We start from the raw sequence: 72,089 nt of genomic DNA on the forward strand, positions 1-72,089 counted from the left end.
TTGTTCATACTTCTTATGCTTTAGCTTTCTTCACAGTCTATAACTTAAGAAACTATGGCTAAAAAAACAAAAAAATAACCAAAAACAAACTTAAAATATTACATTTCTGTCCATTTTCTTTGAACTTCATCTCCTAGCTTGATGCTAATCGACAAGCTAACCGATTGAAACGTTGACCTGGGCCGCTTTTTTTTATCACAGTTAAGATATATTTTACTTTAGCTGAGAGATAAATGAAGAGGCTTAAATACATGTATGTTGTAATATATAAATATTTAAGGGGATTGTTAGCTTTAGCCTCTTTAACACTAGCTAATCGGCTAAAGCTAAACAACTGGAACTGACCTAAAACCTTTTTTAAATCACAGTTAAGTTATATTTGACTATAGCTAGGATGTTCAAAAGAAACAAAAATATATTCATATTAACATATCTATAAATATTTAAGTTTTTTTTCTGATCTGATTAACGTTAGCTTCTTTAACCTGAGCTAATCGGCTAAAGCTAAACAAGTTAAAACAACACAATGAAGTATTTTCTTCAGTTCAGCTTTTCTATTTTGACTTTGTACAAAGCTCAATTTCATATCAATCTGACCTAAATGAGCCACTTAAACAACAACAAACCATGTCATTTTTATTTTGACAACATTCTTATACCCATCAAAATGTAGCCTATGTTTATTTTTTCTCTAACACTAGTCAAGCTTTTTAAATTGGACCTTAACTGATGATTTTTTGGCAGCCTGATTACGTGTCTGTTACCCAGCTAATGCTATGTTTAAATGTTGTCTCTATTTTTATTTTCAGTCTGAAACCTTTAACAAGCATTTAACACTTTTATTTGACGTTAAATTCACTCTATTTCAATGGAAAAAGTTCCACATTTGACAGAAAAGCAACTGTGCAGAATAGGTAAGGCTATCGTCTTTAAAATAATTAAATGTACAATTTCTGAACACGAATATTTGTTTCTAAGTTGCGCTCAAAACTCAGACTTATAACATTAACATTTTATCATTTTCAATAGGTATTTGTATTGGTCCAGTTAAGCTCTTTCTTTGCCAAATGGAATTCCTTATTTTTTAAAAAGGTTTGATTTTCTGAACTTTTATGAAATTCTTCCCCGGTTTATTTTGTGGTTTCTCGGGTTCTGCTTTCGTCTCGTTTACGTGAACTTCTCTGTCGGCTGCTGTCTTTCGGATACAATGGTTTTATAAACTGGTGTTGTTGTATACATAGGTGGACGTTTTTTAAATGAAATGATTGCTCTTCCTAAATTGTGATGTACATTTTTTTTTAAGTAAAATCAAATGTCAAACACTGACAGTCTTCTGTTTTTGTTGTTGTTTTGCGCAGTACCACGTTCAGCCTGTTGGTGTCAGTAGAGAGTCAGAGGAGACTATGAAAAACATATAAACAGTAAATTCATAAACACTCTAATTTCTCTGTAGTTATTATTTGAGATGACTTTAAACATGTGTTAAAATTGGACGTCAGGAATTAAAAATCACTTATTTTGATGTTACATTTTATTTATTATTTGAACAATCTTTTTTATTATATATTTATAAAATATATATTCTTTGAAGACATTTATATATATAGTTTATATTTTTTATAAAATACAGATAAGACTAGAAAATTAAATAAAGGTTACTTATTATAAATATTATAATTGGTATTATGTTTGTATTCTTATTTTCCTTTTAAGTGTGAGAGTATAATTGATTATTATTGTTATTGTTATCACTGTACAATGTTTTCTTCATTTTGTTTTGAGCCAAACACCAACAGTCTTTATTTAAAGTTGTATTTATTGTTTCTGCCCCAAATTCTGCCTCATGCTGACAAATGTTTCTAAAACCTTTTGTGGGTCATAACGACAGAAGTTCAGTTTGTTCTGTTTTAATGTTTTACAGCCTTCAGTATCAGCAGGGAGGGTTTTATTATCACTGACGGTAACAACCAACATAACCAGTAAATAATCAACTCACCTGGAGGGAAAGGCTCACGTATTAAACGCACAGACTTTCATTCTTTAAAAAAAACAACCACAACTTTTCCCAGGTTTTAACTACAGAGCTGTTTCCCTTCTTCTATTCTATCCTGCTGTTTGCCTTTGCTCTCTCAGATGGAGTGAAACTATGCTTTAAAGAAATCAAATTATCATTAATATATTAACTTCTTACACTGTGTTACCTTGGATTATCCAAAACATGGAGAAGATTATTGATTAAATAATAATAATAGAAATCGTTATTTTGTGGGTGAATTATTCCCTTAAAGGTGGGGTAGTTAAGTTTGAGAAACCGGCTCGAGATACACTTTTTGTTATATTCCATGGAATGCTCTTAACATCCCGATAGCAATGAATATCTTAAGTGCTTTGACAAAAAATCCATAAAAAAATGTAATCTGTGGAAGCCGTAGTATACTGTAAAAAGCACGACCAATCATTTTAGTCGGCCCGGCTAAAATAACTGGATGGCTTACCTGCCTGTCAGCCTTCCATCTGTGCACAAACTTATCTCGTGCCCTCATTGGTCATGTGCGCGTTCGTGTGTGTTGGAGGAGGGGCTCTATAAGGAAGTGGCAGATTTTTTCCGGTTGTGTATTTTCAAATTCTAGCGATCTCGAGCCGGTTTCTCAAACTTACATACCCTACCTTTAATAAACAAGTCAGTTAATTCAAAATGTTTTGCCTCTTTAAACTAATTCAGTTATATTTATATTTATATAAATAAAATATATATTCTAGCTGATATCTTTAGGTTAAAAAAAATACCCTATTCACCTGTAGTGTCTCGCCTTAAATTCAATCCTTGCATCCCTCATTTGCGTTTTAAGAGCAATGGGACGTCACGTGAAGCGACGTCCATTTGTGATGACGCCGCACAGCTGATCGTCTGACAGCAGCCAGCTCTGTCCCCATTTTTTTCACAAACACCCCCGCCTCTGTTAGTGCACATTTACTGACACAAACATTTGTATCATCTGTTGTAGACCCAGATAAATAAAATAAAATAAGAACTCGTTCTCAAAAAAGATAAACGCCATTCTTAAAATGTATAAACAAACAATAGTTTGATTAATATTGATTTGAGTGCACAAAAGAATGACAATTATTGAGAGAAGAAAAAGAGATATGTTATCTATCAAAACCCAGTTAGATTAACATTCATTGGATTGTCCAATCAGTGAGCGATACACAGTAAGGGGGCGGGGCGAGTGGCTGAGAATTTCACCGGAGGATGGTCTGGTGGTTCCTCCGTTACCGCTCCTTGATCCTCGGTCCTCCGGCACAAATAAGGGCAATAGGGCGCTACTCAAGATGGCACAGACAAATCAACTTCCGGTGATACAGAGGACCGAGGAAATGAAAAATAAGAGAAGTGAGAAGCTGCCAAGGAGATCGCTCTTCTAATGATAATTATATTGCAAGTTAGAAACGTAAGATGCATTTTGACAGAAAAGACGTACACTTGGGGCGAAATATCCTGCATTAGAATGTCCGATAGTCCACCATTAACACCTTAGTCCCGTCTCGTCAACGAAAACAAAATATACATTTCGTCATAGTTTTTATTATCAAGAATACATTTTTAGCTCATCATCGTCTCGTCTGACTCATGTAAAAAAGGTCGTTGACGAACATTTTTCGTCATAGTTTTCGTTGACGAAATTAACACTGCACTACTTGCACTCAGTCAGTCAGACAGTTAAATGTCAGTGAGTTTTTTTTGTGCTCAAGTCAGTAAGGCATCTATCAACAGACTTTAAGATCCCTCACAAGTGCAAATACTCAGTTGTTAAGTCAATTATGGCGCAGTTCCACTACAGCGCGGAGCTCGCTTTAAGCGTGCCGTGTCGTGCCGTGCCCGTTTTTGGTTGCGCTTCCACTAGGCCTAGTCCCGGCCCGGCCCGGCCCGGGGCCACTTTTTCACGTCTTTTCTGGCCCGAGAAAATTGTGGTTCTATCGAGGCCAACAAACAGGGCTGAGTCGGGCTGAGTATGCTAAACTAGAGAGAGGTGCGCTGGCAACGGGGCTACAACTACAACAAGATGGACATATTTGACCGTGATTTAATTGTAATACACGTTTCAAAATGATGCCGAAGTAACAACATACTGATACCGGTTAGTAAAAACCATGAATTAATGCTTTGTCAAGTCTGCAGACAGACGGCAGGCGAAAAACCTTTTAAAATACGTGTTTTTCTAGATGGAGATTGGCTAAGCTAACGCAGTATATGCTCCGACCGTCCACACTCACAACAACGGCCTATACAGACATAAATAAAGCAGCGACTGTATTCACCATGACACAGGCAGTCTGTGGTGTGTACTTGTTTAACTTTTGTCGAGTTTCTGAACATATATAAGGAGCTGTGAGCTCTGAGTGCTAACAGCTAACGGCTGTGTTGTGTTTCTGGAGTTCTCATTGAAGATGACGTCACGGCTCCGCCTACACTGCGTTACTATAGTAACTACCCCAGTTCCTAAACTGTAATGGAAGCGCAGCATGAAGTGAGTCGGCCCTGTTAAGGCCAAGCCGTACCGAGCCGTACCGAGCGTGGCCGAGGCCGACCGTGTAGTGGAAATGTGCCATTAGTTTGTCATTCAGCACAGAAACAACCTGATGCACTACTTCCAGTATAATTCAATGAACACACATTGAAATATAACCTTTGACCTCATTCACACAGTACAACTAAAGTATTCATAGACAGATTGTGTGTGTTGGGACGTACTATGAGATTGCACATTTGTTCACTGTCTCATAGCATATTTTAGTTTACTCGGTGCAGACAGGTTGTATTGAATCTTGCAGACACTGCCCTTATTTTAACCTCTTATTCCTTGAGCCAACTCCCTATTAGAGAACGTGCTATTCAAGCATTGTGTCGCTAACAGGTGAACATATGTCACCATTAGTTGATAGTTTTGAAAGGTTGGGCTATTTTGATTCCTTACTATGTTATCATTAAATAATGCCAGATTAAATTAGAATCAAACACAAAAAGTGGTCATATGAATTAGTTACTATTTTTTTTAACTTAATTACCTGTGTACTGCAAAATGTAAATTCACAATACAAGGCCTTTTTTTAAATGTTATCAAAATGAGTTTCACTCCCATCTGTACATCATCTGTGGTTTGTTCATATATCATCAATAGCCAGATTTATAGACTGATTATTGATGATTGCGTTAAGGATTATAACATCTGTTTCCCTAAAAAACATGTGGAGAATAGATTTTTCTTAAAGGTTGCTGACAGTTCTTCTGGATTTATGTCGTGGTACAAACCCATATCAAAACTCCCCTCTGTGAAAACCTTTTGTTAGGATTATGTTTTAAACAGGACCCAGGCGCAGGCAATGACTGAAGATGTTTAAATGGTTTATTGTTCGGAGACTCAGGCAGGTTTGGAGACTATGGAGGTCCGGAGTGGAGGTAGGCAGTTCAGGCTGGACTGAGAACAGGGCAGGCAGGTATGGTGAAGGAAGAAGCAGGCAGGTTGGCTGGAAGCTCTGGTGGCCGATGGCTGAGGGATCGCACTGGAAGCACAAGGAGAAACTAAGGGCTGGAAAACACTGGTTTCAACTGGGACACATGAAAGGTAGGGTGAATTCTCATGGAGGGAGGCAGCTTGAGTCTAACAGCAGATGGATTGATTATGCGCTCGATCACATAGGGACCAATGAAGCGTGGTTTCAACTTCTTTGACTCAGCTTGTAAAGAAATATTTGAAAGCCAAACTTTCTGACCTGGTTGGAACTGGGGAGCTGCGGTCCGGTAGCGGTTTGCAATATGCCGATTGCGTTCAGCGGAGCGGAGAAGGGCAGAGCGGGCATCCTTCCAGATCCTCCGACAACGACGGAGATGGGCTTGGACAGAGGGAACTGCGATCTCGTCCTCTTGGGCTGGGAACAAAGGGGGTTGATATCCAAGAGAACATTCAAATGGGGACATACCAGTGGCAGCACTAGACAGTGAGTTATGAGCGTATTCAATCCAGGGCAGATGTAAGCTCCAGGAGGTGGGATTCCGGGAGGTGACACAGCGAAGTGCAGCTCCAAGGTCCTGATTGGCTCTTTCGGCCTGCCCGTTAGTCTGCAGATGATAGCCTGAGGAGAGACTGACAGATGCTCCAAGTGCTCGACAGAATGCTTTCCATACCTGAGATATGAACTGTGGCCCTCGGTCGGAAACAATGTCTGTTGGAATGCCATGAAGCCGGACCACATGATTGACTAGGAGGTCAGCAGTTCCAGAGGCTGTGGGGAGTTTAGGAAGAGGCACAAAATGAACCGCTTTGGAAAAGCGATCGACAATAGTGAGAATGGTTGAGTTACCCTGTGAAACCGGGAGGCCGGTAACAAAGTCTAGGCCGATGTGACTCCAGGGACGACTAGGGACTGGGAGAGGCTGGAGTAGACCGATAGGAGCCTGGTGTGAAGACTTGCTACGGGCGCAGACAGTGCAGGCCAGCACAAAGGCTCGAGAGTCCGCTTCCATGGAGGGCCACCAGAAGTGTCGTCTCAGGAGGGACAGGGTCCGATTCACACCCGGGTGGCAGGCAAAGCGGGAAGCATGGGCCAATAGGAGAACCTGTGAGCGGACAGAGTCAGGTACAAACAAACGGTTATCTGGACCATTTCCTGGATCTGGCTGGTCTCTCTGTGCATTCCTCACTGAGTTCTCAATCTCCCATGTCACAGCGCCCACCACTCTGGTAGCGGGGATTATGGTGTCAGGAACTATGGGGTCCTGATCCACTGCAAACTGCCGGGACAATGCGTCAGGTTTAAGGTTTCTAGAACCAGGTCGGTAGGTAAGGGTGAAGTTGAACCTGCCAAAAAACAATGCCCAGCGTGCCTGACGGGAGTTTAGTCGTTTAGCAGTTTGTATGTAGACCAGGTTCCTGTGGTCTGTCCACACAATGAATGGATGTTCAGAGCCTTCCAGCCAGTGCCTCCATTCTTCCAGCGCAAGCTTTACAGCAAGCAGCTCCCTGTTGCCAACATCATAGTTGCGCTCAGAGGTTGTCAGTCGTCGGGGAAAAAAAGCACAAGGGTGAAGCTTTTGATCGGAGACTGAGCGTTGTGATAGAACAGCCCCCACACCGGTGTTGGATGCATCAACCTCAACAATAAACTGAAGAGATGGGTCAGGATTCATAAGAATAGGAGCCGAGGTGAAACGTCTCTTCAGCTCAGAGAAGGCAGCCTCAGCCTGAGTAGTCCATGAGAAGGGGATTGCTGGGGAGGTGAGTTGGTTGAGAGGACCGGCAACACGACTGTAGTCTCTGATGAACCGGCGATAGAAATTTGCAAAGCCCAAAGAACGTTGGAGCTGCTTCCTGGTGGAAGGTTTGGGCCATTGTGCCACTGCTTGTACCTTCTCTGGGTCTGTTCTCACCTGACCTTGCTCAATGATGTAGCCCAGGAAGTCCACTGAATCCATGTGAAATTTGCATTTCTCTACTTTGACAAACAGCTTGTTCTCGAGGAGCCTTTGTAGAACCTGCTGCACATGTTGGGTGTGTTCCTCCATGGTCTGTGAGAATATCAGAATATCATCCAGATACACAAATACTGAACGGTTCAGGAAGTCACGGAGGACATCGTTCACAAGAGCCTGGAAGACAGCTGGGGCATTGGTGAGTCCAAAGGGCATCACTAGATACTCGAAATGGCCTAGTGGGGTGTTGAACGCGGTCTTCCACTCGTCTCCTTGACCTATGCGGACCAGGTGGTAAGCATTCCTGAGGTCGAGTTTCGAGAAAATGGTGGCCTTCTGTAGGGGTTCGAAGGCTGAATTGATGAGGGGCAGTGGATACTTGTTCTTGATGGTGATGTTGTTAATCAAATCAAATCAAATCAGGTTTTATTTATATAGCACATTTAAAAGCGATTTTTGGTCGAGCCAAAGTGCTGTACATGTAATAAAAACACATTACTACAAATCACAATAAACGACAATAAATTACAACAGATATATCTTAAAAACTAAATAAAAATAAAACACACGGAAAAATCAGGAGTCGTGCTCCGCTCTAACTAGAAAGCCAGAGAGAAGAAGTGTGTTTTTAGTTTAGATTTAAAAACCCCTAGGGTCTGGGCCGACCTCACATGGAGGGGCAGAGTGTTCCAGAGCCTAGGGCCAGCTGCTGCGAAGGCTCGGTGCCCTCGGGTTTTTAGCCTGTTAAGGCCCCGGTAGTCAATGCAGGGGCGCAGGGAGCGGTCTTTCTTGGATACAAAGAAGAAGCCTGCTCCGACGGGGGAAGAAGAGGGTCTTATGATGCCAGCAGCGAGTGAGTCTTTGATGTATGTCTCCATGGCCTCACGCTCAGTTCGGGACAAGTTAAACAGGCGACTGGATGGGAGAGATGCCCCAGGAAGAAGATCTATTGTGCAGTCGTAAGGGCGATGAGGGGGCAGAAAAAAGGCTCGCTGCTTGCTGAAAACCTCTCCCAGGCTATGATAAACCAGAGGGACAGCGGACAAGTTGAGTGGCTCCTGCTGAACTGGGGGAATACCGACCTCTGCTGGGGGAATTGCAGACCGCAGGCATGAAGAGTGACAAAAGGTACTCCAACTCCTTACTTGATTCTCCGACCAGTCTATGTGGAGGTTATGCAGTTTTAACCATGGCTGGCCCAGAACTAGGGGTGTGTGAGGGGAGGACATGACGTGGAACTGAATCATTTCATGGTGATTACCGGACAGGACGAGATGTAGGGGTTCGGTGACATGGGTCATCAATCCTTCTCTTATTCGACGTTCTTGGGGAGTGAGTCGGGCTCTGCCTAGCTGCATCGGTTCCTCTGAAGACAGGAGAGGAGAAAAGACTTCAGATGGGGCACTGGGACTTGGGAAAGTTTCCGACCTGAATCTTGCGAGAGGAGACGAGACAGCGCGAGAGGGGAGTGACCCAGGAGATCGGCTGGCTCTTTCCCTACGGCGCTCCCCAAGGCGGTTATCCAGTCTTATGGCTAGAGAGACCAACTCATCCAAGTTAGCTGATTCGTCCCTCACTGCTAACTCATCCTTAACAGAATCAGTTAGCCCTGTTTGAAAAACCCCTTGAAGCGCTGTGTCATTCCAACCCGCCTCTGCAGCTAAGGTCCTAAATTCCACTGAGTATTCGGCTACACTACGGGAGCCCTGTCGCAGTGAGAGGAGGCGTTTAGTATTGTCCCTACCGCTGACGGGGTGGTGGAATACTTTCTTCATTTCCTCTGCAAACTCTGGATAAGAATTACAAAGGTTGGACTGACTCTCCCATACAGCTGATGCCCAGGCTAGGGCGCTACCTGCAAGTAAACCTATCATATAACAAATCTTAGCTCTGTCGTTAGCATAAGTAGACGGCTGCTGCTCAAACACAAGAGAACACTGCATTATGAAAGACTTACATGTCCCTAAGGCACCTGCGTACCGCTCTGGAGTGGGAATATTAGGCTCACGTGAAGGGAGAGCGGGCTGGGCTGGAACCGGTGCTAACTCTTGTGGGGGAGCTGGATCCTCAGGAGCAGGCGGAGCAAGATGAGTTGAAACTCCTGACTTTTCCGTGTGTTTTATTTTTATGGCTGGAAGCTCTGGTGGCCGATGGCTGAGGGATCGCACTGGAAGCACAAGGAGAAACTAATTACAAAAAAGTACAGAATAACACGCAGACAGGATAACTGAATTGAGCAGCCAGGAGGATGCAATACCACTGGTGTAGAAAATAATCTGGCGGTGAGTTGCTGGGAGACTGGAGTAGATATGCTGTGTCTTGATTGGATTGATGAGGGACAGCTGAGCCGGTCGGCCAGGTGAGTGCAATCAGGCTGATGCCTGCAAGGGAAACTGAAGTTACCGACTGTAACTCCAGCTTCTATGAGTATTGGCGTAGCCCTCTAAGGCTATCGCTATTGGGTAATCCCCCTGCGCACCCGCGCAGCACTGAAACACTTGTAGTCCACGCCCGCCCGCAAGGTGGGCCCCACCCTCGGGCTCCCTTCCGGTATAAATAGGAAGGAGGCCCGACAATCTGCTCCCACACAAAAAAACTTTTCTTCAGCTATTCGTAGAGCCAGTGGGGCCCAGAACTTAGAGGGCTACGCCAATACTCATAGAAGCTGGAGTTACAGTAGGTAACTTCAGTTCTATTTCGTATATGGCTTCGCCCTCTAAGGCTATCGCTATTGGGTTAAGGGGGAAGCAAGATGTAGTCTGCGCCCCACTGGGTCGCCCCGGTACAAGAAGCACAAACACACCTGCTCAGATAATAACCCATGCCTATTGCGCCATGCGAATGGCGCATCACAGTCCCTGGAATATATCATAACATGAATATTTACCATGAGAGGACGAAGGCTGGGAATAATACATACCCGTCCGCTGTGAGAAAGTAGAGACGAAAGTCACACTTTGCCCAGTGACAGAAAGGAGGGGGAATAGCAGCTCTCTGCGTGCAGACAGGCAGAAGAGCGCACAGCTGGGTCCCCAAGATCACTCACTCTGACAAGACATTCCGTACGAAATGTGTCAGGGGAAAAAAGGGGGACGTCCCTCTCATAAGAGGGAAAACAGGCCATTCTCCGTGTGCCGAGGCAGGAGAGAGGCGCACAGCTGGATCCCTGACGTCACTCACTCTGACAGGACACTCAGCACAGGGTGTGTCAGAGAGGAATGGGAGACATCCCTCAAATAAAATTGAATAAATGAACAGGGAGAAGACCAAGAAGCAGCAGTGCAAATGTCTTCCACTGACATTCCTCCGTGCAAAGCCGTGGAGGAGGAAATTCCTCTGGTGGAGTGCACATTAATGTTCTCCGGGGGATCCACCCCAGAGGAGACATATGCCTGTGACACAGCCTCACACAGCCAGTGTGACAGCCGCTGTGCAGACAGAGGCTGCCCGATCGAGCGCTCTCTGTAGTGCACAAACAGGCGCTGAGAACGGCGCAAGGCAGCCGTGCGTGCCACATAGCAGGACAGCGCGCGCACAGGACAGAGGAGATGAGACGTGGCTTCTTCCTCCGACCTGTGAGGAGGGGGAAAGAAGCCATCCAGGGTGATCACTCTTGACCTAAAAGAGCTTGTGATGACCTTTGGCATAAAAGCTGGGTTAGGGCATAAAACAGCTGAACTGCCATCTCCTTGGATCCGGAGGCATGACGGAGCCACTTATACCCCTTTCACACCAACGCAACTCCGGTTCAAGCTCCGTGCTAGAGCTTTTCAGGTTCGGAACCGGTACTTCGGTTTAGCTCCGGCTCTTTTCACACCGCTCAGAGACCGACTGGTGCTGCCGCTGCTGCGTCATGACGTCACAGTTTACGTCGCTGATTTTCTCCCCAACGGAGCTCACCTCACAACAACAACGGGCCGGGGACTGCGTTGCTTTTAATCATACGAAGCCAGATTAAATTAAATAACGACTTCTCCAACCTTATACTTTTCTCCAGAGTGCCGTGGTTCATTGTTTATTAATCTGTTTCAGCGGCATTTACCGACCGCTGCAGTGCTGGCCAACACACTCTCACTCCCAACGCGTCCAGGAGCGACGCTTGGTCAGAATTCCGCGGCGTCCAGTTGTGACGCGCCGAGTTTCCATCAGCGTCATAAACGGATGCAAAGAGCTTTCAACTGATTGCAATGTATTCCCATCTGCGTCGGTATTTGACGCTTAGGGAAGCACGGCATTCGTTTGTGTCGGCAGCTGTTAAAGGCAATGTGAGCGTCCATTCCCATTGGATAACGGAGAATTGTACACCCGGAAGTAAGTATTCTCCTTACTGTCGATTGATTTGACAGTGATATCTCCATTACTCATCCACTCAAAAACACCAGATTACCTTTGTTAATTAAACGACATTGATAGGTTTAAATTGTGTACAATGCTTTTGTGTTTTTCCCCTACAATTCTGAGACAACTTGTTTTCTCTGAAATGTGGAGCGCCAAAGAGACTACACTACCCACAATCCCCAGCTATTGTTGTGATTGTCTGTCCGCTTTGCGACAAAACCTTGTGATAAGTCAACAAGCTCTGTGATTGGATGAAACATAAATAGGTGATATCTGCACTACTCATTAACTAAAAACCACCAGATTATCCTTGTTAATGAAACGACATTGATAGGTTTTAGTGTAAAATGCTTTTGTCACGTTTTCCCCTTCAATTCTGAGAAACAAGTAGTTTTGAGTTTTGGATGGCCGAAGACACTACACTACCCACAATCCTCAGCTATCTTCGCGAGGCCAGGTCTCGAGGTCACGTAGTTCACGTGATACATTGCTCGGAACCTTGAGACACCAAGGTTCAAGGTTCAAGGTTCTTTATTGTCAATCTGACATAGCTACAGAGTAATTATGCAGTTGAAAATCTTATGTCACAGGCTTCTCCAACAATGCAACATAATAACATAACATAATAACAATAAGAGCATGAGCAATACAAAAATAATAATAGTTATAAAAATGAAATAAAGTTATGATGTGGAATAGTGCAGTACGAGTCTATATACAAGTTATTGGAATGATATATATATATTAGGTATTAGATACATACTACTGAGTAGCAGTTGAATGTTTGATGTTGTTTCAACAGTTCAATTTTTTAACAGTCTCACTGCCCGCGGGAAGAAACTGTCTCCGAATCTTCTTGTCCTTGCCAGGATGCTGCGGTAACGTCTGCCAGACGGCAACAGAAAGAACAGTTTGTGGCTGGGGTGATGGGGGTCTTTGATAATCCTGAGGGATTTCTTCCTGAGCCGCTGGGAGTAAAGGTCCTCCATGGATGGCAGCTCCGTCCTGGTGATGTGCTGTGCAGTCTTCACCACCCTCTGTAAAGCCTTACGATCGAGGTCGGTGCAGCTGCCGTACCAGGCCGTCATGCTGCCAGTGAGGATACTCTCTATCGTGCACCTGTAGAAGTTGCAGAGTATCCTGGAATCCATTTTGAACCTCCTCAACCTGCGGAGGAAGAAGAGCCGCTGTCGAGCTTTCTTGGTGATGGTGGTGGTGTGAAGAGACCATGTCAGGTCCTCAGTGATGTGGACCCCAAGGAACCTGAAGCTTTTGACTCTCTCCACCGTAGTCCCATTGATGGCGATGGGGGCGTGTCCCTCTCCCTGCTGCTTCCTGTAGTCCACAATCAGCTCCTTTGTTTTGCTGATGTTGAGATGGAGGTTGTTATCCTGGCACCAAGATGTCAGGTTTTCGACCTCCTCTCTGTACGCCGTCTCGTCATCGTCTGTGATCTGGCCGATGACGGTCGTGTCATCAGCAAACTTCACGATGGTGTTGGAGCTGTGTGTGGCCACGCAGTCGTGGGTGAACAGGGAGTAGAGGAGAGGGCTGAGCACGCAGCCTTGAGGGGCACCGGTGTTTAGAATCAGGGTGGAGGATGTGATATTTCCCACCCGCACTGCCTGGGGTCTGCCCGTCAGGAAGTTCAGGATCCAGTCACAGAGGGCGCTGTTGAGCCCGAGGTCTCTGAGCTTGATGGCCAGCTTGGAGGGCACAATGGTATTGAATGCTGAACTGTAGTCAATGAACAGCATTCTCACATATGTGTTCCTGTTCTTCGGGTCCAGGTGTGAGAGGGCAGTGTGGAGGGTGAGGGCTATGGCGTCGTCTGTGGACCTGTTTGCTCTGTAGGCAAACTGCAGGGGGTCCAGAGATTCAGGGAGGGAGGAGGTGATGAATAATTTGACTAACCGCTCAAAGCACTTCATTATGATGGAGGTGAGTGCTACTGGGCGGTAGTCGTTGGGGCAGGTGATGATTGTCTTTTTAGGGACAGGAATGATGGTGGAGTGTTTAAAACATGTGGGGACTACAGACTGCAGCAGGGACCTGTTGAAGATGTCTGTGAACACCTCTGCCAGCTGAACTGCACACACCCTGAGAACACGGCCAGGGATGCCATCAGGTCCAGGAGCCTTGTGTGGGTTAACCCTTTTAAAGGATTTACACACATCTGCCCTATTTAAAACAAAAGGGCAGTGTAGCTCCTGGTCCCACTGTACTTCCACAGCCTGGCTGCTCTCAAAGCGTGCAAAAAAACTGTTTAGCTCATCTGGGAGAGATGCGCACGCAGACACTCCCGCAGCACCCCCCGCTGCTCCTTTGTAGTCAGTCATTGTCCTTAGTCCCGCCCACATATTCCTAGTGTTACAGCCTTTGAAGTCAGATTCCACCTTGTCTTTGTACTTTCTCTTTGCATTTTTAATTGCTCTCCGGAGATCATACCTAGACTTCCTGTACTCCTCCAAATCTCCCGCTGTGTGCGCGAGAGTGCGCGCTTTCAGTTTGCCGCGCACCTCACCGTTTACCCAGGGCTTTTGATTTGGGAATGTCCGTACAGAAACCTTCGGTACCACGTCATCGATGCATTTCCCAATGTAGCAGATGACAGTGTCCGTGTGTGTATTGATGTTATTGTCCTCAAACACACTCCAATCCGTGGAAGCAAAGCAATCCTGCAGTGCCTCATCTGACTCCACGCTCCATCGTTGTACTGTCCTTGTTACCGGTCTGTCCCTTTTAAGTTTCTGCTTGTACGCAGGCAACAACAGTAGTGAGATATGGTCTGATTTGCCGAATGGAGGGCGAGGGAGAGCCTTATATCCATTCCGGAAAGGGGAATAAACATGGTCCAGTATGTTTCCCCCGCGCGTCGGGAAGTTGATGTGTTGGTAATATTTTGGCAAAACCTTCTTCATGTTGGCGGTGTTGAAATCTCCGGCCACAACGAACGCCGCATCTGGCCGTGAAGTCTCGGTTTTGTCAATAATCCCAAACAGCTGATCGAGTGCCGTGTTGTTGTCGGCGAGTGGCTGCGGCGGGATATACACTGCTGTTATCACAACAGATGTGAATTCCCTCGGCAGATGGAAGGCCCGACATGAGATCATGAGGTGCTCTAGCTGTGCGGAACAGTTCGATGAAATAATCTTCACATCTGAGCACCAGTTGTTGTTAGTCATTACACACACACCGCCTCCCTTACTTTTCCCCGAGTTAGCAGTCCGGTCCTGACGAAAAATAGAGAATCCATCAGGCACAATAGCGGAGTCCGGGATATCGGGGTTGAGCCAAGTCTCAGTGAGAATTAACACGTTACAGTTCTTAATGTCCCGTTGAAAAGCAATCCGGCTTCTGAGTTCATCTAGCTTATTTTCAATGGATTGAACATTAGCCAGAAGAATACTCGGAAGAGGGGGCCGATTCTCACGTTTCCTCAATCTGACCAGCAACCCGGCCCGGCATCCCCGCTTTGTCCTCTTCTTGCGTCTCTCAGGTAGAACAGCAACAGGTAGCCATGGTGAATGTCCATTGTTTGTCGGAGGGTTATTATTGTCCACGAAGTTTCGCAATTGGAGAAGTTCCTCTCTGCTATATTGTATGGCAGAGTAGGTGCGGTCGGCTAGCATGTTGCGAACCATGTTAAAAGTAAAACGGCAAAAGTAAAAGAAATATGTACAAAATACGAAAATGGGCAAAGTTGGAGAGGAGCACAAAGACGATGCGGCCATCTTCATCGGCGCATCTACTACCACCAGCAAGGTAAGCTGTAATAAACTCGACTGCTCACTTAATTTCGACAATATTCAAATATAACTCAAATAAAATATTTGGGTTATGTATTCAAGTCCCACCCAGGCAGCAGGATTCGTAAGACAGTACGAGAAACTTAAAGAAAATGTAGTCTGTAACAGTTATTTTCTTTTTTGTAATAACGGATCATTTAGAAGCTAGCATTAGCCACCGTGTGGCTAGCTAGCTGTGTTAGTACAATGTCGTAGTCATCAAAGGAGCTAGCACTGTTAGTTGTATCGCTCATCAAAACAAAGAGGACTCTCTGGAGCGAAAGTATTTGTAATTATTATTATTTATTTATTATGTATTACTTAGCGGGAGTGTTTTACATGTTCGGTGTAATGACGTAAAATGTTTAGGACGCGTCACTGCGGTTGCTGGTCATTTGTTTTTTTTACCATAAGCTGTCATCAAGAAGGAATGCCATCATTTAATGTCATGATGTTTATATGTGAACAAATTACACAGTACATTAGAAGTCAGTACACATTAGCCTAATTATTAACAGAATGTTGTTCAATTTTGTTCAAAATGGAGTCACTTAGCATTGGCGTTTAAATGTTACATTCTATTATACAAAAACCCCACTTGTCATTTGTGTTTGAATATATTGAATATTCACAACATATGAATATATTAATTTGATTCAAACCATTGGAAGTTTGCGCACTATCTCAAGTATTCACAGCATATTAGACTGTATCTTCTATCTCTCCAATTGCATTTAATATAGAGCATGAACTTAATAACATATTTGTGTATTTGAGAACAAATTGATCAACTGACAGCAAACATTTTTGAGATAATCCCTCTATGTTTAACTTTCATTTGCAGAATGACAAAGCCCAAAAAACAACTGTGCCCCTCCTGCCAGGCCCCAAATTCCCTTGGGCGTAAAACATGTGTGGTGTGTGTCTGCCCCCTTCAAATAAATAAAACATTTTAAAAAAAAGAAGCGGAATTAAAGGACTCTAGCTGGGGGGCTTCTGTGAAGAGCAACAGGAACGCCAGCAGGACCGTTAAGTCGGCCGAGCTATCTGTGAGTTTAAATGACTTATTATTTAAGATGTTTGGCCTCTCAGACGATTACATATCTTATTTGTCAAACAGCCTTGCCCTCAGTGAATGTGAAACCATTTTTCTGGCTTTAAAAAGATTTGTATCATTGATCAATGTGCCTGTATGCAATCTTTTTCGCTCCAATTCTTGCAGGTTCTTAAACTACACACCCTTGGCTCCAGCCCGGTCCTTTTCCTTTCCAATAAGGGCCGCAGTGGGGAGATCCGTGGGGATCTGGTCCACCATTTTGGAAATGCTGATGGGGTCGTTAGGGAGATCCTACTCAAAATGAGGAAACTCTATGAGTACCTCCTGAAAAGTAAGATCATCCTTGTACTTTATTATCTCATTGTGTAGTCGTCCATGGGCTTTGTGTCTATCTATATCATCTATCCCGTTATATCATTAAAATGTCATCCCCCCCTGAGCCTTTTTTATATAATACAACCTATGCTGTATTATAGAACAAAGGCTGTCAACATGGGCTTGTCAGGGCCAGCATGTTATCACTGTGAACACTAAGATACTAATATGAGGGTACCACACTGATGGTATTGCAGTTACCTACTTTTTAGTTTTTATTTATAATTAATTATTTGTATTAGGGCTGTGTGGCAAAAATCATAATCACGATTATTTTGGTCAATAATTGATATCACGATTATTAAATACGATTATTCATTGACTTTGAAAAAATCAATTTATTGAACTTTAAAACAAATACAAATAATAATTTGAACAGTATCTTTTTAACTGTTGATTACCCTGAACGTATAATTCAACTGAAAAACCAATACAAAAATAAATGATACATTTAAATAAATAATATCAAAATAATAAATACCAATAAAAAAGATCAACAAATATTTTGGAGCGCACTTCAACAAGCTACTAAACATATATAAATATGATAAATACAAATACATTGGATCAAATATGTTGCAGTGCACGGTCACAAATAATCGTTTTTTTCGATTATGTTGTTTTCGTAATTGTGGCAGGCCAAAATCGTAATTGCGATTAAAATACGATTAATTGCACAGCCCTAACTTGTATGCATATTTTTTATTTTGTATTGTGTTTTAAGCCTGTACAGCACTTTGGACAACATTGAAATGTGCTATACACAAATATTTAAAGGGTTGAATTGAATGCAAATGTCGACATTACTCACCTGTAGTTAGCAAGCATGCACGTTATGCATGTGTCTGTAATACAACACATCTCTGCAGGCATCATAAAGATATGAGGCTGCTCTGTTTTCCCAGTTTGTAACTCTTGCCTCCTCTCTTCATGTCTTAATCCCTCTCACATGAGATGGGCGAAGAGGAGGAGACACCTCGAGAGACGAGTTGAGGCAAAAGACATTCAATGAAATTAGACATCATGACACTCCTACCTCGCACCCTAATGTCCAGGACACACATGGTGCCGTACGCTGCACGTGTGCTTATCATTACGGCTTATGCTTTTTATCTGGGCATCCGTAGAAACATGTCAGAGCAGCCACAGTTTCGAAATGACACAGAAGAAAAGTCATGCCTATTTTCTTCTGTGAGACGCACGTGGTTCTTTGCAAAAACATACCCGGCAACAACCTGTCAAAAGTCTTATCACCATGTTTCATTACAGATTTAATGTATTTATCTGCAAGTTTTAAATGATTTTCTAGTTTAATGAGAGAAGCTGCTCCAGACTGCAACTACATTTTCATTATGATCATGGTCTTAACTAAATACGATAAGTTGTTGTGTTAAACACTGATATGAGAAACATAGCAATATGTCTACAGTCAGCTGTGGTAGCTTAAAAACATTATTTTCACACTACCTGCATTTCATTCACTTAAGAACTACCTGGTTCATTTATAATAAGAGGGACATTCAATGCATTTAATTAATTTCTTGCAAGTAAGGCCAAAAATAAGTCTTCCTTAAAATGTGTTCTGTTAATTTTCCCTTGTATTATTTTCAACATTTGCAGTGTGTGCTGCACAACAAGCTGCATCTACATCTGATGGTCCACCAGCCCCCCCTGGACCAGAGCAAGAGCCAGAGCGAGAGACGGAGCGAGGGACAGAGACGGAGCCAGAGCCAGAGACGGAGCGAGGGACAGAGACGGAGCCAGAGCAGAGCCAGAGCCAGAGCCAGAGCCAGAGCCAGAGCCAGAGCCAGAGCCAGAGCCAGAGCCAGAGCCAGAGCCAGAGCCAGAGCCAGAGCTTCCGGAGACATTTACTCTCCATCTTTTTTCTCTTCCTCCACCTCCTCCATGCTCCCAGCCTTCTCTCCCCCCCTTGTCTTCTCCTCCACCGCCTCCATAGCTCCCCGCCTTCTCTCCCCCCCTTGTCTTCTCCTCCACCGCCTCCATGCTCCCAGCCTTCTCTCCCCCCCTTGTCTTCTCCTCCACCTCCTCCATGCTCCCAGCCTTCTCTCTCCTCCTTGTCTTCTCCTCCACCGCCTCCACCATCAAAGAAAAGTCGAAAAGGTTCGATTTGCACTATACTATACTATATACTATACAATACATTTCTTTAAATGATTGTTTGGAAGACTTATTACCTAATTATTAAAATGGTGTTATTTATTTTTAGAATGCAGGAAACACAGGACCCAGAAGGTGTTCCTCTATGAGAGCATTGTGGAAAAAAGAGTTTTTAATGTAAGTGTGTTATAATTTCTTCCTTTTTGTTTTTCTTGTTAAATAACATAAAAACGTACAGAACATTATTGGTACCGTCTACAGACCATCAGTGAGATATCTGCACAGAGCCCAAACGATACTAACATATAACGCCTCTGAATCCAGAGATACACAAGTATCCACTATCGTACAAGTATGGAGCAGTGAGGTTCCTCAATCCATCCTCGACACTGCACCTTTTGTTGTCATTGTAAGCATTACAGGACTACGTTTTGCATCACCTTATAACCTTGTGTTGTAGGAAACTCCCAGTCTTAAAGAAGCTGCTCCATACTGGTACGATAGTGGATTCTTCTGTATCTCTGGTTTCAGATGCTGTTGTCTGTTAGTATTGTTTATGTGTAGAAATCTAACCTTATTGATGGTCTATAAATGGTACAAATAATGTTCTGTAAAGTTGTATCACCTAACTTTGTAAAGTATCTCTCATTAATATTTCTGTCCATTTCATGTCATGCCTTTCAGCAAAGAGAAGAAGTGAAAATTCGCTGGACACCATGCTCCGAGTGGTAAGTTTTTCCTTAATGACCATACATGTATGTGTTGTACTGGAAGCAAAGGGTTTATACACTGATACAGTAGGCTCATCTCAATTGAATACTTTTGTATTGTATGTTGTTATGTAATTTGTCCTACAGAAGAGAGACACAAATCACTAACATATGTATTAGTTATGCTACCCGTATTTGTATATATCCTAAATGTTTGACGTGCTGTGGGTCTACCACACATGCATCACAAACCACAAGTAAGAACTGTACGTTATTATTTTATAATCAAAAAATTATTATAGAATTTGTAAGTATATTTCACACACTTTAATGTTTTTATAGAGTTCGATCTCCTGATTCGTTTAAGAGATTTAATATATTTTACTCTTAATGAAGCACTTTAAACATTTAATGACTCTCCTTTAACGGTAAGATCAGCTGCAGTGAGCAGAGGTTGTGCAGCTGGGGGCGGAGGTCTGATGCGCGAGTAGTGTGCTCTCGTGTATCCTACCTTTCGTCTCCTCTGGAAGCCTCCTCCCTCACCCCTCCTCGACTCCTCCGTTTGCGTTGAAGCGATTGTGACGTTCTTCAACATGGCGTGTCTTGATTGATTTCCGGGTCAAGTCCCGGAGGAGGGGGAGAGAGGAGTCGAAGAGGGACATTGAGCTGAAGCTAATGTTTCAAATCCTATTTTAAATGTACTTACTTGCCTGATTAAGCATCAGAAATATATATAGCATGACATATTAATAATTATTCAACTGTTCTTTATGTGTGTTTTGCAGTGGCAAGGACTGGGAGGACACATGGGAGCCTGCCCAAAACTATAGCAGCTCAACATAATAACACACACACACAGACACACACATACACATACACACACACACACACATACACACAGACACACACACATACACATACACACAGACACACAGACACAAACACACACACACACACACACACACACACAGACACACAGACACATACACACACAGACACAAACACACACACACACATACACACACACAGACAGACACACACCATACACACACACACACAGACACATACACACACACAGACACATACACACACACACACACACACACACACACGCACACACACACACACACACAATACGTTTTTTCAATAAATTGTTTCAATAAATTGTTGTTTCTGTTGTGTATTTTTTGTACAATTATTTCTCAATAGGGTAAAGCCATTTAAAATGTTTTAGTTTTTGGTATGTTAATGCAAATGTGACAATCATTATTTTTGGGCTGCCTCAGTCTTAAAACACAAGATAGATATCAATTTTTGTTATGGTCTTCTGTATATGTCATGAATAATACTGGTACAATTTGAATTTGCCCCAAAACGTGGAAATGCAGACCAGATCTTCTAAATGCCAGGGACCGGAACATCAGGAGCATCTCTAAAAGACGATATGTGACAGTCCTGCAGCAACGGACCATATGAGAAACATTATGTTAAAACCTAGAAACTTATTCTAAACCTACTATCAAAGTCTTCACCTGAAATGTAGCACAATTTGGCTCCTGTTAAAAGCACTATTTGAAAATGTAGATTTGTCAGGTCAACATGTGACTTATCTGGTTTGCTATAACAGTTTTACTCCCCAGTTGAACTGTATTTGACAATCATTAAATTCACAAACATAATTTGGGAAATAAATCAAAGACAATAGTGTAAATAAGAAAGGTTTAGTTTTTTGAAACTTGTAATGGAGACGTTGATACATTAACTGTCAGCAGTATTTATTGTTACTTTGTAATTCTACTCCACCACAATTCAGAGGGTAACCTTAACCTATTTGGCACATCCCTTTCAAGATGTTCTAAGGTTTATTGACATATCATATACACAACTACGGTGTAGTTATGCAATGAATGACAAACTTCGCAGGTTCGTCAACAGTGCATTACAAGAGATCTATCAATATGTTTATACCTCCACCATTAAACAGTCATATTCTGCACATTTCTTATACTATCTACATACATCTTATAAGAGTATAATTAATATGTAATGTCAGTTAAAATAAGTGCTTAAACGCAGTTAACATTGCAGGAAAGTTGATTGTCAAGTCCCAAAACAAATTATGCAATATATCAGGGTTGCCAACTCTCACGCATCTGGCGTGTGACACACGCTTTCACTCTCAATCTCACGCTCTCACGCTGCCCAACCTATTCTCACGCCAAAAACAAGATGAACCGGCGATCATTTTTGGTTGGTTATTTACAATGTTGAGTTGACAGCTGCTCAAGCTGTCAATCCGCTCCCTCCCCGCCCCCACCACTCTTAACAACGTTAACAGACAGCAGAGCAGTGGGAGCCGGTTGGTCAATCCCCGACCCGTATTGCGCATGCGCAGATCTGAGATCCAGTAGAAATGATAAAAAGTAAAAGTCTGCTGCTTATTGTTCTACTAGGCCAAAATAGAGTCAAAGAGTATATGAGAGTGAGAGTACGTTAATTAATATATTTGGCAGTTTGGAGTAAGTCTAGATTTGTTTGTGTGTGTGTGTTTCATGTATAGGCCTCTCACGATAATTAATTTTGTTGGATACATTTTCCCGGAAATTATTGCGATAAACGATAATATTGTCGGCACCGTTGTATGACCATTTTAGACCACTGACATAATGATAATATATAATAATAATTCAAGTACATCCTTTCAAACTGCTTGTCACATCCTCATGTAAATGGCAATTTATCGAGTTCATTTTTATTTATCGTACGATAAGTCAATTAATTGCTTATCGCGACAGGCACAATAAAATAGTGGAAACAAACATGTGTTTGACTTTCATTAGTGAATGAAACTTTGTGCCCTTTATAGTCTGTGTCCAATATTGTGTATTTGCATATATTGTATATATATCCAATATATATGCTAAGGTCCCGCTACTGACATGATAGCAGTCATTTAGTGCGCATATGTGTAATTAAACCCATGATATCAAAATCTCACTCCAGCCAGGTACCCAAAGTTGGCAACCCTGAATATTAGACTTTAAGTACTTTATCAGGCTTAATATTTATCTGTAGATTTACCAAAGCTTTTTGCTTACATGTATTTAAAAGAAGACCTTAACTTAAAGTATTATTTAATGTTTTAATAAAGCCTAATTAGTTTGCCTGATTTGCACATCCTCCTATTAATATCTGTGTACATCCGGCACTAAACTTTTATTGTAGAGATCACTTACAGTAGCCTATCTTGTTGATATTTTCTATTCTATATTTCTATCATTGACCTTCTACTTTCCCCCTATTTGTATGTACTCTTAATATTTAAATGTTTTCATCAAATGTAACCCATTCAACAAAACATGCAGCAGAGATTAGCAACACAACCTTACCGGCATTGCAATGACTGTAAACGTGTAATAACGTGCTTTAACCACTATGTGAATAATACAGACGTATAAAGTACACATGGTTTACAATGCTATCAAAACACATTATGTTAATTTACATATCTAACTACCATTATCAAGCTAAATATGGACTATATGAGGCTAAGGCATTGTACCAGGTGTAGGCTAATTATGTAAGCTAAGTCAAAAACAGGCAACTGATGAGGTGTTTGAAAGGTAATTTATGAGGAACACAGAATACAATGCCATTTTATCTGTTTCATTATTAGTGTAGGACAGATATGTATATATAACACCTGAAGATGTTTTATTCATGTTAGTCATTACTTTTAATACTAGTTGAACATTACATTTTTACATTTGTATGTTTAAAAAAAATATATGTTTCTAGTTATTGTGCTTTTTATCATGTTTTTAATTATTGTACTCCTATTGTGTTATTTAATATTGTAGTTATTGCTTGTACAGCACTTTGGTCAACTGAAGGTTGTTTTAAATGTGATATATACAGGATATAGCTATATTATTGCACATATTTTAAAACATCAGACAAAAAGGTTTATCCGCCCCTCATGGTGCTAATCAGTATGTGTGTTTGCTAAACAGAGATACAAACAGAACATGAGTGAACAGTCAAAACAATTTTTATCAACTTTATTGTTATGGGACCTTGTTTACATAGTGTTTCAGAGTAGACATGTAATAACATCTGAATAAAATGAAATGATAGAAAATGTCTTCAACAGCATATCAACAACCGGAAGAATAACTTACTGGACATACATATTAAGACATTAAGAAATGTGTCATTTTTTTTTGTCGGAGGACCGCAGCTGACGAGAGGGGGTGTAGGGCTGAAAGAGGTCAGAGACGTATGCAGGGGCTAGGGAGTGGAGAGATGTGTAGGTTAGCAGGAGGAGTTTGTACTGGATGCGTGACTTGACCGGGAGCCAGTGAAGGTGGAGGAGGATGGGGGTGATGTGTTGCCAGGGCTTAGTGCGGGTGAGGAGCCTGGCTGCAGAGTTCTGGATGTACTGGAGCCTGTCCAGGGCTTTGCAGGTGACCCCGAACAGAACTCCATTGCAGTAGTCCAGGCATGAGGAGATGAAGGTATGTATTAATGTTTCTGCAACAGGGTCGGGGAGAGAGGGCCGGAGTCTGGAGATGTTTCGAAGGTGAAAAAAAGCAGTTTTGACAGTAGACCTGATGTGGGAGTTGAAGGTGAGGCTAGAGTCCAGAGTGACGCCCAGGCTGGATGGAGCAGCCATCGACGGTGAGGAGCAGATCTCCAACCTCCCGGAGCAGTGTTTTTGGGGCCACAACCATGAGCTCTGTTTTGTTTTTGTTGAGTTTCAGTAGGTTTGTTGACATCCAGGTTTGGATGTTGCGGAGGCAGTTGACTAGTGACAGCTGGGATGATGGATTGGTGCTGATGTAGAGTTGGGTGTCGTCGGCATAGGAGTGGAAGTTGAGACCATGTTGGCGGAGTATTTCACAGGGGGGAGCATGTAGATGTTAAATAGAAGGTAGTCTGGAGGGGGCTTCACCGTGTGTCATCAGAGCTGTCAGAGTCGCAGTCAGAAGACTCATCTGAAAGACTTTGCAAGAAGCTGATGGTCTCTGCTCCAGTCAAAAGCTGCAGATAGCATCGTCTAGCATGAGTCTTCATTTCTCCGATGTCGTGCTGCTTTTTCCTAAACATGCTCTGGAGACCTTTCATCCCGTCTTCGCTCAGGCCCAATGGTGAATCTTAAATGTATAAGATAAAGACAATATGAGTTACTTCATCACCTATCACTGATGTGTAAAGTCATGCAAAGTAAAAATGTAATATATACTGTACTTTGCAGGCAGGACATCTCTTTCAGGGAATCACTGCGGGTTGAAAGGACCTTCCAGTGTTGGTTCATTTCTGTGACGAGAATCTTCTTCTCCTCCTGTAGTCTCTTCACTGCCATGACAAGGTCGAATGCTCTTCTCTTTGTCCTGAGGTCGAAAGAGTCTGCAAAGCATTTATGAGAAAACATGAATGAATGTGTATGAAAGATCAACATTCAAAGAATCTATGAAGTCTTAAATAGATTTATATATCAGACATGAAGGTTTTCCACATTTGCTGTGAGCATTCAGCAGACTGGTGTACTTACCACTGTTTGGTAGCTGCCATGGCCAAGCTTTCTCCACAGACAGAATGGCTTCGAGGCACAGCGCTTCTGTGCTTGGAACCATTGAGTTGTATTTCTCAGCTGTGGCTGTCAGGACCCCTTTCTCATCCCTGATCTTGCGGCGGATCCGGGAACGACCTTTGTTGCTGTCTGTGTCTTTGTAGAGACGCTGCGAACGTCTCTTGACACTTACTGTCAGCATTTCAATCTTGCTGGCCAAGGCAGCAGCATCCCTTGGGTTGTTTGTTGTTGCTTTTTAGAGGAAATAGGTGTATTAAGCACAGTAATTCACAATAACAGTGACATTTGATCAAATGTTTTAATATTATTTTATTACATATGCTTCATGAAAAATAAGTAATGCAAATGTCAATAGAGGGTTATCACTAATTCTGAAAATTTAAAATAAATTGATAAATCATGACTACAAAAAAGTTGAAAAACGTCATTAAGATTGTCCTCACTTTCTGCCCACTCATTCACATCTCTGACCCAGTCTTCCAGCTGCTTTTCAGTCACTGCCAACTCAGCCTTCATGGACTCCAGGTTCTGCAATTGCTTTTCCAGAGCTTTTGTGGTCTACAAACGTCAAACAATTAAAGACAAGTAAATACAGAAATCTACATTTAGGCTGCAGCCACAAATAATTCTTCTAAAACGATGTTATTACCTTCAGATATCTGCGGGACAGTGAGGTGGCCAAGTTGCTGACTTTTTGCTGATTCCAGCGCATGGCCATCAGCGTCAGCATGTCTGTACGTCCTGCAAAAGAGAATATCACATTATTACTATTCCTCTTACTTCTTATACTGTAACTGGGGTTTATACTATATTGCCATCCTAAATGGTGTTCTATGGTCATAACCGTCAATGAGCTTTTATGAGTTTCTGTTGTTGGTGTAATTTGTTAGTGGAATCTGTGCCTTTCTGAACATTTTTTGAAAACTGACAGTAAAGGTTCGTAACTCACCTGCTTTTGACATGTGTTTTGTGGTCACTGCTATCCGAGAGAGGAAGGCATTGACCTGTTCCACCTCCTCCCCTAGGGTTAGTCCAGCCCCCTCTTGATATGCCCCACTCCATTTCACCTGTTTAAAATATATTCAAAAGTACGACTCGTTACAACTTGTCACTATTCACAAGGAGGTTTTTACATAAAGTGATTGTGTCACATGGTAACAATTCCTTACTTCACATTTGAAGTCATGCGCTTTGGCATGAAACACTGAGAGAAAGGGCTTCATGTCGAGAAGATGCTGGAGCTCTGGACAGCTTTTTGTGATTCTCTGGAGGTAGGGCCAATATTTGCAGGTCACATCCATGCAAAAGAACATACTACTGGCCAGCTTTTTCTGTAGGTACAGGGGATAAGCAAAGATTTCTCCCCTGTACATATTGAGAGCACAGAGGAGCACTCCATGTCGACAGACGGCAAGCTCTAGTCCCTCCTCATCCAGCTTGCCGGCTGATTTTTGGGAGGTCTCTCTGGCTGCCGACCACTGTCCTCCACAAACACCTCTTCCGGAGACCTAATATATAAAAATGTATTGATGAAAATGGTGCAAAGACTAACCTAACCAAACCCTTCATTAGGATATTATATTATACATAATTAGAGTCTGCAATATTACATGTTTGGTTGTGGTGTGTATATAGTCCACAAATCTTGAGACGTCTTCATCCCTGGCTATAAAGACACCGTCAAAGATGGCCTGTTCCTCAGATCTAAATAAATCAAAGGAGCAATGTATGACATCTCAGATTATTGATTGGTTCACATCAAGATACTTTTGTTTCGTTATTTGTTCAAATACTGTGACATTATATATTTTCTATAGTACCTAGCTGCATTCTTGAAACGGTAATGCTTGCGGTTTCCATCCACGGAAACTGCAAGCATATCAGGGCTACACGCAGGACAGGTGAAGGGCTCCTCCTTGCACATGATGTCGACCTCATAACGCACAGCCTCCCACTCAAAGAAACTTTTGATGAAGCTGTCAGTTGAGATCTTCCCAGTCTATAACAAAATAAGGACATCAACAGATAATTATGTCAAAAATAGATTATAAATTATAAGGACACAGCTTACAATTTGTACAATACAAATAGATCAAAAAGGACAAGTAACTTCAATACTCACACGGCCGAAGCGCAACGTTCGCTGATCGAGCATCCTTAAATATGCCTGAAAGGATAGTCCAGGTGCAGCCATTTTCATTTCTTCAAATGAGAAGAAAACATCTGTGGCATAAATGGTGGCGAAGTGAAGGGTAGCTGGCCAGTAGTCACTCCGAAGAAGGTCGTCAACCCCAGTCGTCCATGTCGCAGCGCATGCTTCACAAGCCAACTCTGGCATGCTTAGCTCATGTCGTCCTTGAAAAACAGACAAGGTGTTTTTAATACATTTGGTATTCTTTACTCAATACCCATGTTAAGGTTTAATAGACAAGCTATCCCACATGTCTTTGAGAAGGGTTGGATATTATCAAGAAGAAACTTCAATAACATCTATCTTAAGAAACAAGACAAACATTCTTCCCATTCTTACCATTCATTGTGATCACAGTCACAGTCTTTCCTGGCTTGAGGCTGAATGACTCTGATGCACAACCACAGATTTTGTCCGGGATCTCCACAGGTACAAACCGCACTGGAAAAAAATTCAAATGGGAATTAAAAATAATTTGTCTCTTTTTAAAAATACTACATTGTTATGTGACATATTTAGGATTTAACTTTACATCAGAACATTAAAAAGAGACTTAAGCACACTGCTGGGAATTAACACAGAGATGTTGAGGAAGCTCACATTTTCAAAATGAAATTCTCAACAAGTCCAGCAAGAAAATGTACATTCACAAACCAGAACTTACCACAGGAGCAAAGGGCCATATTTAGTACATGTGTTGTTGGGGCCAATGGCTGGAAGTAACCTGCAGTAGTAGCATCTCTGTTGTGGAGGGGGTGTCTGGTGTGCATGCTGACATCACAGTCAGCACAGAAGAAGGGATGTGGTCGGCAATCCCGGCACCGGACAACAGACGTTTTGCTCCAACACTGTTGGCAAATGTGTGTTCCCACATTTGCTTGGGCCACTACGGTGTTAACCAGATGTGGTCTCGCTGCCCTCCAGCTCTCTGAAAAAAAACTTTTTCGAGTGCTCCAGTTGGTCGATGCCAGCAGAGAAGCACTTGGGGTCTGTGCTACCACCTCATCTCCTGTAGTATCGCTCAGAGACTGCTGGAGATCTCGTAGAAACCCCTCTGTTAAAACGGTACAATAAAGTCCAAAGCACAATGATTAGTTTTCTTTAAAACATACTGGATGGAGTGGTTTTGAAAGCTGTAACTACTGTGTTCTTAATTCTAGCAAATTATGAAGTTTAGAAATGAAGTACGTATCACATAAAGATACAAGTATGAATATGTGTTTCGGGCTAACCAGACCAAATGAAGTACATACCAACAGTCTCTGGAGCGATAACTGGAGCAAAGACCAGATCACAGTCAGGGTCAGGAGCATCAACGGGGGGATCAGTGTTACGACTGCAGCCAGCTGTATCAGAAAAAACATTTATTTTATACCATTAAATTGTAATACTTTTCCCTTACCAAGAGTTATGTTTTCATTCATTTCATATACTCAAGTGCCTAGAAATATATATCTTATACTGACCCTGATTTGAGACATTCCGGGTTGAACGTGGTCTTGCAAAGATCAAGTTTCCCTCACTGTCTCTCTTCTTCCAGCACATCATTGACACTGCTGGCACTGCTGCAGCTGCTGCTGCTGCTGCTGCTGCTGCTGCTGCTGCTGCTACTACTGCTACTGCTGCTGTTGTTGCCGCTTCCACTTTACAAAGCAAATCATCAGCACTCCGTAGGTCATCCCTTAACTCTTTCTGCTCAACCAGCTCATCTGCGCTTCTCAGGAGATCCTCAAGATCAGAATCACTCATTATAGTGAAGAGACACAGACAGAGACACAGAAGAAAGACTGACAACAGAGTTAGACAGAGAAATAAATAGAGAGATAGGAAGAGACTATCAAGTACAACACAGCAAGGACAGTTTAACAAGACAGACTTGGCTCTTAAAAGTGCCTTTGGGTTGTTTGGAGTTTGAAAAAACAAAGGGTTGTTTTTTGGAGAACAAATTGCAGGATCTGTTGAGAGAAAACAACATAATTTAGAAACTCAAAAATAAAATGACAATGCCAGTGTAATTGTTGTTGTTTACAATTTTCTACTTGGCTAATAACCAATTAATGCTTACTACTGTTGTCATTAAAGGTATTTTCACACCATCGCACAGCAAAATCACTGCCACCAGTCATTTAAATAAGTCATTTGTACAACAATTATAAAAGTATTATTACTATTAATACTAAAAACACATGTATACAAAGTATTATTAATAGATTTACGATTCGAAAATTCGAAACATGTGGAGATTATCCGGCTGAACAAAACGTGATCCGTCTCTGAGCTAGCTAGCTAGCTAGCTCAGGCGAGTTCATTTGTTATATTTAGGTAATATCCTAGTAGAGTGGAGATTATCCGGCTGAACAAAACGTGATCCGTCTCTTAAATGTGTGTCAACCACAGACCTTATTTCGAGCTATTTTCCAAAATTCTATGGAGAAATTGCAGTGCGTGTTCTAGCTAGCTAGCTAGCAAGCTAGCTCAGGCGAGTTCATTTGTTATATTTAGGTAATACCCTATATTATTTAGTTACTATACCCCTCAGAAAGGTGCCAGAAGCAACATTGGCGCCGATTAGATTATTATTATTATTATTATTATTATTATTATTATTATTATTATTCGTGGCTAAGTTTATTTCCTATAACTATGTGTTACCCATGCTCTTACCTTGATTCTGAAGAACTGCGACTGATCCAGGTTTGGTCACGTAAAGTGCAAAGGTATGCCGTCTTAACGACGGTACCTGAGGATTGTGGGTAATGTAATCGCAAAGCGGACAGAAGTCGTAACAACAATAGCTGGGGATTGTGGGTAGTGTAGTGTCTTCGGCCATCCAAAACTCAAAAGTCGTCACAACAATAGCTGGGGATTGTGGGTAGTGTAGTCTCTTTGGCGCTCCACATTTCAGAGAAAACAAGTTGTCTCAGAATTGTAGGGGAAAAACACAAAAGCATTGTACACAATTTAAACCTATCAATGTCGTTTAATTAACAAAGGTAATCTGGTGTTTTTGAGTGGATGAGTAATGGAGATATCACTGTCAAATCAATCGACAGTAAGGAGAATACTTACTTCCGGGTGTACAATTCTCCGTTATCCAATGGGAATGGACGCTCACTTTTAACAGCTGCCGACACAAACGAATGCCGTGCTTCCCTAAGCGTCAAATACCGACGCCGATGGGAATACATTGCAATCAGTTGAAAGCTCTTTGCATCCGTTTATGACGCTGATGGAAACTCGGCGCGTCACAACTGGACGCCACGGAATTCTGACCAAGCGTCGCTCCTGGACGCGTTGGGAGTGAGAGTGTGTTGGTCTGTCTGTCACTGTCTCAGGTAACTGAGGAACTGAGGCTACCCTACCCACACATTACGATTGGCTAGATAAACTGTCCTATAACAACGTGTTCCTGTGCGCATGATAGTTGGAGCATTCATTGTGTAGAAGCAACAGAAACCAACGTAGCATTAATGTTTATTTAAAAGCCAGGACATTTGATGTCATGCCTTTTTTTGTGTCTTTTGCTGGCCCATGCTTTATTCAAGCTCTGGGAATTCCCAACCAAACGAACACTCTTGCTTGCTTTAGGTGTGTCTTGTTTTATAATCTAAGTTAATATACTATACATATAAATAATACCAACCAAGGCTGTGACCCATATAGCTCAGTTTATGTAGTATAAAAAACACTATAAAACACATTTTAAGAAAAGCTGAACATAACTGTTGTGTTTTAAATTATAATAAATGAACATAGGTGCATCGATGTCATTTCTAAACTAGATTTCATCTTGCACGGGATCGAACCAGCTGTGACCTTAAACTAAGCCTTTCATTTTATTTCAAAAAGCTCTGTCACTGCATCTTGCACGGTTGCAATGCTATCGCAGCGACAATATCTGTCTGCTTAATTTTACCCACCTGGCAACCAAGTTCTTAAATCCCTTCTGTGGTAGTTCAGAAAGAAGAGTCACAGGTTGACATGTGTCAGGTTGACAGACTCACAATGTAAAACAATACCAGTGTTGATGTTAGCACAGGTAACATCATCTCAATCAATAAAGGTGTGGTGACATGTTGCTATCTCGTGTTTGGAATGTCGCTGCTTGCACAGCCTTTTTATCAACTATTGTATTAGACACTAAATCCAAAGGAAATAATAACTTGTGTGTACCTCCTTTCCTCATACACACTTGCTTTTAACTGCAAGAGCAGGTCTAACTAGAGAATGCAATTCCTGAAGAAATTGCTAGTGGGAATGCTTTATGCTGAAAATCTATGCTGAAATGTAATGTGTAAGAAGAAAGTGAAGAATTTAGATTGAAATGATACATGAACACTGGGGGCTTGAATGTGTGATGAGAGAAGAAAAGAACGTAAAAAGGCTTGGAAAAGCAGCACAATATTTGAACTGCAAACTTTTGAACTAACTTGATGGTGAATGATCTGTCGCCATGCCAACGGCATTTGATGACATCCCATAATACGCTTAGATGTGTGGATAGCTGCATCGTTACCAAACCTGTGAAGTTTTGTGCTGTTTGGAGCATTTTCACTGAAGTTATGAGAAAAGCGTGTTTCATGGCGAGCCTTGTGTTACCATGGCAACAGCATTTGAAGAAACCCCATAATTGACGTAGAGCTGTTGAGGGCTGGACCGGTGATATACAAGCGAAGTTTGGGGGGCGATCGGACCGTGTCCATTGGACTTACAGCGACATCGTGCTTCATGGCGAGTGGTCTGTCGCCATGGCAACGGCATTTGATGACACCCCATAATACGCTTAGATGCGTTGATGGCTGCATCGTTACCAAACCTGTGAAGTTTTGGGCCGTTTGAAGCATTTTCACTGAAGTTATGAGAAAACCGTGTTTCATGGCGAGCATTGTGTTGCCATGGCAACAGCATTTGAAGAAATCTCAAAACTGTCTCGTAGATGTCTTCACGGCTGGACTGTTAGCACACATGTAAATTTTGAGCACTTTTTTAACATTTTCATAGGAGTTAAAGGGACATCGTGTTTTATGGCGAGTACACTGCTCTTTCAGTCAATAATTTGAATTTGAATGGGATGGGGAGACGTGTGTGATTAAAATTGAGTGGCCAAACTAAAACTTAGTTTTTCAAAAGAGAAAATGCAGATATTACACTCAGAAAATAAAGGGTAGACATATCAGTACTCTTAGTGCCAAGTAGCTAAGCTGGGAAAACCTCAGTAAACATGCAAATGCTTGCCTTTTTTACAAGATTGTCAACGGCCTTACCTCACCTCCTCTTAGACAGTTTATTAACATACGCACAACTGCAACTAGGGTAACAAGAGGTGCAGAGAGAGGAGATTGCATTATTCCACTCAGAAAAAGTTCTTTCAGTCAGTCTTCATTTTCTGTTAAAGCTGCTCAGCAATGGAACTCAATCCCATCTCCCATCAGAGACCAGTCCACATTCACTTTATTTAAAGTGGACCTATCATGCTATATTTGAATAATATAGTGTAGGACCATACCTATATAAGGCATATTTATACTTTTTTTTTTTCAAAATACCAAACAGATCATGCATTTTAGCCATGCCTCATTTCGCTCAATTTGACTAGCTTTGTTTTAGCAGGGGCAGATTCAGTGAGAACAGCACCATCTACAGGCCTGGCATATGTACTACAGCGTCTCCAGCGCTTTCGAACGGCAATGGCCGTGGCTGTCTCCTCCTGATTGGTGGAGTTGGCCCAATAGCCGTAGCGCCACCGTCCTGACGTCAGGACAGTGTTCAAATCTGGATCAGTTTTTATCAGATCCGTTGCAGCCCCTTTTTTAGAGATTTGGGTATGGAGGAAAATAGAGAGGGTTGTGTTTTCTGACACTTGGTGAGTTCCCTGGAACACCGGGGACACATATTCATGTATAAAAGACGTACAAAAGTGCAATTTGCATGATAGGTCCCCTTTAAAGTAGAAGGAATATAAATAAAATGTTATGCAAGAGCTCTTATTTTGAAGTGCTTCCTGTTTGCTGTTCAGTTAATAATTAATTAAGTTAATAAAGGTCAATTTTATCTTCACTTCGTGCTCGTCGGTCGTGTCGCACCTTCTCCTTCTCCTTCTTCTCTCTAAAGGTTTGTAACTTTTTGTGACTTCAGAGCTTTTAGAGACAACTCTGATTATCAATCATTGCTCAGAGAATAAGAACAACTCTTTAGTTTAACTTTAGAGACTCAGAGACAGACTTTAACTCTCTTCCTGTTTTTACCTGAGATACACCTGCACACAAAAACTATTATTATTATCAATCATTACTCAGGGAATAACTCAGAGACCCTCTCTCTCTTTATTTCTGTCCTTAATACTGTAAGTGTGTGTGTGTGTGTGTGTGTGTATGTGTGTGTGTGTGTGTGTGTGTGTGTGTGTGTGTGTGTGTGTGTGTGTGCCTGCGTGTGTGTGGGTGTGGTTGTTACCTGTATACAGTCTATTGTTGTCCTCGTCACATGACCAGCGAAGTATTTAAAGGTCCCATGACATGTTTTTCCGGTATTACCCGTCCCCTTGTGTGTTATGAAGGTTTGTCTGCATGTAAACGGTCTGCAGAGTCACAAACCCTCAAAGCCTGTATCGAGTAAAACTCTAAAACAGAAAAGACGTGTCTATGCTGCCCCAGAACGCCTCGTTGGAGATTTCACTTTTTCCATTTTTGCCTTCCGGGGCATACTGATGTAACGAAGTCCAAAATGGACCAATCCGCGGAGCTGCACACACACACACACACACACACACACACACACACACACACACACACACACACACACACACACACACACACACACACACACACACACACACACAGACACACACACACACACACACACACACACACACACACACACACACACACAGACACACACACACACACACACACACACACACACACACACACACACACACACACACACACACACACACACACACACGCACTCGGAGCTCAGGCTTTGAGTGTGTGTGCTCAGGCTGAGCTCCACGGTGTCTCGCAGACCCCACGCAGCAACCAGGAAACCACACCAGTAATCCAGCTCACACTGTCGGCTCCTCGAGCCTCAAAGGGCGGAGCAGCGAGCCCCGCAACGTCCCGCCAACACGGCACCCAGACCCCACGCAGCATTCCCCTCTGTTTGTCATTACTGGTGTCATTTCCTGGTTGCTAACAAACGCCATTGTAACACATAATCACTGATGTTCCGCTGTAACGGTGGTGGACTCATCAGAACAGAGTGGGCGAGCTGACCAATCAGAGCACAGTGGGCTCACAGGGAGGGGGGGGGCAGGAGCTCCAACAAGCCGTGTAGGACAGAGAGTGAATACACATACTATACAGAGATGCTGTATGAGAAACCAATGTGAGTTTGGAACATTGAACAATATAAATCTATTCTAGTAGACCTCAACAATGGAATTATGATCAGTAGAAATGGCCATGACATGGGACCTTTAACGATACTCTTTTCAAAAGTGGTAAAGGTAAAACATTGTAAATATAAAGAGGAATACATTAATAATACAAATGATTTTTTAAATACAAAAATAATAAATGTGGAAATGAAAACATTAGTATTTAAAGAAAAGAACACTAATGTTCCTCCCTCTGCCGCCAGAGGGCGACACATCCCACAGCCTCACTCACAGGTCAACTGATTCATAAAATTAATTTAAATACAAAAATAAAACATTACAAACCAAAGTAAACGAAGATAAGAGTTGAAGAGCAGGAAATTAAAAAAATATATGAATTAAATAAAAACAATTAAAATCCTATGTAAAAAATATATGAAGCGGAATTTAATAAAATAAGAACATTTTAAAATACAATAATAATGTGTGTGTGTGTGTGTGTGTGTGTGTGTGTGTGTGTGTGTGTGTGTGTGTGTGTGTGTGTGTGTGTGCATGTGTGTGTGTGTGTGTGCGTGTGTGTGTGTGTGTGTGTGTGTGTGTGCGTGTGTGTGTGCCTGCGTGTGTGTGGGTGTGGTTGTTACCTTTATACAGTCTATTGTTGTTCCTCGTCACATGACCAGCGAAGTATTTAAAGGTCCCATGACATGTTTTTCTGGTTATTAATCTTTTAGTGTGTGTGTGTATTTATTGAGATATCTCCGCTGTGATTGGTTGTTCCTCGTCACATGACCAGGAAAGTACATTTAAAGAAAACATTTAAAAATGTAAAAATAATAAATACATGTGAAAATTAAGATGAATTAATGTAGAGGATGAACGAAAATAAAAATGCGGAAATATTTAGCAGAATCATTTAAAAATACAAATCATTTTTAAATACAAACATGATGTGGAAATTTAAACATTAGTAATTAACCTCTTAAAGGTGGGGTAGGTAAGTTTGAGAAACCGGCTCGAGATACACTTTTTGTTATATTCCATGGAATGCTCTTAACATCCCGATAGCAATGAATATCTGAAGTGCTTTGACAAAAAATCCATAAAAAAATGTCATCTGTGGAAGCCGTGGTACTGTAAAAAGCACGACCAATCATCTGAGCCGGCTCGGCTAAAATAACTGGATGGCCTACCTGCCTGTCAGCCTTCCATCTGTGCACAAACTTATCTCGTGCCCTCATTGGTCATGTGCGCGTTCGTGTGTGTTGGAGGAGGGGCTCTGTAAGGAAGTGGCAGATTTTCTCCGGCTGTGTATTTTCAAACTCTAGCGATCTCGAGCCGGTTTCTCAAACTTACCTACCCCACCTTTAAGGACGACGGTCCCCCCATTGGACCCCTCCCAACGTTTTTTTTTCGAGACAATGTCTCAGGGCTTCTTAACATTTATGAAACTATTAATGTGTAGCACCAGATTAACGGGAAGAATCTCAGCTAACTGAAGATATGAACCATTTTTACCAAAACAAAACACAAGTCTCATAAGAAGCGTCTAAATGACCCCTGAGCGAAAAAATGCAAACTGACTTTGGCACACAATTCAAGATAAAGATACCCTTATTACTTATCGTAGCTGCACATACAATATATCCGATTAAAGCTGAGACTCCACAGATTATTTAGCTATAGTATCATCACTGAGCGATCCGAACTTGCGACAGGGGAAGCAAACACAGACATCACAACACGTACCTTTTTTGTCACACGTCACTCTCACTCCTTATTTGTTAACGTTTTGGTGTGTATATAACTTTCCCTCGATTCCATTGGCTCTAGCGGTTATAAAGAGATTTCATTCATCAAAATCGAGCAAGGGGGGCTAGAGATATGGAAAATCCACCCAAATGACCCCAGAAGTGTTTTTTTTGTGCTAAATCTCTCTAAAAAGGTCAAATGTCACTTGTTTTGAATCAATCTTGATACAGGGTACTTATTATATGTTGTACTTTGGATTCCTAAAGCTTTTAGTCTACTAACCCATCGTCCAAGGGTAGTTTTCACTATAAGTAACAAATTATTTTTGGACGGACACTATAATTTAAAATCTGAATTTTCTTTAAAATAAAAAACATCTATATTGATTCTGACTTTTCTACATCCAACTCACAGGTTTATCATTACTTTGAGAATAAAGATTATTAATTTAACCCTTTTAGAAGGGAAGATATGATCATTTGTTCTGGGAATGTCATTTTCGAGCCTGAGACCAGAGGCCTGTACTACGAAGCTGGTTCAACCTAACCTGGATATGTTTGAGTTAGCCGCTTGGCCCAATCCAAAACATAGGCGCTGGCGCTAAGCTGTACTACGACGCTGGTTATCAAATCGATCGCTCAAGCCAGCCGTGTCCTATCTAGTTAGGTGCGCGTTCACATGAAAGGGGTGGTATTTGGAGCATTCGACCAATCACAAACACGGAGAAGCGTACTGACAGCACAGCGTCATACTTCCTGAATGAAAAGTGAACTTTAATATTAGTCAAATATGAAGAAGTTAAACTTTAAACATCCATGACTTAAACACTTTATCCAGGATCAAAGCCACATAGCTGCACCTGCAAGGTGAATACAGCTGGTAACAGAAAAAGTGTTTGAATGCGTACATTAACAGGTTTATGATATCACCGCCCCGTCCAAGACACGATCTGACTTTAATTACATTTGACTCGAGTGTTTCCTCAACTTAATGTGTTGCTTAAAATAATACTTCTGCATCCAGTATGTGACACTGTGAGTGTTGCACGGCCAGATACGGCTCAGCTGACTCAGATAAGGAAATATATGATACATTATGATGTGATATGATATGAATGATAATGGGACACATCGCCGTCTGCACTCACAGTGCCGCGGACTGTACGTAATGTTACTCTGATCCGGTTACTTATGTTGTGGCAGATATTTAAGTAAGCTTTCTTAACACTAATGTTATAATAGTCAGATTGCTCTGAAGATGGGAGGAGGGGATATTCTATTAATGTTCACGTTCACACAGTCAGTTGATTTTTGCCGGCCGTCTTTCCTGCAACGGCAGTTTTTCTGTATTTCCTCTATCCTGTAATATGACTTGATCGCTTTAAACTCCGCACACGGAGCTCTGATTGGTCAGCAGGCGGTGCTTTCACTGAGTTGATCTCTTAGCCTGCCACCTAACCTCCTCCCAAGGGGGTTAGCCGCTCAGCATAAGTTACCATGGAGATCTAGCCCGCTAAAAAGAGAACCAGCGGCGTAGGACCGGAAAGCCTGAGTTTTCCCTGAAGTCAGCCGGCTAAGTGAAAATCTGGCTTCGTAGTACAGGCCTCTGAAAAACAGGCTCAGGGGCCTCATTTATAACGCCTTGAGTAGGATTGACGTAGGAAGGTTGCTTACGTAGTACAAAGCACAAAAATAGGTACATACATTTTCCGCCATTTTCCGATTCACAAAACATTGCGTACCGGTGAGGGAAGTGCGTACGGCACTCCCTACGCCTGTTTCCCTTTATAAATCACAATCGACTCGTAACGCCCATATTTGCCTATAAATAGTCAAAGAAACGCCCATTCATTCATTCTGACTGACTGCATGAAGAAGATCGCAGGAAATGAGGACAGAACAGCTAAAAAAGACATCTCACACCGTGTCAGATTTTGGTTATTGTGGGGAGGTGGAGATAAATCATATTGTTTGGTGGATGCAGTTTGAACCAGAGTAGCAGCATGGAGGTCGGATCGTCACCAACATAAATAAATAAGTGGTCCGAAAAAAAGTTAATGACAAAAGAAATACACATAACCTTCCTCAGGCAGTGTGTTTGTCCCAGGGACAGGAGACCCCCCTTGATGAGAAACTGTAAGAAATGATGGGGGAATCCCTCCGGAGTGTAGTCATGACGACTGGATCTGAATTATTTTGTTGTATTTGGTGGTTTGTGTTCCAGCTGTCGATCAGCAACTATATATCCATAATCCACCAGTTAAAGGAAATACAACTAATGTGTTGTGTTATATTAGCTGTTTACCACATATGGTGTTCTTAGTTTCCATACCTCCTGTGTATTACGAGCGACTTATCAAGTCTTGGCAAACGGCATAAAACACGATTAAACGTGATAGTATATAAAACCATGCTCGTATCTACAACCTATAGAAATGCAAAACGGCGTCAGTTTAGACGTAATTCTGTCCTCCTGCTTACCGCATCATTTATGAGAAAACATTTCATAACATTAACACAACATATTCGAGGTGGTTTTAAATAGCATATCCGTATTTATTTATTTCTCCAAGTTATGTTTTTGTGTGCACTGAGGAGTCTCAAACAGGCGTTTGTTTAATCATTTTAAGATTGGCTTTAATCAATGTTTGAAAATGAATTCTTCATATTTGATAAATGAGAGGTAACATTTTATTTATGATATTATTTCCACATATTTCTCTCCATTCTTCCTTCTGCCAACGGTGTCGCAGTTTCTCGTCTCTCCCGTTTGTGTGCTTAGTGCGTACGCATGGGTTAGAGTTTGCGTGGAGGACCGCACATTTTCCCGTCAAGTTAGTATTTTATAAATCGCAAACATTGCGTAGAAACTGGCGCACGCCATCTTTTGAGCGTATATCCCTTTATAAATGAGGCCCCAGGGCTTAACAGGTTAAAGAAAACAACACTAATGTTCCTCCCTCAGCCACCAGAGGGCAACACATCCCACAGCCTCACTCACAGGTGATTCATAAAAAACGTTACAAACCAAAGTAAAGAGATAATTTAAGAGCATGAAATACAAATATATATTAATTAAATAAAAACGAATAAGAACATTTGGAAATACAATAAAAGGTAAAAACATTTACATAATATATGAGGAAGTATAGATGAGTAAATACGTTTACAAAAAATTAAATGATGAACGTGAACATTTAAACATTTAGACAATAATTAAAGAAAACAATATGTGAAAATACAAAGAGGAATAAATAAAAGGGAATGTAATAAATAATAATACAATTAATAAATAGAGTCAACAGGAGTAGTGATAAAAAGAGCTCACAATAAATGAAACAATTATAAAAATTACATAAATTGAAGAATATAAATATTATATAAATAATAATGAGAGAATGAAAATGATGCATAGATGAATAATAAGCAAACACATAACTATACAAATATACAAATGAATAAATGTATTGATAAATAGGAATCAATAAAACATTTGAAGCCATGTTTTACAGATTGCTTTGTTTTCATGCTTAGAAATAAACAGAGAGAAGGGATAGTGGAGATTGAGCCGGAAAACTAAATAGATAAATAAGAAATACATTAAAATCTAAAGCTAACAGGACAAGAAGTTAATGATCATGAGATAAAAACACTAGATCAGTAAACATGGAATAAAATGATCCAACTCAAATCCATGAATGAGAGTGAAGAATAGAATGAAATGATAAGTAAATGTGACGCATTGTTACTCTCAGCCTGAACCTCAGGTGTTCACGTGCACAGATATGAACACTTCCTGCAGCTCTCAGTGACTGATGCTCTGTGTTTGTCTGCAGATGAAGGTCTAAAGCTCTCTGAGGATTCAGCTGCAGCTAACAAGCTAACAAGCTAACAGGATGCATTATTGCACTAGCTCTAACTGTGACTGGAACAAGAGGAATATTTCAGAAAGCTTTCAGAGTCCGATAGAAGTGAAGAGTGATCCCCAAAGAAAGGCAACGAGAAAGCACTTAGCATCAAAATATAGTTAAATATAGTTCTTGAATCAAAGTAGAAGTACTCAGATCTTGTACTTGAGTAAAAGTAGAAGTACTCAGATCTTGAACTTGAGTGAAAGTAGAAGTACTCAGATCTTGTACTTGAGTGAAAGTAGAAGTACTCAGATCTTGTACTTGAGTAAAAGTAGAAGTACTCAGATCTTGTACTTGAGTGAAAGTAGAAGTACTCAGATATTGTTCTTGAGTAAAAGTAGAAGTACTCAGATGTACTTGAGTAAAAGTAGAAGTACTCAGATCTTGTACTTGAGTGAAAGTAGAAGTACTCAGATCTTGTACTTGAGTGAAAGTAGAAGTACTCAGATCTTGTACTTGAGTGAAAGTAGAAGTACTCAGATATTGTTCTTGAGTAAAAGTAGAAGTACTCAGATGTACTTGAGTAAAAGTAGAAGTACTCAGATCTTGTACTTGAGTAAAAGTAGAAGTACTCAGATCTTGTACTTGAGTAAAAGTAGAAGTACTCAGATCTTGTACTTGAGTAAAAGTAGAAGTACTCAGATCTTGTACTTGAGTGAAAGTAGAAGTACTCTGATCTTGTACTTGAGTGAAAGTAGAAGTACTCAGATCTTGTACTTGAGTGAAAGTAGAAGTACTCAGATATTGTTCTTGAGTAAAAGTAGAAGTACTCAGATGTACTTGAATAAAAGTAGAAGTACTCAGATCTTGTACTTGAGTAAAAGTAGAAGTACCAGAGTGTAGGAATACTCTGTTTCAGTAAAAGTCCTGCATTTAAAATGTTCCTCAAGTAAAAGTAGAAAAGTATTAGCATCAAAATATCGTTGAAAAAGTAGCGACAGTAAAAGTATTCATTGTGCAGATTGGTCCATTTCAGAATAATATATATGATATGTTTTATAATGATTGATCATGAAAGTGTTCTCAAAGCTGGTAAAGGTGCAGCTAGTTTGAATGACTTTGTATACTGCAGGGTAGCTTGTGGATTTACTCCAGGTGGAACTAAAGTCTGATTTAACACTTGGTTATATTTCACATCATTCATCCACATCTGTAAAGTAACTAAAGGGATTAAATACATGGAGTGGAGTAGAAGTACACCATTTACCTCTGAACTGTAACGGAGTAGAAGAACACAGTAGCATATAATGGAAATACTCAAGTAAAAACAGTGTTAAGTACCTCAAAATTGTACTTAAGTACAGTACTTGAATAAATGTACTTAGTTTACACAACTAAAGCTCAGCATGCACTGGTAACACTCAAACATCTGTGTGTTGAAGCCCAGAGCAGCAGACCTGAACCTGGACCTGGACCTGGACCTGGACCTGGACCTGGACCTGGACCTGAGTCCTGCTGTGTTTCCTGAGTGACCGCTCAATGGAGCCTCAATCTGCTGATGGGGGGTAAGAATTTAAAACGGACTAAAAGCCATTTGAGTCAGTTGTTGTCTGTGTTAAAGCTTCTGTGTAACCTTCAGGAAATCCTGGTTATTAGCGACGTCGGTGGGCGTTAAGTGAACTGCAGTTAGCATCCTGGGCATGAACTCAGTGACGTTATCCACTAAAGACAGATGTGTTTACGTTAGCTTCACACTGCTGGCTGTAGGGCAGCTGAAAATCTTCCCGAGTCCTTCACATTGAGAGCAGTCCACCGGCTGATAGAGGACTCTCAGAAAGTCTGGAAGGTTCATCTGTTGGGCAACACAGAGCGATTTATACCATTACATTGTAAAGAGTGACTTTAGATTTAACATATTTTCATCAGTTTTTCTCCAGCGGTTCAATGTGTGGGCGGTGGTGGCAAAGTCCGTAGGGACTTGGCTTGGGAACCAGAGAGTCACCAGTTCAAGACTTCAGAAGACCAAGGGCTACCCAGGTGTCACTGAGCAAGGCAGCGTTCCCTACACTGCTCCCCGGGCGCCGTACATAAGTTCTACCAGAGAAACTTTCATAACAGCGTTGTGATGCCAAACAGCGTCAATTCAGACTGACACACATTCACTTAAGGGGAACTGGGGATATGTATCAGCTGCTTGTGTGACAGTCAGACAGTGAATACTTTAGAGCCGTGTGAGCTAACCCGGAGCTAACGGGAGAATAAACTCCCGTGGAAGAGCAGCCAGCACTGCAGCGGTCGCTAAATGCCGCTGAAACACATTAATAAACAATGAACCACGGCACTCTGGAGAAAAGTATAAGGTTGGAGAAGTCGTTATTTAATTTAATCTGGCTTCGTATGATTAAAAGCAACACGATCATCGACCCGACGCAGTCCCCCGTTGTTGTTGTTGTGAGCTCCGTTGGGGAGAAAATCAGCGATGTAAACGGTGACGTCATGACGCAGCAGCGGCAGCTGGGCGGTGTGAACAGAGCGGGAGCTGAAAAGGGAAACCGGAGCTGAACCAGAAAAGCTCTAGCTAGGAGCTAGAAAGGGAAAAGCGCTGGTGTGAAAGCCGCATCTGTGGGACGATTAAGAGCTCCTTCTTCTTCTCTTGATGCATCTGTTTCTGTTTCAGGGTCCAGCAGCAGAGACCAGACTCTCCCAGCTGTCTGTCCCTAAAGAGCGACTCCTCGAAGGACGACTTCTTAGACTTTAAAGGACGACCTCCATCTGCTGATCAGAAGTAAGCTGTAACTCATAGTAAGAGTCCGGTTATGATAGAAGCAGACTTGATTACTGCAACAGTGTTTTACTACAACTCATCCAGAAAGCTGACACCAGAGTCCTCATCAAAACCAGAGGAATTGAGCTCATCACCCCAGCTCTCAAAGCTCTGCACTGGCTTCCAATAACAAAAAGAACACACTTCAAAATCTTACTTTTAACTCACAAAGCACTCAATGGATTGGGACCAGAATACATGTCTGATATGCTGCTCTGTAACGAGCCACCCAGAGCTCTCAGATCATCGGGGCAGGTTTACTCATCGTCCACAGGGTCAGAACCAAATTCACTGAGGCAGCTTTTAGCTTCTATGCGCTGCAGATCTGGAACAACCTTCCTGAGATCTGAGGTCCGCCCCCACCCTGAGTTCTTTAAATCAAGTCTGAAAGCTTTCTCTTTAGTGCTGCCTATCCAGAGATCCTCTCACTCTGTTTTATCATTGCACTTCAACACTTTTAGCTGCATTATGTGTATTTAGGCCACATCAGTATCCTCATCCTCCTAGACATGTCTACAGCCTTTGACACCATCTCCCATACCATCCTGTTCAACCGCCTATCCAACTACCTTGGCCTTACGAGTACAGCTCTATCCTGGTTCCACTCATACCTCTCCAACAGGTAACAGTTTGTCACCATCAGAAACTCCAGCTCCCCTCCAGCCCCAGTCAACCAAGGCGTGCCGCAAGGCTCAGTGCTTGGCCCTCTTCCCTTCACCATCTACATGCTCCCCCTTGGTCAAATCATGTCTAATGTATAATGTATGAGTAAAGATACACAACTGTCCACCAACCATTTTTAATCCTGTTGCACATTTTAACTTCATTACCCACTTTTGGTTTTCTCTTCTCTTCTCTTACTACATATTCTAACATCCCTACAGACCATGACTTTACTATGCATTGCAACTATTAGCAGGGTCTTAGTTGATCATATTTAAACATGTCACACAAGCACATTCATCTGTTTCTGTTTCAGGGTCCAGCAGCAGAGACCAGACTCTCCCAGCTGTCTGTCCCTAAAGAGCGACGCCTCGAGGGACGACTTCATAAACTTTAAAGGACGACCTCCATCTGCTGATCAGAAGTAAGTGTGGGGGAAAACTTCTGTGTAGCAATGCAGTGGGAGTCACCGACTCAGGAAGGAGACACGGGGTAGAGCTGGAGCTCACAACAATTACCATTCGTGCCAGACAAGTTGACCGGTCACAAACTGGTAACAACAACACATATGGCACCAAGGCCTTTCCTTAAAGGAGATAACAGACGTCAGAGTAGATCATAAAACGTCACAGAGCAAAAGGTTAGATATCTAGAAGAATTATTCCTTAACAGTTCCTCTCTTTTTATCATTTTTGATAAACTTAAAACATTAGTCTAATAATAATTCTGGTCAATACTTAAATCAATAGGCGTCTTCAGATTCGAGTGTGGTCTCACCTTACATTCAATTACATCACAAAGTAGAATGAGATTGAAACATTCAATCACAATGATTGATACAGCCAATCATAATAGGAACAATTATCTCTCATCAGTGTTTGGAGCATCTTTTGTCAATAAGCACAATAATGAACACACATAAAACACAGATACATAATAGCAAAATATTTGTTTTAAACTAATATCTTTTATCATTTAAACCATTAGTTAATGTCATTTATCAAACTATAAAATCAAAACCAGCTTGCAGCTTAAATATTTGCTTTAAGGAAATCACTAGTCAAAAGCATTTCAAACTTAGGATCATCAGAGATCCAGCTAAGGCATAACATTCACAGTGGTGATTTGATCAATCTGTAATCGGCAAAGTTGCAGTGTCCTCAATTTTAGGATTACTTTACGTTTACTTAATTACGCTTTAGCCAAGAGTAAGGCACTCAGTCTTAGTAAAATCAATACATTCATTTTAGTCAAGTACATTGTTCAAAATCTGAAAAGGAAAAGTTAGGCAAATATTCAAAGACTTTTGTAAAAACCTGGAAAGGAAAGATTAAACATTCTTAACACTTTAATTCATACATTTGTAAATGCTACAACTGATCTGTACCAAATTAAGTCTATCAATTATTCGTATTAGTCATACTTACCTGAACATCTACTTATGGTACTTAGAAAGGGTTCTTCTGTGTTTATCTAATGTTGAATATAGAATATCAATTTCTTTAAATTATACTTCTCTAATTTGAGGATCAAATATGCTACATAATTGTTATATGAATTATTATAAATATTTGTTTTGGGCCAAAACTGAAATTAATCCAGTACTTGAAACATCATTTTAGGTCTGTCTGTGCATGGGTAATACATTAAAGAGTAGTGTTGTTAAGCCTGATTGCTGGATGATTAAGGATATTAACATTATCTGTGATAATAGTAGAAATACCTTATTATTCAATACCTTATAATCTGAAAATATTTATTTATTAATTTTGTTTAGTGTGAAAGTGTAATCTGATCTGACTAAATATATTTATCACCACTATTTAACACATGTCTGGTCATTGGAAATATAAAAACCAATCATTAATTGTACATCTTTAAACATCTGGTCATTCAATTCAAAGTTCATCTTTGTACGAGAGCTGGAAGAACATGTCCGTCAGTCTTCCTGACTCGTTCTCCTCCTCCCTTTATGACACCGAGTGTCTGGTGTGTAAAGGCATCCTGATACTGTAGATTAGCACTGAGGTGCTGATTGGCTCAAACTCTTCTTCATCAGAGCGCCATATTTCAACCCCCCAATTGCTCTGCTTTTGTGTGGCTGGGTGCAGCTTACAAAAACCATTGTGAGAAACATATATTATGCAGGAAATTGATACATTTGTTGAAAAACAAAGCATATCTGATTTGGGAGGAAAAGTTTCATCCCTTTAACATCTGAGTTATTACTGAAGGCATAGCATGAATGATATTGGGTGTCTGAGGGTGTCATTACTGAGAAATGTCAAACAAAATCAAAACTTTACATTTGAAAACAGGTTTGCATTCCTCCACTGAAGGTGACGTTATCATTGGAAACAATAAAAGCTAATTGTTTTGATGTAGAATCTATATATTGAATCGTTAGAGCAGAACAGAATGGTTGTATTGTAGCCTGAGTTTCGTGCAGCCTTTAGTTTTACCAGGTGGAAACATTGTCTATATAATGTGAATACATGTAGAACTAGACATTAAGAGACCCCTGACATTAGGCCTATTTGAAACAATAGTAGGGGCTTTTACCAGCTCGCCCACTTACAGGCATCCTCTGCATAGCAGTATGAATAGCCTTAAAAACAACCCTCTCTGCGGTAACGAGAGTCATGTATCCGAACCAAATGCCCTAAGTGAAGCCGTTAGTCTCATCTGACTGACCCAAGGGTTGGTGCTGGTGTGACAGGGAGGCTTCCAAGTGTTCATAGCAGATGTCATGCTTTCAGTTCATGGCTCAGTGGGGGGGAGCAGACCCATGTGAGACAGTATCAACGGCTGTAATGTTCAGTTTGAGGAGTGTCATTCTCTCTAGGAGCAGGAAATGGTGTCCATTCAGACCAGACCATTAATGTCATGTAGAGCAGCCATAGCATCTCTGTGACTGCACTCAGCCGGACTGCAGCAGGGCAGAACTGGGTGACTTTTAGTGAAGCCGTCCAAGGCCATAGACAAAATGGAATCACGTACTAACAAAAGGGACACAAGGTCATCAATGTCCCTCTTTACATTTGGCCTAATTGTAAAACAAAGTGTGTGTGTGTGTGTGTGTGTGTGTGTGTGTGTGTGTGTGTGTGTGTGTGTGTGTGTGTGTGTGTGTGTGTGTGTGTGTGTGTGTGTGTGTGTGTGTGTGTGTGTGTGTGTGTGTGTGTGTGTGTGTGTGTGTGTGTGTGTGTGTGTCACAGCTTGTCTGCCCAAGGTTAAAACATTTGGGACAGCAGTGAGAATGTTATGAGAAACAATTTGTTGCTTAGACTGAACTCGAAGGAAGCTAGACTGGAACATTTTAAATAAATCAAAACACTTACATACATTTGACATTTAGCTTGAGCTGGGTTCAATACTTTCTTGATGGTATTTAAATTGGGCTCAAGTAGAACCTTTACATGGATTTGGCTTGCAACACAAAGTGATACCGATCTCTGTCTGTTATGATTTGAAAGTCTCATGATTTAAAGTGTAGGGCTGTGAAGGAGAGGCCCTTGGAAAACAACCTCTATTTTTTTTAACTGTAATTACTTATTTTAAAGAGATTGCAACATTATACTTTTAAATAATCATAGACTTTAAAGGACGACCTCCATCTGCTGATCAGAAGTAAGCTGTAACTCACAGTAAGAGTCCGGTTATGATAGAAGTAGACTTGATTACTGCAGCAGTGTTTTACTACAACTCATCCAGAACGCTGCCACCAGAGTCCTCATCAAAACCAGAGGAACTGAGCTCATCACCTCAGCTCTCAAAGCTCTGCACTGGCTTCCAAAAACACAAAGAACACACTTTAAAATCTTACTTTTAACTCACAAAGCACTCAATGGATTGGGACCAGAATACATGTCTGATATGCTGCTCTGTAATGAGCCACCCAGAGCTCTCAGATCATCGGGGCAGGTTTACTCATCGTCCACAGGGTCAGAACCAAATTCGCTGAGGCAGAGTTTAGCTTCTATGCGCTGTAGATCTGGAACAACCTTCCTGAGATCTGAGGTCCATCCCACCCTGAGTTCTTTAAATCGAGTCTGAAAGCTTTAAGAACTGTCCCTAGGTCTGTCCTTTTCCTGATGAACAGCTGTTAGCCAGCTGCAGAGTCCACTATCTATCCACACAGCCACGTTTCAGGAAGACCAGAATGAAGGATGGACAGAATCCTCTGGTCTTCAACAGTAGCTGGAAATAAATATTCCTGTAGTGCAAAGTTCCCGCTGACGCACAGGACCACCAGCCTGTTCCCCTGTCCTCCTTCACCCTGAGTGTGTCTCTGTGTGGACAGACATAATGTGAGCTAATGCTTCATGGTTCCTCCACAGAGGGGACCAGGAGAGCTCGGAGGTTCCCGGTGGTCCGTCTGCCCAGCAGCATCAGACACAGCTGGACTCCATATTTACGGTGAGTACATGTACTACAGATACTTTACCTCTCTTCTGTTCACAGTCATCTCCATGCTGCACTTTTAGAGAGTCAGTCTGTCCGGATCTGATGTTTGGATCCATGGTTTATAGTTTGTGTCGTTCATGTGATGTTCCAGCTGCTGGAGGACCACATCATCACTTTTGTGAAGAGCGAGCTGAAGAAGATCCAGAAGGCTCTGAGTTCAGATTACCCAGAATACTTAGAGGCTCAGAGTGAGGATGAGGTGTTGGAGGCTGAGGATGAAGAGCAGAGGAGGAGCAGAGAGGCATTTCTGAACATCACACTGCACTTCCTGAGGAGCATGAAGCAGGAGGAGCTGGCTGACCGTCTGCACAGCAGTAAGAGGGTTTCTATAAAGATTTAACACTCTGGATAAATGTCTCATCTGCTGATGTCTCAAGAGACCAACATATATCCATATTTTATTCAGAGAACCAGAGTTACAGTGGGACCACATGATATTTTGTTGTGTGTTCTTTCAGGACTAATTACTGGAGTCTGTCAGCGTAAACTCAAATCCACCCTGAAGGAGAGGTTCCAGTGTGTGTTTGAGGGCATTGCTAAAGCAGGAAACCCAACCCTTCTGAACCAGATCTACACAGAGCTCTACATCACAGAGGGGGGGGCTGCAGAGGTCAATGAGGAACATGAGGTCAGACAGATTGAAACAACATCCAGGAAACCAGACAGACCAGAAACAACCATCAGACGAGAAGACCTCTTTAAAGCCTCACCTGGAAGAGATGCACCAATCAGAGCAGTGATGACAAAGGGCGTGGCTGGCATTGGGAAAACAGTCTTAACACAGAAGTTCACTCTGGACTGGGCTGAAGGCAAAGCCAACCAGGACATCCAGTTCATATTTCCATTCACCTTCAGAGAGCTGAATGTGGTGAGAGAGAACAAGTACAGCTTGGTGGAACTTGTTCATCACTTCTTCTCTGAAACCAGAGACGCAGGAATCTGCAGGTTTGATCAGTTCCCGGTTGTGTTCATCTTTGACGGTCTGGATGAGTGTCGACTTCCTCTGGACTTCCACAACACTGAGATCCTGACTGATGTCACAGAGTCCACCTCAGTGGATGTGCTGCTGACAAACCTCATCAGGGGGAAGCTGCTTCCCTCTGCTCGCCTCTGGATAACCACACGACCTGCAGCAGCCAATCAGATCCCTCCTGAGTGTGTGGACATGGTGACAGAGGTCCGAGGGTTCACTGACCCACAGAAGGAGGAGTACTTCAGGAAGAGATTCAGAGATCAGGAGCAGGCCGGCACCATCATCTCCCACATCAAGACCTCACGAAGCCTCCACATCATGTGCCACATCCCAGTCTTCTGCTGGATCTCTGCTTCAGTTCTGGAGGAGGTGTTGAAAACCAGAGAGGGAGGAGAGCTGCCCAAGACCCTGACTGAGATGTACATCCACTTCCTGGTGGTTCAGTCCAAAGTCAAGAACGTCAAGTATGATGGAGGAGCTGAGACAGATCCACACTGGAGTCCAGAGAGCAGGAAGATGATGGAGTCTCTGGGAAAACTGGCTTTTGAGCAGCTGCAGAAAGGCAACCTGATCTTCTATGAGTCCGACCTGACAGAGTGTGGCATCGATATCAGAGCAGCCTCAGTGTACTCAGGAGTGTTCACACAGGTCTTTAGAGAGGAGAGAGGACTGTACCAGGACAAGGTGTTCTGCTTCGTCCATCTGAGCGTTCAGGAGTTTCTGGCTGCTCTTCATGTCCATCTGACCTTCATCAACTCTGGAGTCAATCTGCTGTCAGAAGAACCAACAACCTCCCAGAAGTCTGAAGTCAAACCTGAACTAACACATCTCTACCAGAGTGCTGTGGACCAGGCCTTACAGAGTCCAAACGGACACCTGGACTTGTTCCTGCGCTTCTTCCTGGGTCTCTCTCTGCAGACCAATCAGAAACTCCTACGAGGCCTGCTGACACAGACAGGAAGTAGCTCAGAGATCAACAAGAAAACAGTCCAGTACATCAAGAAGAAGATAGATGAGGACCTGTCTGCAGAGAGAAGCATCAACCTGTTCCACTGTCTGAATGAACTGGATGATCGTTCTCTTGTGGAGCAGATCCAACAGTCCCTGAGTTCAGGAAGTCTCTCCAGAGATAAACTGTCTCCTGCTCAGTGGTCAGCTCTGGTCTTCATCTTACTGTCATCAGGAAAATATCTGGACGTGTTTGACCTGAAGAAATACTCTGCTTCAGAGGAGGCTCTTCTGAGGCTGCTGCCAGTGGTCAAAGCCTCCAACAAAGCTCTGTAAGTACAGAGATCATTTGATTTAGTGAATCAGTTATTAATACACTGCTCTCTTCTGAATAACTGTTGTCCTCATCGTCTCTTCAGGCTGAGTGGCTGTAACCTGTCAGAGAGAAGCTGTGAAGCTCTGTCCTCAGTCCTCAGCTCCCAGTCCTCTAGTCTGAGAGATCTGGACCTGAGTAACAACGACCTGCAGGATTCAGGAGTGAAGCTGCTGTCTGCTGGACTGGAGAGTCCACACTGTGAACTGAAGACTCTCAGGTCAGAGACCAATACAGTTTGACTTAGCCAGCAATAAAAGTCAATACCAACATCAGCCATGCTGTTGTGGTGTGGGAATACCATCATCAATAACATCATTGAAGTGAAACAAGACACAATACATCTGTCACAATTCACAAAATGGTTATTGGCACAAACTTCTTTAAAGATCAGGGGGGTCCAAACTTTTTCCACTGAGGGCCACATACAGAAAAATATGCAAAGGGGCTGGGGCCCTCACTTGAGGTATATCGCCTCATTAGGTAAGTTATAAGTTAGCAAAATCAATCAAATGTAGGTAAATGATTCTTGATACTTGAATATGCTTTAACAAAAAAACACATCTCAGCTCTCCAGAGGGTTTCCTTTGTTGGCGGCTCATCCTTTAAAACAGAAGCCTCAGATTGCTTATAATAAGGATAAATAGGAAGGGTTTGTTATGCAGAAAAGTGAATGGGCTTTTATTTTATCAACTAAGATTTGTTAGAAAAAGATTTCAACTTGAATTGACTGAATTTATTTGAAAATTGGGCTTATTAACACATGAATACTTCTGTTTGATGTATGCTTACATATATATTACTACTATTATACAATATAACAAAAGCACAAGTGCCTCTCTAGTCTTTGTTCACATCATTCTCTAGTCCTTTGTTTGATGATCTTTTCATATCAATAAGACCCTTACCATGGCTGTCCATCTGAACTGTGAAGCAGTGACTGGAGTTTTAGGTGAAGAGATGACACAGAGGTGATGCAGTAATAAGCCCCGCCCCTTCCAGTCATGGACCCTCAGATGATCTGATGGCTTGTTTGTGTGTCTGCAGGCTGTCAGGCTGTCTGATCACAGAGGAAGGCTGTGATGCTCTGGCCTCAGCTTTAAACCCCTCCCATCTGAGAGAGCTGGACCTGAGCTACAATCATCCAGGAGACTCAGGGGGGAGGCTGCTGTCTGCTGGACTGGACACGCTCAGGTATGGAGAGGCACTCAGTCTGATAGAGGAGGTAGAAACTGGCTCCTATGACCTATGACATTCACACAGATTTGTCTTATATTTAGCACAGGAAGTGACATCATGAATAAATAAACTGATTAATTTCCAGATGTTTTAGTCCTAGCAAACGGCCAATCAGAAGAACCTCCCCTGGAATGAAAATAATGATTTATTAGTTTCATTGTTGCGAGTAACGTGTTACAGTAATCAGATTACATTTGTCTGTAACGCAGTAGTGTAACGCTTTACTGTTGGTTCAGCAGTAATTATATTTAAGTTACTGAGCAGGAAATGATCTTGTTACCTACGTTACGTTAAGCTCTTCGACTTTCTGCATAACGGGAGGACAGAAAACTAAATCAAACGTCTCTTTAAGCTCGGGCTACACTCAAGAGTTCATGGCTGAGGAGATGGGGCACATAGCAAACATCGTGGAAGACATGTTGCCCCTTTCATTAAAGGTCTCCTTTTATCCATAACTATGTGTCCCCGGTGTGTCCCCGTTGGGTCCCTGGTGTGTCCCCGGTGTGTCCCCGGTGTGTCCCCGGTGTGTCAGGAGACTTACAAAGTGTCAGAAAACAAAACCCTCTCTCTTCTCCTCCGTACCCACATCTCTAAAAACAGGGGAACAACGGAGCTGATCCAGATTTGCTGCCGATATGACGTAATATCGGAAATGTGGGCGGGCTTTACACCCACGGGCCAATCAGAAACGTTGCTGTCAGAAACAATGAGACGTGTTCTGGAAGTAATATGGTCTGTGTTTACATTAGCATGCTAACACTCAGAGCTAACCTGTACTGGAGAGAGTGTGTGTGAAGCAGCAGGAAATCAAAAGGAACTCACCTTGTGGTAAACCTGAGAGAGAGAAAGAGTTTGAGCTCCATACTGTTTCAGAGAGAATCCTTGATGTGGTTTGGAACATGATATGGAGTTTAATCACGGAGTATTTTTGTTTTGTTTTAAATGCTATGTTTAGGCATATATTATGGGTCTCAGATATATACAAATATATAAAAAACATGTCTATGAAGTGTTTTGCTCAAAATGTAAACAGATCATTCATTTCAGACATCCCTCATATCCCTCTATTTCACAGCTATATGCCATACATTTTTGCATACATTCACAGTAAATATTTATTCAGTATGATAGCTGTCTAACAGAAGTTAAATCCATTTCTCACTTATTCTGACAATGTATTTAAACCCAAATAAAAGAACCCAATACAAAGAGTTGTTAAATAATAGTGAAGTCACGTTGTAATAACAATAACTCATCTCTCTCGGTTCTTTTTCTGCTTTGCCAAAAGCCACTGTGTCAAGTGTCCTAGTAGAGTTGCCGTATGTAGTTGTCCAATATGGCGGACCATCTCGCACATGCGCAGTACAGATCGGGCAGGGGGACAGATCGGGTAGTGACAATAACAACAAAGTTATTGACTGTATGATCAGTATGACGGATGAGCAGATCGCCACTGGGCTTTCAACTAAGACACAGCCGCATGTGTACGGCTCCTTATGGGTACTGCAATTTGTGAAGTGGTGGAGCGACGTTCTGGTGCTCTCCGTCAGAACTGCACCCCTGTCAGACGAGACATATACCACGTGATGACAGTTAGGCTCGTGTTGTGTTCAAGGACCCTGACCGAACCCAGGAAAAACAGGCACTCACTTGTTTCATTTTTTTGCTGTCTAGATTTCCTTTTTTTTGCGTGTGTTTATAAATTACCTCGAGGGCCGTACCAAATGGTCTCGCGGTCCGTATACGGCCCGGAGGCCGGAGGTTCCCCACCCCTCATTTAAAGACTAACTGACCCCCCCCCCCCCTATGCTTTCAGCCTGGAGCCTGCTGGAGTCCGGTTCTTGAGGCCAGGAGGTCTCAGGAAGTGTAAGTGTGTTTTTAATCATGAACATCTTCACACTGGGACATCACAGGGACTTTAATAACCTTTAATACCTGCTGTGTCTCTCATCAGATTCCTGTGGACTCACACTGGACTCAAACACAGTGAACAGAGACCTCCAACTGTCTGACAACAACAGGAAGGTGACATGGGTGAGAGAGGAGCAGAACTATCCTGATCATCCAGAGAGGTTTGACTCCTATCCTCAGCTGATGTGCAGAGAAGCTCTGACTGGTCGCTGTTACTGGGAGGTCGAGAGGAGAGGAGGGGTTGATATATCAGTGACTTACAGAGGAATCAGCAGGAGAGGAGAGAGTGAGGACTGTGGGTTTGGATTGAATGATCAGTCCTGGAGTCTGCTCTGCTATGATGGTGGTTACTTTGTCAGGCACAATAACAGAAACACAAACTTCTCCTCCTCCCCCCCTCCCCCCTCCTCCTTCTTGTCCTCCTTCTTCCCCTTCTCCTTCTTCCCCTCCTCCCCCTCCTCCTCTTCCTCCTCTGGTAGAGTAGCAGTGTATCTGGATCATGCTGCTGGCTCTCTCTCCTTCTACAGAGTCTCCTCTGACACACTGATCCACCTCCACACCCTCAGAACCACATTTACTGAACCTCTCTATGCTGGGTTTGGGTTCTGGTCACCTGGTTCCTCTTCCGTGTCTCTGTGTTCTCTGCAGGAGTGATCCCCTCCGCCCAAAAAAGAGAGGGGCTGATAATAAAAGTGTAAAACTAAGATATCTGAGATTATCTGAAAAAATGTCTGTATGTTAATTTTCTTTTTAAACAAATCTAAATGTTGAGATTTCATGAAATAAAGTTTCTCAAAAAGAAACCAGGATTGTAAGAATTTAAGAAAAAGCTCAAAATAAAAGTCAGTCTTTGCAAAGATGAAACTCAGAAAGAGGTTGAATAACAACAGGAAGTCCATTCTGATTTATTTCCACACGGAGGCTTTTATTCTGAAACTGCAGGAAAATGTACATTTATCCCAAAGTCTTCCCACCATCTGTAGTTTGTGAACACGTGACATCACTTCAGTTTGAATGGCAGCAGTAAAGGGTTACTGAGGCTCGTTAAGAACAGGTCATAGTGACGAGTTCAATCACTTCTGCAGAATATAATATATGATGTCTACAAACTAACATATAATAACGTCTGAAGTGCAAACGTGAACATAAAGTGCAAACCACAGCGTGCATGCATTTGAGCTCAATGACCGGCTTCCCTGTGAATATTTAAAATATAACGTGGCCCTACACAGCAGAGTCTGAGCGGCACAGTGTGCAGCTTTTATTTTAATGTTGGCTTTTTACTCTCATGCAAACATGGTCATTACTTTTTAAGAAGGGTCAGATTCGATTAGCCTTATTTGCATTTAGGAAACTAATCTTCCCTAAACAGCACGATGATGTTTGAATGAACACGGCTGCTTCTGGGGTGAATGTAAACCTCTGATCTGGGTTAGATGGGTTTATTAACAGACCAATCACATGATGATTGTCTCATCATTAACACTCATGTACTTTCAATGTAAGCAGCTGATCTAATTAATAAAGTCTGTGTTTTGAGTCGGACTCGTGGCCTGTCTTTGTCTCAGTTTGATGACTACTTCCATTCTTGAGAGGATCAGAAATACATGGATACAGAATTTTGAGATTTTGAGAATAAGTCAGAATTATGAGAAAAAATTCTGAATTTTGAGAAAAAAGTCAGAATTTCGAGATTTTTTGAAAAAAATCGAAATGTTGAGAAAAAAGAGAAAAAGTCGGAATTTTGAGATTTGGAGAAAAAGTCAGAATTTGGAGAGAAAGTCTGTCTTGAGTCGGACTCGTGGCCTGTCTTTGTCTCAGTTTGCTGGTTTATTTATATCTTTGTTCCATATTTATAATGATCACAAAGCTTCAGATTTGGTGTAATTCTCTTCCCCCATTAGAGACAGAGACAGAAGCAGCTCACGTTCCTGGGTCAGTTTAGTGTTGTTTTGCTAGACGACACCTATCAGGAGAAGTGACTCTTTGAAAACAGAGACACCAGCGTCTTTTCGCCTCAATATACGATGATGCATGATGGGAAGCAGCAGCACTTTGGGTTAACTCTGCTGGGAGACACAATAGGCGCGTTCACACCAAGTACTTTTCCCACAGTAGTTCATGAGAACTTTAGTTCATGAGAGCTCTTTTAGTTCTGATGAACTAAAGCAGTTCGCGTTCACACCAAAATGAGTTCCTGGGGGTGGATTAGGCAAATGAACCGCTGACGTCACTTCTTCTTCTTCTGCTTTGGGTTTACTGGCAGGCCGCAAACAACTTCACGGAGAGTACAGTAGGTGGCGGTATGCACCTTAAAGTTGCAATCCGCCAAAAAACCGAGAGAAAAAGAAGAAGAAAAACCTCCCGCGCCCACTTGCTGTAAATGAGGCGTCTGTTTACCTTCCGACCTCAGACATGAGCTTCGTCTGAGTTATTTAAGCAAACACAAATACAGATCGTCGACCAGTCAAATGCAATAGCATAGTAGACCATTTGCTTGGCACTTACGGGTATTTCTCCACTGGTTGGGCCATGTTAACAATACCGTGTAACTGTCACGTTTGAAGGGACGAAACCGTGACATATTCACGTCTCCCAGCATGGTAGATCGTCACATGTTCACGTCTTGCCGTGATACCGGGTTGGCTGCATCACCATGAGCAGCTGGTCGTCCGATTCCTGGGCCTTGTGTGAATGCAGCAGCCGTTCGTTGATAAGTTTTCTTACTGGAAGTCATGTGACTTCTAGCCCGGATGTTTATGAGTTTCTGCCTGTTGGCGTCAGCTGATAGAGGTGTTATAGTGCCTGTTGATTATTCTCTCAGAACCAGCTAAATACATGGGTCTGGGGTAGAGATCTTCAGAATTGGTTTGGCATCCGTTGTGTCAACTCGTGGTGCACGACATGTCTTGTGAATTCTCCGGCCGAAGCTCCAAATAAACCATCAGTGTTTGCCATCAAAGTTCCTGCTCTCCCCGTGTCTCTCTGAGTTTCGTCTCCATTGCTTCAGAAGTTTCCACCACAGTAGTATATACACGTTCTCCTGGCGAGAGCTCCAATAAAAACCATAGACTACACATCCACTGGACGTAGATTTTAAAAGTACAATATGCACTTCTCGCTAGAAGAAGTGTATTCTTTCGTATATATTTTTTTCTCAGGCAAGGAAGGTTTTCGATCATGTGACGTCTTGAGAGGGTTATTTGTGAATATACTACGTTTTGCCCTGTGGACCAACGTAGCTATTACACATTTTTTTGTGAGACTGAGTTGTCTTATCAGCAGTCTGCCTGGTGTTGTGTCATTACAAAGGTAGCTTATTGTTGGTTTATTGGTGCGTTATGTTGTAAAATAATTGCTTATAATGGAGCTTACAGGCACAGTTAAGTGACAATCTCAGTATGTTGGTCAAATGTTCATGAAGCCAATTCATCCATTGTTTATTTAGTGACATTAACTAGTAGAGATTAAAGTAAATTCACTTTTTGAATGTCTCTGCTGTCCTACGGAGTCCCTAAGGCAGTCGTATTCAAAGTACAAAGTCTAAGGTATTCCATATAGTTTGTTCAATGTTATCTGACTCTCCAGACATGAATGAAAGGCCTGAGTGGCTTATATTTAGTCATAATGCCATTTGAAAAATAAAGTTAATTGTGACAATGAAAATTGTTATATAAAAGGGTTTTTGTACAGTCCTTATATCTTTGATGCAACTTCTAAATTAGAATATATAAATAACTCACCATGACAGCATCATGGCCTCCAGCCCAACAGTTTAGATCTTGGCCTGTTGCTGTTCTCACCAACTTTCTGATGAAGTTGTATTCGGTGGTCGATTGGATAGAAGCCAGATTCCCTCCGAGGGCAAGGCAATCTCTCTATGGTGGGCAAACAAAGTTAAAGTACGCACAGACAAACAATGTTGTTTCAAAATCTGTTTTAGAGAATATGCCAAACATTAAAAGTTCCAGTTAATGCACTATTGTTGTCATTTCAGTACCTCAGCACTAGCCCAGTTCATTGCCTGATTCTTGAAGATGAAACAGCGAGAGCCAAGCTTGGTCCAACCAGGGGGGCAGCTCCCACTGCAATCTACAATTGTCATATAAAAAGACTTAATAAGAAATACTTAATTCATTGAGAGAGCAACAGAAGCAATGAATTCAGAACACAGATGCTGTCCAATAGGATGCCATCTTAATTTGGCTGCAGTCAGAAAGTGTTGGATGCTGTATTTTATTATCAAAAGAACCACCAACCCTTTTCCTCAGCTTTTGCCTGTGGATGTAAAGAACACATAATTAGGAATGAACAGGTTATGTTTCATAGTTCAGATAACGCTAGAAGCTTTGATTGGAAATAGTGTTACAAATGAATTATTTTCTAATATTCCCTAAAGTAACTGTGACCAAACTTTAATGTATCTGTGATATTGATCTACAGTGGGATCTACACATCAAACTTGAGTCTCCATAACCATTACTTATTATAACATCCCTTTATCTTATCTCATCATCAAAAAAGAGACTACATTTGTGAAACCTCCTGTGATTATATTTGAAAAAGATAATGTTGCATGTGACGGAGCAGGATATTCATTAAAATAGTCTATTATTTTTAATGAATTACTTCCGTATTATCCGTAGCTATGGAAAACAAATAGTACGTACATCTGCCTCCATCCACAGTCCACTGGTCAAACAGAGGAGCACGATGCAGTAGACAACAGATTCCATCTGTGTAAAGATTAGAAATGTAAAATGTAACAATTACTAAAGTACCTGGAGTAAAGTTTGCTTTTATGAGCAGTGTTTCCCTTGCAGTGGACACAACTTCATACATTTTCGTTATATTTTGTTCCTTGACATATTGTACTCAAGGGCTATAGTTTAACTTTCACAGTTTTTATTTTTAAAACAAACTAAAGAACTAAACCCTTACCTTGCTGTGATGATCAGATGAAGTAGTACTTGCAGCTGCAGCAAGAGTCGTGATAGTCATGGAAGGGTTAGGGTTCTTTATATACCTCATCTAGACGGTATACACGTACATATTGACACACCGTAGATTAAATATTAGACTGTTTCATAAGAAATAGAAAACAGAACAATTACTGATGCTTCTGTGGAAACCAGGTTATTTGTTTTGCTGTAGCTACAGTAAATTAAACTGTGCAAGGCAAGGCTAGATTATTTAGATAGCTTATTTCAACACAGACAGAAACATGATGAGCATTAAGTGCAGCAGAAACACATTATAAAATGTCATGAAAAAGCCAAGAGAATAAAATGAATAATAAAACAAACTGAAATAATATATATGTTATATATATATATATATACATTTTATGTAATATAAAATACAGGAATACATATCTAAATGCAGTGTAAGATATGAATAGTGGATTTAATCAAAGAATAAAGTAATGAATTAAAGAACTGAGGGTTACAGCGGACCTGCAGGATTCTGGGAGTTTGTTCCAGATGTTTGAAGCATAATAACTGAACTTCTCCATGTTTAGTTCTGACTCTGGAGACAGAAAGCAGACCAGAAGACCTGAGAGTTCTGGATGGTTCATAATGTAGCAGGGGATCACAAATGTATTTTAGCCTTAAAGCATTCAGTGCTTTAAAAGCAGGCAGTAGTTGACAGTGTAAAGACCTCAGAACTGAAGTGATTGATCCACTTCCCTGGTGTTAGTGAGGACACGGGCAGCGTTCTGAATCAGCTGCAGCTCACTTATACATTGTTTTAGTAAGACCTGCAAGACTTTCCAATTCCTGCTAAGAAAGTTATTTCATCTTAGAAATATTCTTAAGGAGATATAGGCTGACTTTGTAATTGTCCTAATGTGACTGTTGAAACTCAGGTCAGAGTCCATGACTACACCTAGATTTCTGGCCTTCTCTGTTGTTTTGAACCTTGCCCATTAAAGCTAAGTTCTGACTTTTTTCCGTATCTCTTTGGCTCAAAAACTATTTTCTCAGTTATCTTTGTTTAATTGAATAAAGTTCTGTCACGTCCTGTCATTGATTCGTTCAATTGACTTACTCAGTGCTTGAATTAGTACTCAAACGGTTATGAAAATGTGAGTATTGTCTGCATAGCTATGGAAACTGATTCTGTTGTTTTCTATTATCTGAGCCACTGGAAGCATTTAGATGTTAAAGAGAAGAGGCCCCAAGATGGAGATTTGAGGAACTCCGCTTGTCATATCTGTCCACTCGGATGTGAGTTACCTATAGAATCAAAGTGTTTCCTTTCCTTTAAGTAGGATTCAAACCAATTTAGAACTGTAGCAAGAAAGTCCAACCAGGTTTTCCAGTCGGTCTAATATAAGTTAAGATAAGATGGACCATTATTTATACCCATAGGGAAATTCACTTGTCATGGCAGCAACAGAATTTGAAGAAACACAGATATTACACATATAATATACAAGGGAATACAAATAATTCAAACAAATAAAATAAGAACAAACATGTATTAACAGCGTTAATAGAAATAACAAATAACGGGAGTTAAGCAATGATCCAGTGAATGTACATATATACAGATATGTGAGAAGAACAGATGTTAAATATACAATATATACATTTAAGGCGCAGGTAATAGAGAGTATACGTTGTATGTGCACACAGTGCAAATATGATCAATGTTCAGTGCAGGTTATTGATGGGTTACAGGGCTTGGTTGTGCAGCCTGATGGCTACAGGCACAAAGGACAGAGGCGCTTAGTGCTGTGCCGAGGAGGGATGGGTCTGTCGCTGAACGTACTCTTCATCTTCTAGTAATATGTTGTGGTCAACAGAGTCAGCGGTGAGACTAATAATACTAAGACTGAGATTCTGCCACTGTCTTGTTTTTAAGTGGATGTCATTAAAGACCTCAACAAGAGCAGTGTCAGTGCTGTGGTGTTGGTTTAGTTCCCAAAAGTTAATTAGCTGTTTAAAAAAGTTTGATATGGGCCTATAATCATTTATTAATGAGGCGTCTAGATTGTTCTTTATTAAGAGTGGTTTAATGACTGCATTTTTTAAGGGCCTGTGGAAATACACCTGAGTGAAGATACGTGTTTACTATCTGTGGTAGATCAGAATAAAGTAAGGTGGATTTAGGAATTCATATACATATCCACCACAGTGATGCTTGTATATTTATACGCCTTGTTGGTCTATGTCTGTGTCATATGGCAAAATGCGGTCATGTAGACACCTACTGTGCGGTACTACCCCCCACTCCCCAACAACACAACCCCATCCTATCATCCAATTACAAATGAACAAGTGTAATAATCACTAGAACGTTTTCCATCGAGAAATGTTTACTGTAACTCTTGGTGTGTTCATATTGCTAATATTGCCAGCGCTATGTTGGTAATGATAGCAGTGTCTGGCTTCTTGTTTTTTGGGGATTTTATTTTGAAAAACAAACTTCAACTTGAGCTTTATGTGAGGATCGAGTTACATCCTAGGGCTTTTTATTTTAAAGGTCCCATGTCATGCTTTTCTGGTTATTACCCGTCCCCTTGTGTGTTATGTAGCTTTTTCTGCATGTAAACGGTCTGCAGAGTCACAAACCCTCAAAGTACACCCTGTAGCGAGTAAAACTCTAACACAGAAAAGACCTGTCTATGCTGCCCCAGAACGCCCTGCAACGTCCCGCCAACACGGCACCCAGACCCCACGCAGCATTCTCCTCTGTTTGTCATTACTGGTGTCATTTCCTGGTTGCTAACAAACGCCATTGTAACACATAAACACTGATGTTCCGCTGTAACGGTGGTGGACTCATCAGAACAGAGTGGGCGAGCTGACCAATCGGAGCACAGTGGGCTCACAGGGAGGGGGGGGGGCAGGAGCTCCAACAAGCCGTGTAGGACAGAGAGTGAATACACATACTATACAGAGATGCTGTATGAGAAACCAATGTGAGTTTGGAACATTGAACAATGTAAATCTATTCTAGTAGACCTCAACAATGGAATTATGATCAGTAGAAATGGCCATGACATGGGACCTTTAAAATATAAGCCTAATCCTGAACTCCCTGTTAGGATGCAGTGACCTTTTAGTAATGCTGCCCTCGACTAAAGATGTGTCTAGTCGACTCATATTAGTCAATTCAGGCAATAACTCTTTTTTTATTATTTATTTGTTCTCCCAAAAATGTTTCAGTTTCAAAGGCTGATAAAGAACGTTATCATAACAGCATGGTACATTGTGTTTCACATCAAATATAATTAACCTTTGAAATATAAATTAAATGTTACACGTAAAAAGAGCATAAGTGATGACGCAGCGGTCTGTCACGCTACCTAAGCCCTACCTTTTAGGCATTTATTTTGAAAAACATACCTTGTTTTTGCTTCTTTTAAAGATATCAGTGTGTGAAGAAATCATGGCAATGTTAGTTAACCAGTTTATGAACCATTGGTTGACGATAAGAGAGAGAGTCCAGCTCAACTCCATGGAGATGGAAGGTGTACCATGAGCCTCGAGGGTGCATGCCTCTTCTGCAGGCAGTGGAACAGGCATGTGAGGATGTGTATGTGGGGGCTGTTCAGGGCTAGATACGACAGTGAAGAAGGGAAGATGTCATGTCTGATGTCGATGAGGTGCTGTGGCCAAACCGAGTCAGTTTATTGGAGAAAAGAAGATCTGTGCATTTCTTACTCTAGGTTTTATTTTCCATTTACAGTATCTGATAGAGGGCATATATGGTTCACACAACTGTAACTGTATGGGTTGTACACAATACTGGTTAGTTGTGGAGACAAATAAAATGGTTTGTTTTAACTGTATATTCATGTTTCTGCACATATTTCTGTGGAAAATCCCTATTTGCACACAGAACACAGCAAACAAAAGATGAACAGGCTTTTGATTGAGCACAGAAGTGTGTAGTTGGGTAAACACAAATCTGGTGATATGAATGAAGTGTGCGCCAAGTGGAAAAGTTTAATTTTGGTAAAGGCTTGTGTAGTTTTGATTGCAGTGCTTCATTGTGCAGGATATATGAGGTGTTCTGCACTTGTAGTGTGGATTTGTGAATTGTGTTAAGTGTTTGGAGGAAATCACCCGTTTTAAAAAAAAGAGTAATTTTTACATGTGCTAATAACTAGACCTGCTCTTGCAGTTAAAATCAAGTGTGTATGAGGAAAGGAGGTACACACAAGTTATTATTTCCTTTGGATTTAGTGTCTAATACAATAGTTGATAAAAAGGCTGTGCAAGCAGCGACATTCCAAACACGAGATAGCAACATGTCACCACACCTTTATTGATTGAGATGATGTTACCTGTGCTAACATCAACACTGGTATTGTTTTACATTGTGAGTCTGTCAACCTGACACATGTCAACCTGTGACTCTTCTTTCTGAACTACCACAGAAGGGATTTAAGAACTTGGTTGCCAGGTGTGTAAAATTAAGCAGACAGATATTGTCGCTGCGATAGCATTGCAACCGTGCAAGATGCAGTGACAGAGCTTTTTGAAATAAAATGAAAGGCTTAGTTTAAGGTCACAGCTGGTTCGATCCCGTGCAAGATGAAATCTAGTTTAGAAATGACATCGATGCACCTATGTTCATTTATCATAATTTAAAACACAACAGTTATGTTCAGCTTTTCTTAAAATGTGTTTTATAGTGTTTTTTATACTACATAAACTGAGCTATATGGGTCACAGCCTTGGTTGGTATTATTTATATGTATAGTATATTAACTTAGATTATAAAACAAGATACACCCAAAGCAAGCAAGAGTGTTTGTTTGGTTGGGAATTCCCAGAGCTTGAATAAAGCATGGGCCAGCAAAAGACACAAAAAAAGGCATGACATCAAATGTCCTGGCTTTTAAATAAACATTAATGCTACGTTGGTTTCTGTTGCCTCTACACAATGAATGCTCCAACTATCATGCACACAGGAACACGTTGTTATAGGACAGTTTATCTAGCCAATCGTAATGTGTGGGTAGGGTAGCCTCAGTTCCTTCAAGTATAATAGCACACTGCTAGAGGTAAAGTATGGTGTAAGTAGTTTGACAGCAGGTAATTGTTGGGGGGATAGCTGTATGTCTCGGTTATGTTATGTTCCACTGACACCGCAGGGGGAGGCGAGAGGATCCATCGACTGACTATAGAGTCCTCTCCTGCTGATGTCCAGGTGTATATCAGTATGTAGTGTATCTACTTTAAAGAGTTCTCTCCTGCTGATGTTCAGGTGTATATCAGTATGTAGTGTCTCTACTTTAAAGAGTCGTCTCCTGCTGATGTTCAGGTGTATATCAGTATGTAGTGTCTCTACTTTAAAGAGTCGTCTCCTGCTGATGTTCAGGTGTATATCAGTATGTAGTGTCTCTACTTTAAAGAGTCCTCTCCTGCTGATGTTCAGGTGTATATCAGTATGTAGTGTCTCTACTTTAAAGAGTCCTCTCCTGCTGATGTTCAGGTGTATATCAGTATGTAGTGTCTCTACTTTAAAGAGTCCTCTCCTGCTGATGTTCAGGTGTATATCAGTATGTAGTGTCTCTACTTTAAAGAGTCCTCTCCTGCTGATGTTCAGGTGTATATCAGTATGTAGTGTCTCTACTTTAAAGAGTCCTCTCCTGCTGATGTTCAGGTGTATATCAGTATGTAGTGTCTCTACTTTAAAGAGTCCTCTCCTGCTGATGTTCAGGTGTATATCAGTATGTAGTGTCTCTACTTTAAAGAGTCCTCTCCTGCTGATGTTCAGGTGTATATCAGTATGTAGTGTCTCTACTTTAAAGAGTCCTCTCCTGCTGATGTTCAGGTGTATATCAGTATGTAGTGTCTCTACTTTAAAGAGTCCTCTCCTGCTGATGTCCAGGTGTATATCAGTATGTAGTGTCTCTACTTTAAAGAGTTTTCTCCTGCTGATGTTCAGGTGTATATCAGTATGTAGTGTCTCTACTTTAAAGAGTCCTCTCCTGCTGATGTTCAGGTGTATATCAGTATGTAGTGTCTCTACTTTAAAGAGTCGTCTCCTGCTGATGTTCAGGTGTATATCAGTATGTAGTGTCTCTACTTTAAAGAGTCCTCTCCTGCTGATGTTCAGGTGTATATCAGTATGTAGTGTCTCTACTTTAAAGAGTCCTCTCCTGCTGATGTTCAGGTGTATATCAGTATGTAGTGTCTCTACTTTAAAGAGTCCTCTCCTGCTGATGTTCAGGTGTATATCAGTATGTAGTGTCTCTACTTTAAAGAGTCCTCTCCTGCTGATGTTCAGGTGTATATCAGTATGTAGTGTCTCTACTTTAAAGAGTCCTCTCCTGCTGATGTTCAGGTGTATATCAGTATGTAGTGTCTCTACTTTAAAGAGTTCTCTCCTGCTGATATTCAGGTGTATATCAGTGTGTAGTGTCTCTACTTTAAAGAGTTCTCTCCTGCTGATGTTCAGGTGTGTATCAGTATGTAGTGTCTCTACTTTAAAGAGTCCTCTCCTGCTCATGTTCAGGTGTATATCAGTATGTAGTGTCTCTACTTTAAAGAGTCCTCTCCTGATGATGTTCAGGTGTATATCAGTATGTAGTGTCTCTACTTTAAAGAGTCCTCTCCTGCTGATGTCCAGGTGTATATCAGTATGTAGTGTCTCTACTTTAAAGAGTTTTCTCCTGCTGATGTTCAGGTGTATATCAGTATGTAGTGTCTCTACTTTAAAGAGTCCTCTCCTGCTGATGTTCAGGTGTATATCAGTATGTAGTGTCTCTACTTTAAAGAGTCGTCTCCTGCTGATGTTCAGGTGTATATCAGTATGTAGTGTCTCTACTTTAAAGAGTCCTCTCCTGCTGATGTTCAGGTGTATATCAGTATGTAGTGTCTCTACTTTAAAGAGTCCTCTCCTGCTGATGTTCAGGTGTATATCAGTATGTAGTGTCTCTACTTTAAAGAGTCCTCTCCTGCTGATGTTCAGGTGTATATCAGTATGTAGTGTCTCTACTTTAAAGAGTCCTCTCCTGCTGATGTTCAGGTGTATATCAGTATGTAGTGTCTCTACTTTAAAGAGTCCTCTCCTGCTGATGTTCAGGTGTATATCAGTATGTAGTGTCTCTACTTTAAAGAGTTCTCTCCTGCTGATATTCAGGTGTATATCAGTGTGTAGTGTCTCTACTTTAAAGAGTTCTCTCCTGCTGATGTTCAGGTGTGTATCAGTATGTAGTGTCTCTACTTTAAAGAGTCCTCTCCTGCTCATGTTCAGGTGTATATCAGTATGTAGTGTCTCTACTTTAAAGAGTCCTCTCCTGATGATGTTCAGGTGTATATCAGTAAGTAGTGTCTCTACTTTAAAGAGTCCTCTCCTGATGATGTTCAGGTGTATATCAGTATGTAGTGTTTCTACTTTAAAGAGTCCTCTCCTGATGATGTTCAGGTGTATATCAGTATGTAGTGTCTCTACTTTAAAGAGTCCTCTCCTGATGATGTTCAGGTGTATATCAGTATATAGTGTCTCTACTTTAAAGAGTCCTCTCCTGATGATGTTCAGGTGTATATCAGTATATAGTGTCTCTACTCTTAAAGAGTTTTTTCACGGTGCCTTTTTGACAGTTATGTTTTGTTGTGTTTGCGGAGCAGCAGCAGAATAAAAAGCGGAAATGCAACTTGTGATTATTTACCTTATAATGAAACTCAACACAAATAAAAAGTGAAAATACAAAACCAGCAGCAGCGTAACTCAGTACGTGAACCTGAGGAGATGTACACAGACTTTAAGGAAGAATACCACCTACATAAAAAAGGTGACATCAGTAGGATCATCAACTAACATATCTCACTAAAGGAACAAGTATTGTAAAATGACCCGTGTATCTCACCTATAACTTAATAAAAACTATATCATGAGAACGTAAAACTTGCACCTTGAACATTTTTTAAAAGTAATAGTCATGTACAATTATGTAATATATATATATATATTTTAAATGGACCATTGTTCAAATTAAATACTTGTATTACCGTATTATGTATGAATACTTCTACTTTGGTGCGATTTTAAATGCACGACTTTTAGTAACGCTGTAGTATTAATAATAATATTTTAACCCTTGTGTTGTCGTCCTATCAACTGAGCAACTTCTGTTCATAAAGCATAGAGTATAAATAATTACTCAGATCTGTGTAACACCTTTTGAGAAAACTTTATTCAGATTTGAAAGTAACTCTTCTTTTCTAAATGTACGGTCAATAAACCTCATTTACACAAATTCAAACCTCATTTCTGAGTTTAAAAAAACACACATGTTGATTCATTCTACCAAATTGACCCCAGATGCTTTACATTTGAATTAAACCCAAAACCTAATGAAAGTGATCATAATTATTTTCTCGCAAAATGTAGTATACGAGTACATGATATGTTTCTGGCACGAACATAAAATAAACATTTATCTCGACATAAAATCATTTGGAAACGGGTCAAATTTTACCCTATAACACACACACACACACACACACACACACTCACACACACACACACACACACACACACACACACACACACACACCACACACACACACTCACACACACACACACCACACACACACACACACACACACACACACACACACACACACACACACACACACACACACACACACACACACACACACACACACACACACACACACACACACACACACACACACACACACTGAGGTCAGACTGACATCTAGTGGTGATCTGCAGACATCAACACAAGGTAAACATAACTGTTAGCTGTTAAACACCCGAACTTTTGAAACAACATCCATAACATTAATCTGGTTGCAATTTAGAAATGATTTATCTCATATATCATATTCCAATCACTTGAATATAGACTCTTATTTCACTATTTTACTTTTTGTATTTACTTGCACCATGTTATTTTGTTGTTCTGTTTTATTGTGTTGCTCTGTTGGAGGAGCCTGGGACCTCAGATGTTCATCGTCATAGTAACTAAACTGTAGCTCTGCAAGTATGACTAATAAAAGCCTTGAATCTTGAATGTAGAGTCTTGAGATTATGATTAATTCACATGACTTTGGTAACATGATGCTTTTATTAAAGCTCTTTAAAAATGCATATAGTTAAAGCTGGTTTAAGATCACCCCATGTCTGTCCTCCTGAGTCCTACATTTTATTGTTTTTAATGTATTTTAATTTACTTTCTGTTGTATTTTTATTGACTTCTATCTTGTCCTGTTATCATGTATTTTGTATATGTTTGTTAATAATGCAAACCCCACTGAGACAATCGTGTTTTGTGATATTGAATCTTATAAATAAACTTAGATTTGATCAAACTTTTCTCTGATCAGCTGTAGCTATGGCAATGACATATGACTTACTATCTCATTAATATGATTTATAATTTCAATAATATGACTTACTATACTCAGATCTTGTACTTTAGTTAAAGTGGACCTATCATGCTATATTTGAATAATATAGTGTAGGACCATACCTATATAAGGCATATTTATACTTTTTCTTTTTCAAAATACCAAACAGATCATGCATTTTAGCCATGCCTCATTTTGCTCAATTTGACATGTTTTAGCTCTGGGCAGATTCAGTGAGAACAGCACCATCTACAGGCCTGGCATATGTACTACAGCGTCTCCAGCGCTTTCGAGCGGCAATGGCCGTGGTTGTCTCCTCCTGATTGGTGGAGTTGGCCCAATAGCCGTAGCGCCACCGTCCTGACGTCAGGACAGTGTTCAAATCTGGATCAGTTTTTATCAGATCCGTTGCAGCCCCTTTTTTAGAGATTTGGGTATGGAGGAAAATAGAGAGGGTTGTGTTTTCTGACACTTGGTGAGTTCCCTGGAACACCGGGGACACATATTCATGTAGAAAAGACGTACAGAAGTGCATTTTGCATGATAGGTCCCCTTTAAAGTAGAAGGAATATAAATAAAATGTTATGCAAGAGCTCTTATTTTGAAGTGCTTCCTGTTTGCTGTTCAGCTTCACTTCGTGCTCGTCGGTCGTGTCGCACCTTCTCCTTCTCCTTCTTCTCTCTAAAGGTTTGTAACTTTTTGTGACTTCAGAGCTTTTAGAGACAACTCTGATTATCAATCATTGCTCAGAGAATAAGAACAACTCTTTAGTTTAACTTTCAGAGACTCAGAGACAGACTTTAACTCTCTTCCTGTTTTTACCTGAGATACACCAGCACACAAAAACTATTATTATCATCAATCATCACTCAGGGAATAACTCAGAGACCCTCTCTTTATTTCTGTCCTTAATACTGTAAGTGTGTGTGTGTGTGTGTGTGTGTGTGTGTGTGTGTGTGTGTGTGTGTGGTGTGTGTGTGTGTGTGTGTGTGTGTGTGTGTGTGTGTGTGTGTGTGTGTGTGTGCCTGCATGTGTGTGGGTGTGGTTGTTACCTTTATACAGTTTATTGTTGTTCCTCGTCACATGACCAGCGAAGTATTTAAAGGTCCCATGACATGTTTTTCCGGTATTACCCGTCCCCTTGTGTGTTATGAAGGTTTGTCTGCATGTAAACGGTCTGCAGAGTCACAAACCCTCAAAGCCTGTAGCGAGTAAAACTCTAAAACAGAAAAGACGTGTCTATGCTGCCCCAGAACGCCTCGTTGGAGATTTCTCTTTTTCCATTTTTTCCTTCCGGGGCATACTGACGTAACGAAGTCCGCGGAGCCGCACACACACACACACACACACACACACACACACACACACACACACACACACACACACACACACACACACACACACACACACACACACACACACACACACACACACACACACACACACACACACACACACACACACACACACACACCCTCGGAGCTCAGGCTGTGAGTGTGTGTGTGTGCTCAGGCTGAGATACACTTTTTGTTATATTCCATGGAATGCTCTTAACATCCCGATAGCAATGAATATCTGAAGTGCTTTGACAAAAAATCCATAAAGAAATGTCATCTGTGGAAGCTGTGGTACTGTAAAAAGTACGACCAATCATCTGAGCCGGCCGGCTAAAATAACTGGATGGCCTACCTGCCTGTCAGCCTTCCATCTGTGCACAACCTTATCTCGTGCCCTCATTGGTCATGTGCGCGTTCGTGTGTGTTGGAGGAGGGGCTCTGGAAGGAAGTGGCAGATTTTCTCCGGCTGTGTATTTTCAAACTCTAGCGATCTCGAGCCGGTTTCTCAAACTTACCTACCCCACCTTTAAGGACGACGGTCCCCCCATTGGACCCCTCCCAACGTTTTTTTTTCGAGACAATGTCTCAGGGCTTCTTAACATTTATGAAACTATTAATGTGTAGCACCAGATTAACGGGAAGAATCTCAGCTAACTGAAGATATGAACCATTTTTACCAAAACAAAACACAAGTCTCATAAGAAGCGTCTAAATGACCCCTGAGCAAAAAAATGCAAACTGACTTTGGCACACAATTCAAGATAAAGATACCCTTATTACTTATCGTAGCTGCACATACAATATATCCGATTAAAGGTGAGACTCCACAGATTATTTAGCTATAGTATCATCACTGAGCGATCCGAACTTGCGACAGGGGAAGCAAACACAGACATCACAACACGTACCTTTTTTGTCACACGTCACTCTCACTCCTTATTTGTTAACGTTTTGGTGTGTATAGAACTTTCCCTCGATTCCATTGGCTCTAGCGGTTATAAAGAGATTTCATTCATCAAAATCGAGCAAGGGGGGCCAGAGATATGGAAAATCCACCCAAATGACCCCAGAAGTGTTTTTTTTGTGCTAAATCTCTCTAAAAAGGTCAAATGTCACTTGTTTTGCATCAATCTTGATACAGGGTACTTATTATATGTTGTACTTTGGATTCCTAAAGCTTTTAGTCTACTAACCCATCGTCCAAGGGTAGTTTTCACTATAAGTAAAAAAGAATTTTTGGACGGACACTATAATTTACAGTTTTTTTCTATGTAAAATCTGAATTTTCTTTAAAATAAAAAACATCTATATTGATTCTGACTTTTCTACATCCAACTCACAGGTTTATCATTACTTTGAGAATAAAGATGATTAATTTAACCCTTTTAGAAGGGAAGATATGGTCATTTGTTCTGGGAATGTCATTTTCGAGCCTGAGACCAGAGGCCTGTACTACGAAGCTGGTTCAACCTAACCTGGATATGTTTGAGTTAGCCGGTTGGCCCAATCCAAAACATACGCTCTCTCGCTAAACTGTACTACGACGCTGGTTATCAAGTGGATCGCTCAAGCCAGCCGTGTCCTATCTAGTTAGGTGCGCGTTCACATGAAAGGGGTGGTATTTGGAGCATTCGACCAATCACAAACATGGGCAAGCGTACTGACAGCGCAGCGTCATACTTCCTGAATGAAAAGTGAACTTTAATATTAGTCAAATATGAAGAAGTTAAACTTTAAACATCCATGACTTAAACACTTTATCCAGGATCAAAGCCACATAGCTGCACCTGCAAGGTGAATACAGCTGGTAAAAGAAAAAGCGTTTGAATGCGTACATTAACAGGTTTATGATATCACTGCCCCGTCCAAGACACGATCTGACTTTAATTACATTTGACTCGAGTGTTTCGTCAACTTAATGTGTTGCTTAAAATAATACTTCTGCATACAGTATGTGACACTGTGAGTGTTGCACGGCCAGATACGGCTCAGCTGACTCAGATAAGGAGATATATGATACATTATGATGTGATATGATATGAATGATAATGGGACACATCGACGTCTGCACTCACAGTGCCGCGGACTGTACTTAATGTTACTTTGATCCGGTTACTTATGTTGTGGCAGATATTTAAGTAAGCTTTCTTAACACTAATGTTATAATAGTCAGATTGCTCTGAAGATGGGAGGAGGGGATATTCTATTGATGTTCACGTTCACACAGTCAGTTGATTTTTGCCGGCCGTCTTTCCTGCAACGGCAGTTTTTCTGTATTTCCTCTATCCTGTAATATGACTTGATCGCTTTAAACTCCGCACACACGGAGCTCTGATTGGTCAGCAGGCGGTGCTTTCACTGAGTTGATCTCTTATCCTGCAACCTAACCTCCTCCCAAGG

At 41.4% G+C, this 72,089-nt stretch overlaps 3 protein-coding genes and 3 long non-coding RNA genes across 12 annotated transcripts in view; 4 read left to right on the top strand and 2 right to left on the bottom strand.

The window, feature by feature from the left end:
• Window positions 1-16,263: 16,263 nt before the first annotated feature.
• LOC117470489 lies at window positions 16,264-18,671 on the top strand. The gene is made up of 3 exons (XR_004554696.1): window positions 16,264-16,643; window positions 16,817-16,982; window positions 18,647-18,671. It is a non-coding gene; the product is annotated as an uncharacterized LOC117470489 (long non-coding RNA).
• Window positions 18,672-19,071: 400 nt separating this feature from the next.
• LOC117470495 lies at window positions 19,072-20,726 on the top strand. Its single transcript, XR_004554697.1, has 4 exons — window positions 19,072-19,147; window positions 19,254-19,321; window positions 19,829-19,872; window positions 20,640-20,726. It is a non-coding gene; the product is annotated as an uncharacterized LOC117470495 (long non-coding RNA).
• A 3,174-nt stretch (window positions 20,727-23,900) lies between these two features.
• Window positions 23,901-28,621, bottom strand: LOC117470829. Its single transcript, XM_034115716.1, has 12 exons — window positions 28,303-28,621; window positions 27,978-28,079; window positions 27,570-27,802; window positions 27,268-27,446; window positions 27,058-27,151; window positions 26,617-26,955; window positions 26,397-26,514; window positions 26,097-26,188; window positions 25,891-26,005; window positions 25,409-25,678; window positions 25,105-25,263; window positions 23,901-25,010 (listed from the first exon to the last, which is right to left on the bottom strand). Exons 1-12 carry the CDS (start codon window positions 28,406-28,408, stop codon window positions 24,805-24,807), a joined length of 2,013 nt encoding a protein of 670 aa, XP_033971607.1. The 5' UTR covers window positions 28,409-28,621; the 3' UTR covers window positions 23,901-24,804.
• Window positions 28,622-28,906: 285 nt separating this feature from the next.
• Window positions 28,907-30,508, bottom strand: LOC117470817. Its single transcript, XR_004554733.1, has 3 exons — window positions 30,303-30,508; window positions 29,105-29,593; window positions 28,907-28,984 (listed from the first exon to the last, which is right to left on the bottom strand). It is a non-coding gene; the product is annotated as an uncharacterized LOC117470817 (long non-coding RNA).
• Window positions 30,509-42,072: 11,564 nt separating this feature from the next.
• LOC117470676 (NLR family CARD domain-containing protein 3-like) lies at window positions 42,073-55,552 on the top strand. Of its 3 annotated transcripts, XM_034115496.1 has the most exons (10): window positions 42,073-42,177; window positions 43,290-43,397; window positions 44,416-44,523; window positions 48,437-48,515; window positions 48,655-48,877; window positions 49,022-50,816; window positions 50,904-51,077; window positions 51,905-52,051; window positions 53,913-53,962; window positions 54,051-55,552. In XM_034115496.1, exons 1-10 carry the CDS (start codon window positions 42,152-42,154, stop codon window positions 54,659-54,661), a joined length of 3,321 nt encoding a protein of 1,106 aa, XP_033971387.1. In that variant the 5' UTR covers window positions 42,073-42,151; the 3' UTR covers window positions 54,662-55,552. The 3 variants fall into 3 exon arrangements, with proteins under 3 accessions (XP_033971387.1, XP_033971395.1, XP_033971403.1); XM_034115504.1 differs by lacking the exon at window positions 44,416-44,523; XM_034115512.1 differs by lacking the exons at window positions 42,073-42,177; window positions 43,290-43,397; window positions 44,416-44,523 and adding an exon at window positions 47,692-47,726.
• Window positions 55,553-68,974: 13,422 nt separating this feature from the next.
• LOC117470643 (NACHT, LRR and PYD domains-containing protein 14-like) overlaps window positions 68,975-72,089 on the top strand; it is a 39,577-nt gene continuing 36,462 nt past the window's right edge. For all 5 annotated transcript variants that reach the window (XM_034115459.1, XM_034115471.1, XM_034115465.1 and 2 more), the window contains exon 1: window positions 68,975-69,039. The gene's annotated coding sequence lies outside the window, so the exon portion shown is untranslated. The remainder of the gene's footprint in view (window positions 69,040-72,089) is intronic.

This window comes from Trematomus bernacchii, unplaced genomic scaffold (assembly GCF_902827165.1).
Source record: "Trematomus bernacchii unplaced genomic scaffold, fTreBer1.1, whole genome shotgun sequence".
Lineage (NCBI taxonomy): Eukaryota > Metazoa > Chordata > Actinopteri > Perciformes > Nototheniidae > Trematomus > Trematomus bernacchii.

What these genes read in the sequence shown, in the direction of transcription:
- LOC117470676 (XM_034115496.1), top strand. Translation starts at nt 42,152, where the DNA reads ATGGAGCCTCAATCTGCTGATGGGGG. An exon ending in TGTGAACTGAAGACTCTCAG is followed by an intron (nt 51,078 to 51,904) that starts GTCAGAGACCAA and finishes GTGTGTCTGCAG; the next exon opens with GCTGTCAGGCTGTCTGATCA. An exon ending in GCCAGGAGGTCTCAGGAAGT is followed by an intron (nt 53,963 to 54,050) that starts GTAAGTGTGTTT and finishes GTCTCTCATCAG; the next exon opens with ATTCCTGTGGACTCACACTG.
- LOC117470829 (XM_034115716.1), bottom strand. Translation starts at nt 28,408, where the DNA reads ATGCACACCAGACACCCCCTCCACAACAGAGATGCTACTACTGCAGGT. An exon ending in CGCATGACTTCAAATGTGAA is followed by an intron (nt 26,515 to 26,616) that starts GTAAGGAATTGT and finishes TATTTTAAACAG; the next exon opens with GTGAAATGGAGTGGGGCATA. An exon ending in AAAACACATGTCAAAAGCAG is followed by an intron (nt 26,189 to 26,396) that starts GTGAGTTACGAA and finishes TCTCTTTTGCAG; the next exon opens with GACGTACAGACATGCTGACG.